This window comes from Rutidosis leptorrhynchoides, chromosome 1 (genome assembly GCF_046630445.1).
Source record: "Rutidosis leptorrhynchoides isolate AG116_Rl617_1_P2 chromosome 1, CSIRO_AGI_Rlap_v1, whole genome shotgun sequence".
In the NCBI taxonomy this organism is placed as follows: Eukaryota; Viridiplantae; Streptophyta; class Magnoliopsida; order Asterales; family Asteraceae; genus Rutidosis; species Rutidosis leptorrhynchoides.
This window is the reverse complement of record NC_092333.1, coordinates 193,520,524-193,592,612: the sequence shown is the minus strand read 5'-3', so window position 1 is coordinate 193,592,612 and position 72,089 is coordinate 193,520,524. Positions and strand designations below refer to the sequence as shown.

The 72,089-nt window shown below is 33.8% G+C and overlaps 1 non-coding gene across 1 annotated transcript; it reads right to left on the bottom strand.

The window, feature by feature from the left end:
* Positions 1-49,342: 49,342 nt before the first annotated feature.
* LOC139887006 (small nucleolar RNA R71) lies at positions 49,343-49,449 on the bottom strand. The gene has a single exon (XR_011772861.1). It is a non-coding gene; the product is annotated as a small nucleolar RNA R71 (small nucleolar RNA).
* Between the last annotated feature and the right edge of the window lie 22,640 nt (positions 49,450-72,089).

Sequence of the window (72,089 nt, the reverse complement as noted above, 5' to 3'; positions counted from 1 at the left end):
ATTGAAGATTCACGAGCAGAATTATACGACGCATGATTTGGAATTAGGTGCGGTTGTTTTTGCATTGAAGACTTGGAGGCACTACTTATATGGGTCAAAATTATTATATATACCGACCACAAAAGTCTCCAACACATATTTAATCAGAAACAACTAAACATGAGGCAGCGTAGGTGGATTGAGTTATTGAATGATTACGATTTCGAGATTCGTTACCATCCGAGGAAGGCGAATGTGGTAGCCGACGCTTTGAGTAGAAAGGACAAAGAACCTATGCGGGTAAAACCTATGAATATAATTATTCGTACTAACCTTACTACTCAAATAAAGGAGGCGCAACAGGGAGTTGTAAGAGAAGGGAATTTGAAGAATGAAATACCCAAAGGATCGGAGAAACACCTTAATATTCGGGAAGACGGAACCCGATATAGAGCTGATAGAATTTGGGTGCCAAAGTTTGGAGATGTGAGAGAAATGGTACTTAAGGAAGCACATAAAACCAGATATTCAATACATCCCGGAGCGGGGAAGATGTACAAAGATCTCAAGAAACACTTTTGGTGGCCGGGTATGAAAGCCGATATTGCTAAATACGTACAAGAATGTTTGACGTGTTCTAAGGTCAAAGCTGAACATCAGAAACCATCAGGTCTACTTCAGCAACCTGAAATCCCAGAATGGAAATGGGAAAACATTACCATGGATTTCATTACTAAATTGCCAAGGACTGCAAGTGGTTATGATACTATTTGGGTAATAGTCGATCGTCTCACCAAATCAGCACATCTTCTGCCAATGAGAGAAGATGACAAAATGGAGAAGTTGGAGCGATCATACTTGAAAGAAGTTGTCTCCAGACATAGAATACCAATCTCTATTATCTCTGATAGGGATGGCAGATTTGTTTCAAGGTTTTGGCAGACATTACAGCAAGCATTAGGAACTCGTCTAGACATGAGTACTGCCTATCTTCCATAGACTGATGGGCAGAGCAAAAGGACGATACAAATGCTTGAAGACATGCTACGAGCATGTGTTATTGATTTTGGAAACAGTTGGGATCGACACCTACCGTTAGCTGAGTTTTCCTACAACAACAGTTACCACTCGAGTATTGAGATGGCACCGTTTGAGGCACTTTATGGTAGAAAGTGCAGGTCTCCAATTTTTGGAGTGAAGTTGGGGATAGACAAATTACGGGTCCAGATATAATTCAAGAAACTACCGAGAAGATCATTCAAATTCAACAACGGTTAAAAATAGCCCAAAGTCGACAAAAGAGCTACGCGGACATTAAAAGAAAAGATATAGAATTTGAAATTGGAGATATGGTCATGCTTAAGGTTTCACCTTAGAAAGGTGTTGTTCGATTTGGTAAACAGGGGAAACTAAATCCAAGATACATTGGGCCATTCAAGATTATAGATCGTGTCGGACCAGTAGCTTACCGACTTGAGTTACCTCAACAACTCGCGGCTGTACATAACATTTTCCATGTCTCGAATTTGAAGAAATGTTTTACTAAAGAAGATCTCACTATTCTGCTACATGAAATTCAAATCAATGAAAAACTTCAATTCATCGAAGAACCCGTCGAAATAATGGATCGTGAGGTTAAAAGGCTTAAGCAAAACAAGATACCAATTGTTAAGGTTCGATGGATTGCTCGTAGAGGACCCGAGTTCACCTGGGAACGTGAAGACCAGATAAAGGAGAAATACCGACACTTATTTCCAGAAGATGCGTCAACACCTTCAACCGCTTAAAATTTCGGGACGAAATTTATTTAACGGGTAGGTACTGTAGTGACCCAAACTTTTCCATGATTATATATTAAATGAAAACTATATTTGCATGATTAAATGTTTCCAACATGTTAAGCAATCAAACTTGTTAAGACTTGATTAATTGAAATGAGTTTCATGTAGACAATTGACCACCCAAGTTTACCAGCGATTCACGAACGTTAAAAACTTGTAAAAACTACATGATGATATATATATATATATATATATATATATATATATATATATATATATATATATATATATATATATATATATGGATATATATGGTTAACATGAGATTATGATAAGTAAGTATCTTAATAAGTGTATTAACAATGAGTGATATACATAAAAATGAGATTATTGAATTAAGAAACTCGAAACGATATATATAACGATTATCGTTATAACAACGTCTTACTAAATACATATGAATCATATTAAGATATAGATACACTATGTTTAACATGATAAAATGATAATTAAGTATATCATTAAGTGTGTTAACAATGAACTACATATGTAAAAACAAGACTACTAACTTAAGGATTTCGAAAGGAGACATATATGTAACGATTATCGTTGTAACGACATTTTAATGTATATATATCATATTAAGATATATTCATACATCATAATATCATTATAATGTAATAATTTAACATCTCATTAGATATAATAAACAATGGGTTAACAACATTAAATGAGATCGTTAACTTAAAGGTTTCAACACAACACTTACATGTAACGACTAACGATGACTTAACGACTCAGTTAAAATGTATATGCATGTAGTGTATTAAGATGTATTTGTACACATTTTAAAGACTTCAAGACACATATCAAAGTACTTCTACTTAACAAAAATGCTTACAATTACATCCAAATTCATTTTCATCAACAATTCTACTCGTATGCACCCGTATTCATACTCGTACAATACACAGCTTCTAGATGTATATACTATTGGTATATACAATTCAATGATCAGCTCCTTAGCAGCCCATGTGAGTCATTAAACACGGTGGAACCATCATTTGGCAACTAGCATGAAATATCTCACAAAATTACAAAAAATATTATAAATCATTCATGAATTATTTACATGAAAACAAACTTACACATCCTTTATATCTAATCCATATACCAACGACCAAAAACACCTACAAACACTTTAATTCTTCAATTTTATTCATCTAATTAATCTCTCTCAAGTTCTATCTTCAAGTTCTAAGTGTTCTTCATAAATTCTATAAGTTCTAGTGTCATAAAATTAAGAATACTCTCAAGTTTACAAGTCTACTTCCAAGCTTTCTAATCCATTTCAAGTGATCATCCAAACTCAAGAAATCTTTCTTATTTACAATAATATATCTTTCTAATTCAAGGTAATACTCATATTCAAACTTTGCTTCAATTTCTATAACTATAAAAATCTTATTTCGAGTGATAATCTTACTTGAACTTGTTTTCGTGTCATGATTCTACTTCAAGAACTTTCAAGCCATCCAAGAATCCTTTGAAGCTAGATCAATTTTTGTCAATTCCAGTAGGTTTACCTACTAAACTTGAGGTAGTAATGATGTTCATAACATCATTCGATTCATATATATAAAACTATCTTATTCGAAGATTTGAATATGTAATCACTAGAACATAGTTTAGTTAATTCTAAACTTGTTCGCAAATAAAGTTAATCCTTCTAACTTGACTTTTAAAATCAACTAAACACATGTTCTATATCTATATGTTATGCTAACTTAATGATTTAAAACCTGGAAACACGAAAAACACCGTAAAACCGGACATACGCCGTTGTAGTAACACCGCGGGCTGTTTTGGGTTTGATAATTAAAGACTATGATAAACTTTGATTTAAAAGTTGTTCTTCTGGGAAAATGATTTTTCTTATGAACATGTAACTATATCCAAAATCCATGGTTAAACTCAAAGTGGAAGTATGTTTTTCAAAATGGTCATCAAGATGTCGTTCTTTCGACGGAAATGACTACCTCTTTAAAATATGACTTGTAACCTGTATTTCTGACTATAAACTTATACTTTTTCTGTTTAGTTTCATAAATTTCAGTTCATTATGAAACCATAGCAACTTGAATCACTCAAAACGGATTTGAAACGAAGAAATGACGGGTAAAACAAAATTGGATAAATTTGCTAGTTTTAGCTACGAAAATTTTGTAATAAATCTAACCTAAACATATCCTAACTAATTTATATTGTATTATACATATTATGTAATCTTAGGATAACATAGACATGTATACAATGTTTTAACATATCATATCGACCCATCTATATATATATTTTGGAACAACCATAGACACTCTATATGCAGTAATGTTTGAGTTAGCTATACAGGGTTGAGGTTGATTCTAAAATAATATATATACTTTGAGTTGTGATCTAGCCTGAGACTTGTATACACTGGGTCGTGGATTGATTCGAGATAATATATATTATTTATTTCAGTACATCTAACTGTGGACAACTAGTTGTACGTTACTAACGAGGACTACTAACTTAACAAACTTAAATCATAAAAACGTAATAAAAAATGTTGTGAATATATTTAAATCATACTTTGATATATATGTACATATTTGTTATAGGTTAGTGAATCGACCAGTGGCCAAGTCTTATTTCCAACGAAGGAAAAATCTGTGAAAGTGAGTTATAGTCCCACTTTTAAAATCTAATATTTTTGGTCTGTGAATAAATGAAATCTTGTGGTCTATTATATTAATTTGATAATATATAGGTTAAACCTATAACTCATCAACATTTTTTGTTGACGTTTTAAGCATGTTTATTCTCAGGTGATTATTAAGAGCTTCCGCTGTTGCATACTAAAATAAGGATAAGATTTGGAGTCCATGATTGTATGATATTGTGTAAAAACTGCATTCAAGAAACTTATTTCGATGTAATATTTTTTTTTATTGTAACCATTATGTAATGGTCGTGTGTAAATGGTATATTTTAGATTATCATTATTTGATAATCTACGTAATGTTTTTTTTAAAACCTTTATCGATAAAATAAAGCTTATGGTTGTTTTAAAAATGAATGCAGTCTTTGAAAAACGTATCATATAGAGGTCAAAACCTCGCAACGAAATCAATTAATATGAAACGTTTATAATCAATATGAACGGGACATTTCAATTCTAATTCAAGGTAATACTCATATTCAAACTTTGATTCAATTTCTATAACTATAACTATCTTAATTCGAGTAGAAAATCTTACTTGAACTTGTTTTTGTGTCATGATTTTACTTCAAGAACTTCCAAGCCATCCAAGATCCTTTGAAGCTAGATCATTTCTTGTCACTTCAAGTAGGTTTACCTACTAAATTTGAGGTAGTAATGATGTTCATAATATCATTCAATTCATATATATATAACTATCTTATTCGAAGATCTAAACTTGTAATCACTAAAACATAGTTTAGTTAATTCTAAACTTGTTCATAAATAAAGTTAATCCTTCTAACTTTACTTTGAAAATCAACTAAACACATTTTCTATATCTATATGATATACTAACTTAATGATTTAAAACTTGGAAACACGAAGAACACCGTAAAACCGGATATACGCCGTCGTAGTGAAACCGGGGGCTGTTTTGGGTTAGATAATTAAAAACTATGATAAACTTTGATTTAAAAGTTGTTCTTCCGGGAAAATGATTTTTCTTATGAACATGAAAATATATCCAAAAATCATGGTTAAACTCAAAGTGGAAGTATGTTTTTCAAAATGGTCATCAAGACGTCGTTCTTTCGACTGAAATGACTACCTCTTACAAAATTGACTTTGTAACCTGTATTTTTGACTATAAACTTATAATTTTTCTGTTTAGTTACATAAATTTCAGTTCATTATGAAACCATAGCAACTTGAATCACTCAAAACGGATTTAAAACGAAGTAGTTTTGGGTAAAACAAAATTGGATAATTTTTCTTGTTGTAGCTACGTGAAATTTGTAACAAATCTATACTAACCATAACTTAACTAACTTATATTGTATTATACATGTACTCTAACATATTATGTAACCTTGATAGACCATAGACATGTATGCAATGTTTTGACATATCATATTGACGTCATCTATATATATTATTTGGAACAACCATAGACACTCTATATGCGGTAATGATCGAGTTAGCTATACAGGGTTGAGGTTGATTTCAAAATAATATATATACTTTGAGTTGTTATCGAGTCTGAGACTTGTATGCACTGGGTCATGGATTGATTCGAGATAATATATATTGATTTATTTCTGTACTACTAACTGTGGACAATTATTTGTGGACTACAAACGTTGGACTATCAACTTAACAAACTTAAATCGTTAAAACATAATAAAATATGGTATAATTATATTCCGATCATACTTTGATATATATATATATATATATATATATATATATATATATATATATATATATATATATATATATATATATATATATATATATATATATATATATATATATATATATATATATATATATATATATATACATATTTGTTATAGGTTCGTGAATCGACCAGTGGCCAAGTGTTATTTTTCAACGAAGTGATAATCCGTGAAAGTGAGTTATAGTCCCATTTTTACTATCTAATATTTTGGGATGAGAATACATGCAGTTTTGTAAATGTTTTACAAAATAGACACAAGTACTTGAAATTACATTCTATATTGGATTATGAATACTGAATATCACCCTTTTAGCTTGGTAACCTAAGAATTAGGGAACAGACACCCTAATTGACGCGAATCCTAAAGGTAGATCTACGGGCACTAACTCCCCCCATACTGGAAAATAGTATGCTTTAGTACTTCGAGTTATTAATACAGATGGATTTCTGTTTTGGGTATATTCTATATGCATTCTATTAATGTCGGTTACCAGGTGTTCAACATATGAATGATTTTTATGCAGTTCACATGTTATTGAAAAATAGAAATGGAAATCTTGTGGTCTATTATTACGATTTGATAAATATATAGGTTAAACCTATAACTCACCAACATTTTTGTTGACTTTTAAGCATGTTTATTCTCAGGTGATTATTAAGATCTTCCGTTGTTGCATGCTAATTTAAGGACAAGAATTGGAGTCAGCATGCTTGTAATATATTGTTTAAAAAATGCATTCGGAGATTTAAATCGATGTGTAATATTGTTGTAAACCAATATGTAATATTCGTGTGTAAAACGTTATTTTTTAGATTATCATTACTTGATAATCTACGTTATGGTTTTTGAACCTTTATTGATAAAATAAAGATTATGGTTTGTTTTTAGATAAAACGAATGCAGTCTTTGAAAAACGTCTCATTTAGAGATCAAACCTCGCAACGAAATCAATTAATATGAAACGTTTATAATCGATATGAACGGGACATTTCAGTTGGTATCCAAGCGTTGGTCTTAGAGAACCAGAAATTTGCATTAGTGTGTCTAACCGAGTTTGTTAGGATGCATTAGTGAGTCTGGACTTCGACCGTGTTTACTTGAAAAACGATTGTTTAACACTTTTGTTGGAAACTACATATTTTTACATGTAAATATTATGTGATATATTAATCTCTTAACGTGTTTGATATTGTGTGATAGATGTCTACCTCTAGTACAAATCCCATCGACTCACCTAATAATAATGAAGAGCCGAATTTACTTTGGGAAGATTCACAAATTCCCGAAGAGGAACCGGAAGAAGAGGAACCGGAAGAAGAGGAACCTGAAGAGGAGGAACCTGAAGAGGAGGAACCGGAAGAAGAAGAGGTTCCGGAGGAAGAAATATTAATAACTACAGAAAAACGGTTAAATAAAAGAAAATCCTCAACCAATGGACCAAAGTTAAAAATGGTCAATGGTGTTTCCGCCGAGGAAGAAAAATATTGGGAAAATTACCAATTTTCCGATGAATCGGATCCTGATGAGGATTCCGTTGATGTTATAGAAATTACCCCGGCTCAATTTAATAAGGCAAAAGAAAATAATAAAGGAAAAGCTATCAAAATAGAAAAACTCGAGTCCAAAACAGATGAACTCTATGTTAACATGAAATATCCCGATGGGATATATCGTAAACACCCGTATTTCTTAAACTTTCACTATAACCCAGGAACATCTAAGCCACCAGGTTTTTCTAGACCATTTGTGAAAAGGACGGCTCGTATTAGAGGAGCACCATCTATCCCTAGAAAATTAGCAAAACGAAATCAGCCTAAAGAAGAAGAAACAAGTGAGTCGGAATGAAGTGTAGTAACCATGATGTGTAATATATGTATTGAAGTGTGCTTGTACTTTTATGTTATATGTAAAAATTGCTTGTATTGTGTGTTAATTATCTTTTATGAATCTAATCCTCTTCTATTTTTCAGTATAAAAACACACAATAGACGTTAAGGATAGACAACCAAATATTTTAGAAGACTTACCAGAGGATATGATTGATGAAATCTTGTCTAAAGTCGGTCAGAATTCATCGGCACAATTATTTATGGCGAAATTAGTTTGTAGGACATTTAAAAGACGTTCCAGGCATGCCTTGGTTTATAAAAGGCTTTCCTTTAATAGATGGTGTATATCACATTGGGGAGAACCTAAGTTACGCCATGTTTTCTTTAAGGCATTAAGTGCGAGAAACCCTACTGCAACTTTCCGCTACGGGTTAAGAGCCTATTTTGACTCCACATATCCCAACATAGGACTTCGTTCTTTAGAAAGAGCTTCAAACATGCAACATAAAGAAGCATGTTATGTTTACGGGTTAGTGATGTTCGTTTCTCACCAAATTGAGAAAAAGAATATCGGGTTGCAACTTCTAAATAAAACATTCCCACAAGTAACGGATTTAGTAGTTGAAGTGAGAAATAAGGTTTTTAGATTGTTACGGGGCTGTTGGGCATTACGTAACCCTCGTCCTTTTGATGACGTTACAACATGCTGCCTAGCCAACGGCCATAACGGTTATTTTCCACAAGACCAAGGATGGGAAATAGTATTAGTAAAACCCGAATGCATGACTTGCTTCTGGACCTATGAATTACGTATCTTTATTACCTTCGTGGAACGACTTGCGTTAAACTAGAATTGTCTTCGCAATTGCCTTGTATCAAAGTTATTGTGTGCTACTGTGACGACCCAGAAATTTCTGACTAAATTTAAACTTTATCTTTATATTATTCTGACACGATAAGTAATGTTTGTTAAGTTAAATCTCAAGGATTTTAAACTATGTTTATACATTCATTTAAACCTCGACCAAATTCCAATGATTCACGAACCATTAAATGAACATATATGAATATGTATGTATATGTGTATATGTTATAAATTGAAAATGTCAACAAAGTATTTAAACGTATAATGCTTTATATGAACGTATTTGTTTCAATATGATTATCGACGAAATTAAAAAAATATATATTATATGATTGAATTATCAGAAACATTGAATTATGATTACAAGTCTCTGTTGAGAGGTCCACTATGATTTGAGAAAATCTATTCCTCTTAACGATATTCGGAATAATTTGTAAAGCTATTTATAAATAAAAATAAAAAGTGTCATTTACGAAAGTTAGATAAAAGCTAGTGAAGAATTGGTTTCCATAATATTCTATTAATCTATTTTCAAACGTACAAAAACGTTTTCAGTTTAAAAAAGAACTTTATTATTAAAACGTATATAACTTTTATAAATATCTAGAATCACTTTTGACAACTCATTACTTAACCAGTATAATAAATATAACGATATTTATATTTTATTTCATTAAATATATATAACAATTTAAATTAATATTATATATATTTATACGCGTATGATACATACATAGTTTTTATACTTTTACTATACTTTAACTTTACCTTTACTTTACTTTAACTTTAATAATTCACTTTAATAATTCATACTTTAATAATTCACTTTAATAATTCATACTTTAATAATTCACTTTAATAATTCATACTTTAATAATTCACTTTAATAATTCATACTTTAATAATTCACTTTAATAATTCATATTTAATAATTCACTTTAATAATTTATACTTTAATAAATCAAAAATCTATTATAAATAGAATTCAATAGGTTTCATTATTTTATAGAAACTTGAAAATATATTTCTCTAAACTCTCTCAATCGATTTATATATATATATATATATATATATATATATATATATATATATATATATATATATATATATATATATATATATATATATATATATATATATATATATATTTGCTCTGTACTATTTCAAGATATTATTAGTATACATAAAATATTACGACGGAGTGATGTTCGAGTGATTTCAAAATAGTTTTTTAAATGAGTCGAAGCTAAGGAAATTATGGGTTATAGCTATGGAGGTGATGGGTATGGTTCATGGGTATGCTCGTGAGGTCAATCTAGTGTTTATCATCTCCGTTGCGTCTACATACTTTCCTGCAATATTGAATCTCAATATTGATACGTGAGCACTCATAACTTAACTTTTATATATCAATAGTGTATCCCTGACTAGTGCTCGAGTATATAGGATTATGCATGCTTGTACATTCAATATTGTCCTTAGATAGGTTTGTTGAATCCTGAATTAGATACATATGCTACTGAGATAGGGTATATGAAATGCATTTCATTGGAAAGCTAGCGAAAAATTAAGAACTTTTCATTTAGATATCGAATGGTTTCGATGAACGGATTAGAAGTTATAGTAAACTGAATTTTAGTATTATTGTTAAAATGATTATTATTACTATCGTCGTTATTATTTTAATAGAAATATCATTGTTATTATAAAATATCATTATTACTATTATGTTAGTATTATCATTTTATCATAATAACATTTTTAGTAAATATAAATATTGTTATTTTTTTATAGAATAACAATAATTATTATAACAAAATAATACAACTTTTACTTATTATTATTATGATCAATATTATTTTATCAAATAAATAGGGGATACAAAGATATTTTTCACTACGCGTAATATAATTACATTAATAATACTTACCACTATAGTTTTACGATATTAAGTGAACTTTATAAATTTTACTACTTAAGATATATAAAAGTATATTTTATCATATATAAACGTTAATATAAATTTTTATTAATAAATGACTTTTATTATTATAAAATCTAATAAATATATTTAAATATATAAAACGACTATAGTTAAGTTATATGATAAACACGTATAAATTTTAGAAGTCATTTTGGGTCAAGTTGAATTTTGTTGACTTTTGCATATTAGTCTCGAGCATTAGGATTGTGGTACACTATGACTTGACCAAAAATTGTTAGACAAATATTGACCAACATATAAATATATATAATTAATATAGGTTCGTGAATCTGAGACCAACCTTGCACTTGTTAAATGACGTTATATGTATTTCTACTACGAAATACAGTATGGTGAGTTTCATTTGCTCCCTTTTATATATATTTTTGGGACTGAGAATACATGCGCTGTTTTTATAAATGTTTTACGAAATAGGCACAAGTACTAAAACTAATTCTACGTGGGTTTAAACCAGAAATATACGCTTAGCTTGGTAACATTAAACTACTTGTCTATGTACGGTAGGCACGAATCCTAAAGATAGATCTATTGGGCCTGACAAACCCCATCCTGACTATGGGATGCTTTAGTACTTCGAGGTTATTTTAAACACACCTGATCTGGTGTACTTCAGAGGGTAAAACATGAACGTTAAGGCTTGTTACCGGGTGCCTACAACTTATAGAATACTTTTATACACTTGCGAGTGTACATATATTTATAAACGGAAATCTTGTGGTCTATTAATACATTGAAATGATTGTTATGATAAACCTATAAACTCACCAACCTTTTGGTTGACACTTTAAAGCATGTTTATTCTCAGGTATTAAAGAAATATTACGCTGTGAATTAGCTCATTTTAAGGATATTACTTGGAGTCATTCATGGCATATTTTGAAAGAAGTTGCATTCGAGTCATTGGATTCATCAAGATTATTATTATGTCAATTATAGTTGGATGTATTATGAAATGGTGTGCATGCCGTCAACTTTCGTTGTAAAGAAAGTTTGTCTTTTAAAAACGAATGCAATGTTTGTAAAATGTATCATATAGAGGTCAAATACCTCGCGATGTAATCAACTATTATGAATCGTTTATAATGTATATGAACGGGTCCTTTCAGTTGGTGTCAGAGCGGTGGTCTTAGCGAACCAGGTCTGCATTAGTGTGTCTAACTGATAGTCGTTAGGATGCATTAGTGAGCCTGGACTTCGACCGTGTCTGCATGTCAAAAGTTTTGCTTATCATTTTTGTTAAAAATTGCCTGCTTATCATTCTTAGTCTAGAGACGTCTTACTGCATTGATTGCATGAATAGTATATAGACAAAATTCATATCTTAGCGTATCTGCTAATCCATATCTTAGTGTATCTGTTACTGTAAACTTTGCCTGACTTATCCCATAAATTCCTCCGTAATCTACGAAATCTTTTGCGCTATATATATAGATATTCTATGTAATTAGAATACCACCCGATAGCCGAAAAATCATTTCATATCGAAAAATCCTTTATTCAATCGAACGAAATGGAATTCGTCATTAGTTCAAGTCGCTCGAATTCCGATATGGAATCCCACTCAAGCTCCGAAAGCAGTGTGACCGGAATGGATCAACCAATTAGCCATCATCTATTCTGAATGAATTGGGGATAGGTTCGTAGCCTCCTCAATAATTGGAGACAAGAAGAAGGTGACCCCTTCCATCCACCACATTGCCCTCTTGGCGATGAACCTGAAGCACTTACCGGCGAACCGGTCCGAAACACCATTTTCTCCCTCATTTCCAGAGTATCTCGTCACGATTATATACTACATCAAATTCTAGATTTTATTTATCGGCTCGTCCGAACCGACAATCACCCCGGTGTAATAGAAGAAGTCAACGAGCTTCGCGCTCGAGTAGTGGCTTTAGAGAATATGGTGCAAGGGTTACAAACACCAACAGCAGCACCAACAGCATAACCAGTACGACCATCAGCAACACCAACAGTACCATCACCACCACCAACAGTAACATCCGCATTCCACACTTCAACATCACAACCTATATCCCACGAGTACCAATGACATACACTCTATAGATACCAAGGAATACCAACAACAACAAACGATGAAGTATTGATTCATAACTTCATTGGAGAAACATTTTGCGACGATTATGTAGTCTCTAAAGTCTTAGAGATTATCTATTCTAGCCCTAACCATAAATTAGATGAGTGAACCCAAATGATAGAAGGAAGAGTAGAAACCCTGACAAGAATGATGTGTGGTTTACAAGCTAGACTTGATTTACCAACAGTACCATGAACATCACCAGTACAGTCAGTGCCATCAGCGTTGTCAGAATCAGCAGCACCTATAACATCACAAACTCCGTCAGTTCAAGAATCACCGTGGACATCATTATAAATCAACAACAAGTATGTCATATCAATGAGTTATGAAGTATTAACTCATTTCCACTGAAGGATTTATATGTATATGTTATATATATAAATTTGTAGACCATAATAAATATTTCCGTACTAAGCTATTATGTGTGAATCTTAACTACTCGGTTAATTCATGTTACTAATATGCAATAATGTACGTCCTTCGTCCACAACTTAACCATCATTAACTACAATCTCTGCCTCAATTCAATATAATCCCAATTCATAATAAATCAAATGAATTATTTAAATATAAGTTTGTTTTTTCACTTTCATCGTCGATGTGCTCGAAACTTTTCAAATAACATTATTCGTACCTTGCGAAATTCACAAGAATTCCACAAACACCAACAAATAACGAAGTATTAATTCATAATTTCAATTTTATTGAATAAATACTCCGTAAAAGTTATGTAATTTCTAAAGTTTTAGGGATTATTAAGTTCTAGTTTCAACCGTAAATAAAATGAGTTTAATTTAATATTAACTCATTAAATCTATGTTACATCTGAAGAAAATATGAACATATATATTTTCATAAAGATTGTAATAAAATTCTGTTGTACAAAATATTAATTGTGAAATTTTTTTTAACGGTTAGGTAATACCTGAGAGATATATAAATTCACAATTAATATGTTACATTTTTCAAATCTGATTAAGCAAATCATCAACTATACTCCCAAAATCTCACAACAATATACATTCTTGTATAGAAATCAAAACAACCATTCTCACCCAAATTTGATTAAGCATTCTGATTTTGACAAATCCAAGTCATGATTTAACAGAAGACATCACTCTTAGATTCCTACATCTTTCAAAGCTATACTTTGACTTCAAAACTGTGTTAGAACATCATATGTATATTAACGATTACAAACTGTGTTCAAACTCTACAAAGTTTTCGAAGACACTTCAAACAATGAACAATCGAGATGATGATCCAACCACATATTACCCACATTTATGTACCTAAAAAGCTCTCGAAGCCAAAGTCATAGTTCGACGCGTATCCGTGTCAGACCCTTTGGCATTTATTAGCTAAAATGACTTTTCAATTCCTTTTCAAAGTAGACAGTTTTGTCACAGCTTCAGCAAGTCAACTTCGACTTTTCAGTCGGACTAGTCTTATTATAACCTCGATAGATACGTTGCCCTTTCGTCATCGTTACTGGGGACCTTTCATATCTCGCCACCTTAGCAATAAACTTACCAACAACTTCAATTATCTTTGACTTTTCGAAAAATCATTATATTTATTGAAATCACATCATTTACTCATTTGCATCTTGTAACGAGAATTGTCATACGAATCATCAGAAAAAAGTAACCAGTATTTTGAAATCTCGCAGCATGTCTACGCCAACAGTTATATGTGTACGTAAAACGTCTATCTCCTGGACTTACATACTTTGAATGTGAAGTTCTGAAAAATATTTTGAACTGCAAACTAGTTCTTGAAATGCTGACGAAGCATCAAAAACTATAAACGATCTTAACAGTAAAAAGTTTGATGACAAGGAATAGTAAGGTGGTAAAGCTGAGAAAAAGAGAAGGTTTGGAACTGGAAACCGGATTGAACAGACTATGAAGGAGGCTGTGGACAAATCACAAAGACTAAATCTGTCTTCAAAGAATCCAAATGATTCAGTGCCTGCTAAAGTCATTAACGAATACCTTACTCTTTATTCTAAACCTTTACAGACAAATCTTCATCATCACCCATCAATATTAGAAATTCTAAGATATTATCATATCTTTCATTATAAATATCCGCGATATTTCTGAAGATATTTTCACAACTAATCTTATCTGAAGTCATTTATCTCTTTGCGCTATCAGTGTTACATCATATAAGAAACTATTAATTTCTATATTCTATAAACTTTCGAGTTTAAATTATGAATGTTTTGAAGTAGTGTTGGGAACTGAAGCATGAGTTAGTATAATATAATGACACTTGATCAACGTGATTATATTACAGTAAGTCATGCTGAGTTTCTAATGGGACATGACGATTCACAGACTATGCCGTCATCATGTTCCATGTTACACGACTCTTGTATTCTATTTAATCTCTAAAAATATCAAGAATATATTTTCTTGATGATTCGGTCTTTTCAGGGAATTCTGGTAAATTAACAAATCAAGATCGTGCCATTACCATTTCCTTCTTAGAACATTAACTATGTTCATTCTGAAATTCATATCTGCAAATACTGGACCATTACAAACGTTGCTTAATCGCAAGAAGAAGAAACGAAAGGATAAAACTCCAAAATAGAAATTGGAGTATAAATAGCAGCAAATAGAAGGGAGCATTAACTGTGGATGTTAATGATTATAGAAGACAAAAGCACGGTCTTTGAAATATAAGGGAAGATATAAAACCCAACAACCACCCAAAAATTATAAACCGTATATATCGATGCATATAGCAATATAAAGACACGGAAGAACTAAAAACACTAAAAACCGAGAGTATAACAGAAGTAAATAGATTCTTCCGGAGGCAGATTGTAGTGACCCGAACTTTTCCATGTTTATATATATATTAAATGAAATTGTTATTTACATGATTAAGTGTTTCCAACATGTTAAGCAATCAAACTTGTTAAGACTTGATTAATTGAAATAGGTTTCATATAGACAATTGACCACCCAAGTTGACCGGTGATTCGCGAACGTTAAAACTTGTAAAAACTATACGATGACATATATATGGTTATATATATAGTTAACATGATTTTATTATAAGTATGTATCTCATTAGGTATTTTAACAATGAGTTATATACATAAAAATGAGACTATTAATTTAAGAAACTCGAAAACGATATATATAACGATTATCGTTATAACAACGTCTTACTAGGTACATATGAATCATATTAAGATATTGATACACTTGGTTAATTATGTTAAATGTTAAGTAAATATATTATTAAGTGTATTAACAATGAAATACATATGTAAAAATAAGACTACTAACTTAATGATTTCGAAACGAGACATATATGTAACGATTATCGTTGTAACGACATTTAACTGTATATATATCATACTAAGATATATTATATATCATAATATCATGATAATATAACAATTTAACATCTCATTTGTTATAATAAACAATGGGTTAACAACATTCAACAAGATCGTTAACCTAATGGTTTCAAAACAACATTTACATGTAACGACTAACAATGACTTAACGACTCAGTTAAAATGTATATACATGTAGTGTTTTAATATGTATTCATACACTTTTTAAAGACTTCAAGACACTTATCAAAATACTTCTACTTAACAAAAATGCTTACAATTACATTCTCGTTCAGTTTCATCAATAATTCTACTCGTATGCACCCGTATTCGTACTCGTACAATACACAGCTTTTAGATGTATGTACTATTGGTATATACACTCTAATGATCAGCTCTTAGCAGCCCATGTGAGTCACCTGCAACATGTGGGAACCATCATTTGGCAACTAGCATGAAATATCTCATAAAATTACAAAAATATGAGTAATCATTCATGACTTATTTACATGAAAACAAAATTACATATCCTTTATATCTAATCCATACACCAACGACCAAAAACACCTACAAACACTTTCATTCTTCAATTTTCTTTATCTAATTGATCTCTCTCAAGTTCTATCTTCAAGTTCTAAGTGTTCTTCATAAATTCCAAAAGTTCTAGTTTCATAAAATCAAGAATACTTTCAAGTTTGCTAGCTCACTTCCAATCTTGTAAGGTGATCATCCAACCTCAAGAAATCTTTGTTTCTTACAGTAGGTTATCAGTCTAATACAAGGTAATAATCATATTCAAACTTTGGTTCAATTTCTATAACTATAACAATCTTATTTCAAGTGATGATCTTACTTGAACTTGTTTTCGTGTCATGATTCTGCTTCAAGAACTTCGAACCATCCAAGGATCCCTTGAAGCTAGATCCATTTTTCTCTTTTCCAGTAGGTTTATCCAAGGAACTTAAGGTAGTAATGATTTTCATAACATCAATCGATTCATACATAAAAAGCTATCATATTCGAAGTGGTAAACTTGTAATCACTAGAACATAGTTTAGTTAATTCTAAACTTGTTCGCAAATAAAAGTTAATCCTTCTAACTTGACTTTTAAAATCAACTAAACACATGTTCTATATCTATATGATATGCTAACTTAATGATTTAAAACCTGGAAACATGAAAAACACTGTAAAACCGGATTTACGCCGTCGTAGTAACACCGCGGGCTGTTTTGGGTTAGTTAATTAAAAACTATGATAAACTTTGATTTAAAAGTTGTTATTCTTTGAAAATGATTTTTATTATGAACATGAAACTATATCCAAAAATTATGGTTAAACTCAAAGTGGAAGTATGTTTTCTAAAATGGTCATCTAGACGTCGTTCTTTCGACTGAAATGACTACCTTTACAAAAACGACTTGTAACTTATTTGTCCGACTATAAACCTATACTTTTTCTGTTTAGATTCATAAAATAGAGTTCAATATGAAACCATAGCAATTTGATTCACTCAAAACGGATTTAAAATGAAGAAGTTATGGGTAAAACAAGATTGGATAATTTTTCTCATTTTAGCTACGTGAAAATTGGTAACAAATCTATTCCAACCATGACTTAATCAACTTGTATTGTATATTATGTAATCTTGAGATACCATAGACACGTATACAATGTTTCGACCTATCATGTCGACACATCTATATATATTTCGGAACAACCATAGACACTCTATATGTGAATGTTGGAGTTAGCTATACAGGGTTGAGGTTGATTCCAAAATATATATAGTTTGAGTTGTGATCAATACTGAGATACGTATACACTGGGTCGTGGATTGATTCAAGATAATATTTATCGATTTATTTCTGTACATCTAACTGTGGACAACTAGTTGTAGGTTACTAACGAGGACAGCTGACTTAATAAACTTAAAACATCAAAATATATTAAAAGTGTTGTATATATATTTTGAACATACTTTGATATATATGTATATATTGTTATAGGTTCGTGAATCAACCAGTGGTCAAGTCTTACTTCCCGACGAAGTAAAAATCTGTGAAAGTGAGTTATAGTCCCACTTTTAAAATCTAATATTTTTGGGATGAGAATACATGCAGGTTTTATAAATGATTTACAAAATAGACACAAGTACGTGAAACTACATTCTATGGTTGAATTTTCGAAATCGAATATGCCCCTTTTATAAAGTCTGGTAATCTAAGAATTAGGGAACAGACACCCTAATTGACGCGAATCCTAAAGATAGATCTATTGGGCCTAACAAACCCCATCCAAAGTACCGGATGCTTTAGTACTTCGAAATTTATATCATATCCGAAGGGTGTCCCGGAATGATGGGGATATTCTTATATATATGCATCTTGTTAATACCGGTTACCAGGTGTTCACCATATGAATGATTTTTATCTCTATGTATGGGATGTGTATTGAAATATGAAATCTTGTGGTCTATTGTTACGATTTGATATATATAGGTTAAACCTATAACTCACCAACATTTTTGTTGACGTTTAAAGCATGTTTATTATAAGGTGAATAATAAGAGCTTCCGCTGTTGCATACTAAAATAAGGACAAGATTTGGAGTCCATGTTTGTATGATATTGTGTAAAAACTGCATTCAAGAAACTGATTTCGATGTAACATATTTGTATTATAAACCATTATGTAATGGTCGTGTGTAAACAGGATATTTTAGATTATCATTATTTGATAAACTACGTAAAGTTTTTTTAAACCTTTATTTATGAAATAAAGGTTATGGTTTGTTTTAAAAATGAATGCAGTCTTTGAAAAACGTCTCATATAGAGGTCAAAACCTCGCAACGAAATCAATTAATATGGAACGTTTTTAATCAATAAGAACGGGACATTTCAGTTGGTATCCGAGCGTTGGTCTTAGAGAACCAGAATTTTGCATTAGTGTGTCTTATCGAGTTTGTTAGGATGCATTAGTGAGTCTGGACTTCGACCGTGTTTACTTGAAAAATGATTGCTTAACAAATTTTGTTGGAAACTATATATTTTTAACATGTGAATATTATGTGATATATTAATCTCTTAACGCGTTTGATATTATGTGATAGATGTCTACCTCTAGAACAAGTCCCATTGACTCACCTAATAATAATGAAGAGTCAAATGTAAATTGGAATGATTCGTGGACTGATTCACAAGTTCCCGAAGAGGAACCGGAAGAAGAGTCGGAACCGGAAGAAGAATCAGAACCGGAAGAGGAGGAACCGGAGGAGGAAATAGAACTGGTGAGGGAAATAATAAAACGGTTAAGTAAAAGAAAATCCTCAACCAACCGACCAAGGTTAATTATGGTCAATGGTGTTTCCGCCAAGGAAGCAAAATATTGGGAGGATTACCAATTCTCCGATGAATTGGATTCCGACGAGAATTCCGATGATGTTATAGAAATTACCCCAACTGAATTTAAAAAGGCAAAAGAAAATAATAAGGGAAAGGGCACAAAAATAGAGAAATCTAATTCCAAACCCGATGAACTTTATATGTATCGTCAACCCCCGAAGCCCTTAAGTTGTAACAATGACCCGGGAACCTCTAAACCACCAGGTTTTTCTAAACCAATGTGGAAAACGACGGCTCGTATTAGGGGAACATCATATATCCCTAGAAACTTGGCAAAACGAACTAAAACCGAAGAAGAAGAAACGAGCGAGTCGGAATAAGATAGTTGTATTCGTGTGGTGTAATATATGTAATATAGTGTGTTTATGCTTTATGATATACGTAAAAATTGCTTGTATTAATAAGTAATTTTTTTTATGAATCTAACTCTTGTCTATTTTACAGTTTAAAAACACAAAATGGATAGACAACACAATATTTTAAGAGACCTACCCGGAGACATGATTGATGAAATCTTGTCTAGAGTCGGTCAGAATTCCTCGGCACAACTATTTAAGGCGAAATCAGTTTGTAAGACATTCGAAGAACGTTCCAAGAATGCCTTGGTTTATAAGAGACTTTCGTTTGAAAGATGGGGGATATCACATTGGGAAACCCATAAGTTACGATGTGTTTACTTTGACACATATATTGCGGGGAACCCAAATGCTATTTTACGCAACGGGTTAAGAAATTATTTTGACTCAATGTATCCGAATATAGGACTTCATGATTTAGAAAAAGCAGCTAACATGCAACATAAAGAAGCATGCTATGCTTACTGATTAGTAATGTTCGCTTCTCACCAAAGTGAGAAAAAGAACATCGGGCTACAACTATTAAACAAAACGTTCCCACAAGTGACGGAGTCGGTAATTGGGGTAAGAAATGAGGTTTTTAGATTGTTACAGGACTGTTGGACATTACGTAACCCTCGTCCCTTTGACGACGTTACAACACACTGTCTTATCAATGTCCATAACGGTTATGTTCCACAAGACCAAGGATGGGAAGTAGTCCTAGTAAAACCAGAATGCATGACTTGTTTCTGGACGTATGAATTACGTGTCTTTATTGCCTTTGCTGAACGACTTGTGTATTAGCTAGAATTATATTCATAACTATATCTTGTATCAAAGTTATTGTGTGCTATATTTCATGCTTTATGTAAAATAAGCGGTATTGTAAGTTTGTAAAATATTGTATAAAAGTTTGAACGCGAAATATTATTATAATCAGTTTTTCATATAGAATTGTAGTAGTTGAATTGTATATTAGCTATTAAGTATGAACTTAACGGGTAGGTACTACCCGAATTTAAACTTATAAAACGCTAATATGAAGAAAAAGCTTTTATAAATGAGTTCATATTATGCTACGAAATACTATTAACTACTCTTAATATTCTGTATGATTAACTTGTTCCATTTGACTATTTTGAAGGAAATGGCACCGACTACTCGACACACCGTGAATATGAATGAAGAGGAATTTCGTACTTTTCTAGCTTCAAACATAGCCGCAGTACAGGCTGTGCTACATACCAACAATAACCTTGGATCTAGCAGTACAGGAAATCGTGTAGGATGCACCTACAAAGAATTCACTGCCTGCAAACCGTTGGAATTTGATGGAACTAAAGGACCGATCGGATTGAAACGGTGGACTGAGAAGGTTGAATCGGTGTTTGCCATAAGTAAGTGTACTGAAGAGGACAAAGTGAAGTACGCTACGCATACCTTCACAGGTTCTGCGTTAACATGGTGGAATACCTATCTAGAGCAAGTGGGACAAGATGATGCTTATGCACTACCGTGGTCAGCATTCAAGCACTTGATGAACGAGAAGTACCGTCCCAGAACCGAGGTCAATAAGCTCAAGACAGAACTTAGAGGGTTACGAACCCAAGGATTTGATATTACCACGTACGAAAGACGATTCACAGAATTGTGCCTATTATGTCCGGGAGCGTTCGAAGATGAGGAAGAGAAGATCGACGCGTTTGTTAAAGGATTACCGGAAAGAATCCAAGAAGATATAAGTTCACACGAGCCCGCCTCCATACAACAGGCATGTAGAATGGCTCACAAACTAGTGAACCAGATTGAGGAAAGAATTAAAGAACAGACGGCTGAAGAGGCCAATGTGAAGCAAGTCAAAAGAAAGTGGGAGGAAAACAGTGATAAGAATCACCAATACACCAACAACAGCAATTACAATAATAATCGCAACAATTATCCCAACAATCGCAACATCAATCGCAACTACAATAAACGGCCCAACAACAACAACAACAACAACAACAACAACAACAAAAACAACAACAACAACAACAACAACAACAACAACAACAACAACAACAACAACAACAATAACAACCGCAACAACAACAACAATCAGAAGCAGCTATGCCAAAGGTGTGAAAAGTATCACTCGGGGTTCTGCACCAAATTTTGCAACAAGTGTAAAAGAAATGGTCATAGCGCGGCGAAGTGTGAGGTCTACGGACCAGGGGTTAACAGAACGAAAGGAACAAATGGTGTCGGAAGGAGTAATGGCGGAGCAAGTAGTGTCGGAGCAAGTTATGCCAATGTAGTTTGTTATAAATGTGGAAAACCGGGCCACATTATTAGGAATTGCCCGAACCAGGAGAACACGAATGGACAAGGCCGCGTAAGAGTTTTCAATATTAATGCGGCAGAGGCACAGGAAGACCCGGAGCTTGTTACGGGTACGTTTCTTATTGACAATAAATCTGCTTACGTTTTATTTGATTCGGGTGCGGATAGAAGCTATATGAGTAGAGATTTTTGTGCTAAATTAAGTTGTCCATTGATGCCTTTGGATAGTAAATTTTAACTAGAATTAGCAAATGGTAAATTAATTTCAGCAGATAATATATGTCGGAATCGAGAAATTAAACTGGTTAGCGAAACATTTAAGATTGACTTGATACCAGTAGAGTTAGGGAGTTTTGATGTGATAATCGGTATGGACTGGTTGAAAGAAGTGAAAGCAGAGATCGTTTGTTACAAAAATGCAATTCGCATTATACGAGAAAAAGGAAAACCCTTAATGGTGTACAGATAAAAGGGCAACACGAAGCTACATCTTATTAGTAATTTGAAGGCACAAAAAAACTAATAAGAAAAGGTTGCTATGCTGTTCTAGCACACGTCGAGAAAGTACAAACTGAAGAAAAGAGCATCAATGATGTTCCCGTCGCAAAAGAATTTCCTGATGTATTTCCGAAAGAATTACCGGGACTACCTCCACATCGATCTGTTGAATTTCAAATAGAGCTTATACCAGGAGCTGCACCAATAGCTCGTGCTCCTTATAGACTCGCACCCAGCGAGATGAAAGATCTGCAAAGCCAACTGCAAGAACTATTAGAACGTGGTTTCATTCGACCAAGCACATCACCATGGGGAGCTCCTGTTTTGTTTGTCAAGAAGAAGGATGGTACATTTAGGTTGTGTATTGACTACAGAGAGTTGAACAAACTTACCATCAAAAACCGTTATCCACTGCCGAGAATTGACGACTTATTTGATCAACTACAAGGCTCGTCAGTTTATTCGAAGATCGATTTATGTTCTGGATATCATCAAATGCGAGTAAAGGAGGATGATATTCCAAAAACTGCTTTTAGGACGCGTTATGGTCATTACGAGTTTATGGTTATGCCGTTTGGATTGACTAACGCACCAGCTGTGTTCATAGACCTTATGAACCGAGTGTGTGGGCCATATCTTGACAAGTTTGTCATTGTTTTCATCGATGACATACTTATTTACTCAAAGAATGATCAAGAGCACGAAGAACATTTGAGAAAAGTGCTAGAAGTATTGAGGAAATAAAAAACTGTACGCTAAGTTTTCAAAGTGTGCATTTTAGTTGGAAGAAGTTCAATTCCTCGGTCACATAGTGAACAAAGAAGGTATCCAGGTGGACCCGGCAAAGATCGGAACCGTTGAAAAGTGGGAAACCCCAAAAAACTCCGAAGCATATACGTCAATTTTTAGGATTGGCTGGTTACTACAGAAGATTCATCCAAGATTTCTCCAAAATAGCAAAACCCTTGACTGCATTAACGCATAAAGGGAAGAAATTTGAATGAAAGGATGAATAAGAGAAGGCGTTTCAATTATTGAAGAAAAAGCTAACTACGGCACCTATATTGTCATTGCCTGAAGGGAATGATGATTTTGTGATTTATTGTGACGCATCAAAGCAATGTCTCGGTTGTGTATTAATGCAACGGACGAAGGTGATTGCTTATGCGTCTAGACAATTGAAGATTCACGAGCAAAATTATACGACGCGTGATTTGGAATTAGGCGCGGTTGTTTTTGCATTAAAGACTTGGAGGCACTACTTATATGGGGTCAAAAGTATTATATATACCGATCACAAAAGTCTTCAACACATATTTAATCAGAAACAACTGAATATGAGGCAGCGTAGGTGGATTGAATTGTTGAATGATTACGACTTTGAGATTCGTTACCACCCGAGGAAGGCAAATGTGGTAGCCGACGCCTTGAGCAGAAAGGACAGAGAACCCATTCGAGTAAAATCTATGAATATAATGATTCACACTAACCTTACTACTCAAATAAAGGAGGCGCAACAAGGAGTTTTAAAAGAGGGAAATTTAAAGGATGAAATACCCAAGGAATCGGAGAAGCATCTTAATATTCGGGAAGACGGAACCCGGTATAGGGCTGAAAGAATTTGGGTACCAAAATTTGGAGATATGAGAGAAATGGTACTTAGAGAAGCTCATAAAACCAGATACTCAATACATCCTGGAACGGGGAAGATGTACAAGGATCTTAAGAAACATTTTTGGTGGCCAGGTATGAAAGCCGATATTGCTAAATATGTAGGAGAATGTTTGACGTGTTCTAAGGTCAAAGCTGAACATCAGAAACCATCAGGTCTACTACAACAACCTGAAATCCCAGAATGGAAATGGGAAAACATTACCATGGATTTCATTACTAAATTGCCAAGGACTGCAAGTGGTTATGATACTATTTGGGTAATAGTTGATCGTCTCACCAAGTCAGCACACTTCCTGCCAATAAGAGAAGATGACAAGATGGAGAAGTTAGCACGACTGTATTTGAAGGAAGTCGTCTCCAGACATGGAATACCAATCTCTATTATCTCTGATAGGGATGGCAGATTTATTTCAAGATTCTAGCATACATTACAGCAAGCATTAGGAACTCGTCTAGACATGAGTACTGCCTATCATCCACAAACTGATGGACAGAGCGAAAGGACGATACAAACGATTGAAGACATGCTACGAGCATGTGTTATTGATTTCGAAAACAGTTGGGATCGACATCTACCGTTAGCAGAATTTTCCAACAACAACAGCTACCATTCAAGCATTGAGATGGCGCCATTTGAAGCACTTTATGGTAAAAAGTGCAGGTCTCCGATTTTTTGGAGTGAAGTGGGGGATAGACAGATTACAGGTCCGGAGATAATACAAGAAACTACCGAGAAAATCATCCAAATTCAACAAAGATTGAAAACCGCCTAGAGTCGACAAAAGAGCTACGCGGACAGTAAAAGAAAAGATATAGAGTTTGAAATTAGAGAAATGGTCATGCTTAAGGTTTCACCTTGGAAAGGCGTTGTTCGATTTGGTAAATGGGGGAAACTAAATCCAAGGTACATTGGACCATTCAAGATTATAGATCGTGTCGGACCAGTAGCTTACCAACTGGAGCTACCTCAACAACTCGCGGCTGTACATAACACTTTCCACGTCTCAAATTTGAAGAAATGTTTTGCTAAAGAAGATCTCACTATTCCGTTGGACGAAATCCAAATCAATGAAAAACTTCAATTCATTGAAGAACCCGTCGAAATAATGGATCGTGAGGTTAAGAGACTTAAACAAAACAAGATACCGATTGTTAAGGTTCGATGGAATGCTCGTAGAGGACCCGAGTTCACCTGGGAGCGTGAAGATCAGATGAAGAAGAAATACCCGCATTTATTTCCAGAAGATACGTCAATACCTCCAACTGCTTAAAATTTCGGGTAGGTACTGTAGTGACCCGAACTTTTCCATGTTTATATATATATATATATATTAAATGAAATTTTTATTTACATGATTAAGTGTTTCCAATATGTTAAGCAATCAAACTTGTTAAGTCTTGATTAATTGAAATAGGTTTCATATAGACAATTGACCACCCAAGTTGACCGGTGATTCGCGAACGTTAAAACATGTAAAAACTATACGATGACATATATATGGTTATATATATAGTTAAAATGATTTTATTATAAGTATGTATCTCATTAGGTATTTTAACAATGAGTTATATACATAAAAATGAGACTATTAATTTAAGAAACTCGAAAACGATATATATAACGATTATCGTTATAACAACGTCTTACTAGGTACATATGAATCATATTAAGATATTGATACACTTGGTTAATTATGTTAAATTATAAGTAAATATATTATTAAGTGTATTAACAATGAAATACATATGTAAAAATAAGACTACTAACTTAATGATTTCGAAACGAGACATATATGTAACGATTATCATTGTAACGACATTTAAATGTATATATATCATACTAAGATATATTATATATCATTTAACATCTCATTTGTTATAATAAACAATGGGTTAATAACATTCAACAAGATCGTTAACCTAAAGGTTTCAAAACAACATTTACATGTAACGACTAACAATGACTTAATGACTCAGTTAAAATGTATATACATGTAGTGTTTTAATATGTATTCATACACTTTTTAAAGACTTCAAGACACTTATCAAAATACTTCTACTTAACAAAAATGCTTACAATTACATTCTCGTTCAGTTTCATCAATAATTCTACTCGTATGCACCCGTATTCGTACTCGTACAATACACAGCTTTTAGATGTATTACTATTGGTATATACACTCCAATGATCAGCTCTTAGCATCCCATGTGAGTCACCTAACATATGTGGGAACCATCATTTGGCAACTAGCATGAAATATCTCATAAAATTACAAAAATATGAGTAATCATTCATGACTTATTTACATGAAAACAAAATTACATATCCTTTATATCTAATCCATACACCAACGACCAAAAACACCTACAAACACTTTCATTCTTCAATTTTCTTCATCTAATTGATCTCTCTCAAGTTCTATCTTCATGTTCTAAGTGTTCTTCATAAATTCCAAAAGTTCTAGTTTCATAAAATCAAGAATAATTTCAAGTTTGCTAGCTCATTTCCAATCTTGTAAGGTGATCATCCAACCTCAAGAAATATTTGTTTCTTACAGTAGGTTATCATTCTAATACAAGGTAATAATCATATTCAAACTTTAGTTCAATTTCTATAACTATAACAATCTTATTTCAAGTGATGATCTTACTTGAACTTGTTTTCGTGTCATGATTCTGCTTCAAGAACTTCGAGCCATCCAAGGATCCGTTGAAGCTAGATCCATTTTTCTCTTTTCCAGTAGGTTTATCCAAGGAACTTAAGGTAGTAATTATGTTCATAACATCATTCGATTCATACATAAAAAGCTATCATATTCGAAGTGGTAAACTTGTAATCACTAGAACATAGTTTAGTTAATTCTAAACTTGTTCGCAAACAAAAGTTAATCCTTCTAACTTGACTTTTAAAATAAACTAAACACATGTTCTATATCTATATGATATGCTAACTTAATGATTTAAAGCCTGGAAACACGAAAAACACCGTAAAACCGGATTTACGCCGTCGTAGTAACACCGCGGGCTGTTTTGGGTTAGTTAATTAAAAACTATGATAAACTTTGATTTAAAAGTTGTTATTCTGGGAAAATAATTTTTATTATGAACATGAAACTATATCCAAAAATTATGGTTAAACTCAAAGTGGAAGTATGTTTTCTAAAATGGTCATCTAGACGTCGTTCTTTCGACTGAAATGACTACCTTTACAAAAACGACCTGTAACCTATTTTTCCGACTATAAACCTATACTTTTTCTATTTAGATTCATAAAATAGAGTTCAATATGAAACCATAGAAATTTGATTCACTCAAAACGGATTTAAAATGAAGAAGTTATGGGTAAAACAAGATTGGATAATTTTCCTCATTTTAGCTACGTGAAAATTGGTAACAAATCTATTCCAACCATGACTTAATCAACTTGTATTGTATATTATGTAATCTTGAGATACCATAGACACGTATACAATGTTTCGACCTATCATGTCGACACATCTATATATATTTCGGAACAACCATAGACACTCTATATGTGAATGTTGGAGTTAGCTATACAGGGTTGAGGTTGATTCCAAAATATATATAGTTTGAGTTTTGATCAATACTTAGATACGTATACACTGGGTCGTGGATTGATTCAAGATAGTATTTATCGATTTATTTCTGTACATCTAACTGTGGACAACTAGTTGTAGGTTACTAACGAGGACAGCTGACTTAATAAACTTAAAACATCAAAATATATTAAAAGTGTTGTAAATATAAATTGAACATACTTTGATATATATGTATATATTGTTATAGGTTCGTAAATCAACCAGTGGCCAAGTCTTACTTCCCGACGAAATAAAAATCTGTGAAAGTGAGTTATAGTCCCACTTTTAAAATCTAATATTTTTGGGATGAGAATACATGCAGGTTTTATAAATTTTTTACAAAATAGACACAAGTACGTGAAACTACATTTTATGGTTGAATTATCGAAATCGAATATGCCCCTTTTATAAAATCTGGTAATCTAAGAATTAGGGAACAGACACCCTAATTGACGCGAATCCTAAAGATAGATCTATTGGGCCTAACAAACCCCATCCAAAGTACCAGATGCTTTAGTACTTCGAAATTTATATCATATCCGAAGGGAGTCCCGGAATGATGGGGATATTCTTATATATATGCATCTTGTTAATGTCGGTTACCAGGTGTTCACCATATGAATGATTTTTATCTCTATGTATGGGATGTGTATTGAAATATGAAATCTTGTGGTCTATTGTTACGATTTGATATATATAGGTTGAACCTATAACTCACCAACATTTTTGTTGACGTTTAAAGCATGTTTATTCTCAGGTGAATACTAAGAGCTTCCGCTGTTGCATACTAAAATAAGGACAAGATTTGGAATCTATGTTTGTATGATATTGTGTAAAAACAGCATTCAAGAAACTGATTTCAATGTAACATATTTGTATTGTAAACCATTATGTAATGGTCGTGTGTAAACAGGATATTTTAGATTATCATTATTTGATAGACTACGTAAAGTTTTTTAAACCTTTATTTATGAAATAAAGGTTATGGTTTATTTTAAAAATGAATGCAGTCTTTGAAAAACGTCTCATATAGAGGTCAAAACCTCGCAACGAAATCAATTAATATGGAACGTTTTTAATCAATAAGAACGGGATATTTCACAGATGAAAAAGAAGAATAACAGATATGAAAGTGAGGAGTATATCGAGAATCAGTACTGGATGAAGCATATTGACAAATACTTTAAAATATAAGTTGAGGGAGAAATAATAGAACGTGTAAGTTGTAAGGAAACAAATGAGGTGGATTTATAGTGAAATACCCTACAGAGAAATCAAGATGGATTATCGTATTAATTCGAAGAGAATCATAATCTCCTTAATCACCGAAGCATCAAATCCAACATAGATTGCAAAGATTTTCTTTAAATTCGGAGATCAATTGTGATGACGTCAAAAGATATGACGAATCACTATAATCTTATTTCCTTCATTTACAATAACTTCCCTCATACGCTTCGAGTAATAGAATTATTTTATCCATACTTCTTAGACATGATAAAACTTCATAATCGTCATAATAACATTCTCATTGTTAGCCATAACGACTTCTATCAAATTTCGGGGAAAAAATTTCTTTAACGGGTAGGTACTGTGACGACCCGGAAATTTCTGACTAAATTTAAACTTTATCTTTATATTATTCTGACACGATAAGTAATGTTTGTTAAGTTAAATCTCAAGGATTTTAAACTTTGTTTATACATTCATTTAAACCTCGACCAAATTCCAATGATTCACGAACCATTAAATGAACATATATGAATATGTATGTATATGTGTATATGTTATAAATTGAAAATGTCAACAAAGTATTTAAACGTATAATGCTTTATATGAACGTATTTGTTTCAATATGATTATCGACGAAATTAAAAAAATATATTAAATGATTGAATTATCAGAAACATTGAATTATGTTTACAAGTCTCTGTTGAGAGGTCCACTATAATTTGAGAAAATCTATTCCTCTTAACGATATTCGGAATAATTTGTAAAGCTATTTATAAATAAAAATAAAAAGTTTCATTTACGAAAGTTAGATAAAAGCTAGTGGAGAATTGGTTTCCATAATATTCTATTAATCTATTTTCAAACGTACAAAAACGTTTTCAGTTTAAAAAAGAACTTTATTATTAAAACGTATATAACTTTTATAAATATCTAGAATCACTTTTGACAACTCATTACTTAACCAATATAATAAATATAACCATATTTATATTTTATTTCATTAAATATATATAACGATTTAAATTAATATTATATATATTTATACGCGTATTATACATATATAGTTTTTATACTTTTACTATACTTTAACTTTACCTTTACTTTAATTTTACTTTACTTTAACTTTAATAATTCACTTTAATAATTCATACTTTAATAATTCACTTTAATAATTAATAATTTAATAATTCACTTTAATAATTCATACTTTAATAATTCACTTTAATAATTCATATTTAATAATTCACTTTAATAATTCATACTTTAATAATTCAAAAATCTATTATAAATAGAATTCAATAGGTTTCATTATTTTATAGAAACTTGAAAATATATTTCTCTAAACTCTCTCAATCGATTTATATATATATATATATATATATATATATATATATATATATATATATATATATATATATATATATATATATATATATATATATATATATATATATATATTTGCTCTGTACTATTTCAAGATATTATTAGTATACATAAAATATTATGACGGAGTGATGTCCGAGTGATTTCAAAATAGTTTTTTAAATGAGTCGAAGCTAAGGAAATTATGGGTTATAGCTATGAAGGTGATGGGTATGGTTCATGGGTATGCTCGTGAGCTCAATCTAGTGTTTATCATCTCCGTTGCGTCTACGTACTTTCCTGCAATATTGAATCTCAATATTGATACGTGAGCACTCATAACTTAACTTTTATATATCAATAGTGTATCCCTGACTAGTGCTCGAGTATATAGGATTATGCATGCTTGTACATTCAATATTGTCCTTAGATAGGTTTGTTGAATCCTGAATTAGATACATATGCTACTGAGATAGGGTATATGAAATGCATTTCATTGGAAAGCTAGCAAAAAATTAAGAACTTTTCATTTAGATATCGAATGGTTTCGATGAACGGATTAGAAGTTATAGTCAACTGAATTTTAGTATTATTGTTAAAATGATTATTATTACTATCGTCGTTATTATTTTAATAGAAATATCATTGTTATTATAAAATATCATTATTACTATTATGTTAGTATTATCATTTTATCATAATAACATTTTTAGTAAATATAAATATTGTTATTTTTTATAGAATAACAATAATTATTATAACAAAATAATACAACTTTTACTTATTATTATTATGATCAATATTATTTTATCAAATAAATAGGGGATACAAAGATATTTTTCACTACGCGTAATATAATTACATTAATAATACTTACCACTATAGTTTTACGATATTAAGTGAACTTTATAAATTTTACTACTTAAGATATATAAAAGTATATTTTATCATATATAAACGTTAATATAAATTTTTATTAATAAATGACTTTTATTATTATAAAATCTAATAAATATATTAAATATAAAAAACGACTATAGTTAAGTTATATAATAAACACGTATAAATTTTAGATGTCATTTTGGGTCAAGTTGACTTTTGTTGACTTTTGCATATTAGTCTCGAGCATTAGGATTGTGGTACACTATGACTTGACCAAAAATTGTTAGACAAATATTGACCAACATATAAATATATATAATTAATATAGGTTCGTGAATCCGAGGCCAACCTTGCACTTGTTAAATGACGTTATAAGTATTTTTACTACGAAATACAGTATGGTGAGTTTCATTTGCTCCCTTTTATATATATATTTGGGACTGAGAATACATGCACTGTTTTTATAAATGTTTTACGAAATAGGCACAAGTACTAAAACTAATTCTACGTGGGTTTAAACCAGAAATATACCCTTAGCTTGGTAACATTAAACTACTTGTCTATGTACGGTAGGTGCGAATTCTAAAGATAGATCTATTGGGCCTGACAAACCCCATCCTGACTATGGGATGCTTTAGTACTTCGAGGTTATTTTATACACACCTGATCTGGTGTACTTCAGAGGGTAAAACATGAACGTTAAGGCTTGTTACCGGGTGCCTACAACTTATAGAATACTTTTATACACTTGCGAGTGTACATATATTTATAAACGGAAATCTTGTGGTCTATTAATATATTGAAATGATTGTTATGATAAACCTATAAACTCACCAACCTTTTGGTTGACACTTTAAAGCATGTTTATTCTCATGTATTAAAGAAATCTTCCGCTGTGCATTAGCTCATTTTAAGGATATTACTTGGAGTCATTCATGGCATATTTTGAATGACGTTGCATTCGAGTCATTGAGTTCATCAAGATTATTATTATGTCAATTATAGTTGGATGTATTATGAAATGGTGTGCATGCCGTCAACTTTCGTTGTAAAGAAAGTTTGTCTTTTAAAAACGAATGCAATGTTTGTAAAATGTATCATATAGAGGTCAAATACCTCGCGATGTAATCAACTATTGTGAATCGTTTATAATGTATATGAACGGGTCCTTTCAGCTATATTTCATGCTATATGTAAAAGAGCGGTATTGTACGTTTATAAATTATTGTATAAAAGTTCGAACGTGAAAATTATTGTAATCAGTTTTTCATATAGAATTGTAGTAGTTGAATTGTATGTTAGCTACTAAGTATGAACTTAACGGGTAGGTACTACCCAAATTAAAACTTATAAAACTCTAATATGAAGAAAAAGCTTTTATAAATAAGTTCATATTATGCTACGAAATACTGTTGACTACTCTTAATATTCTATATGATTAACTCAATTCTTTTGGCTATTTTTGAAGGAAATGGCACCGACGACTCGTCAGAACTTAAACATGAGCGAGGAAGACTTCCATGCTTTTCTTGCTACGAACATAGCCGAAGTGCAGGCTGAAATGTCCCGTTCTTATTGATTAAAAACGTTCCATATTAATTGATTTCGTTGCGAGGTTTTGACCTCTATATGAGACGTTTTTCAAAGACTGCATTCATTTTAAAACAAACCATAACCTTTATTTCATCAATAAAGGTTTAAAAAGCTTTACGTAGATTATCAAATAATGATAATCTAAAATATCCTGTTTACACACGACCATTACATAATGGTTTACAATACAAATATGTTACAACAAAATAAGTTTCTTGAATGCAGTTTTTACACAATATCATACAAGCATGGACTCCAAATCTCGTCCTTATTTAAGTATGCGACAGCGGAAGCTCTTAATAATCAGCTGAGAATAAACATGCTTAAAACGTCAACCAAAATGTTGGTGAGTTATAGGTTTAACCTATATATGAAATCATAATAATAGACCACAAGATTTCATATTTCAATACACATCCCATACATAGAGATAAAAATCATTCATATGGTGAACACCTGGTAACCGACATTAACAAGATGCATATATAAGAATATCCCCATCATTCCGGGACACCCTTCGAATATGATATAAATTTCGAAGTACAAAAGAATCCGGTACTTTGGATGGGGTTTGTTAGGCCCAATAGATCTATCTTTAGGATTGGCGTCAATTAGGGTGTCTGTTCCCTAATTCTTAGATTACCAGACTTTATAAAAGGGGCATATTCGATTTCGATAATTCAACCATAGAACGTAGTTTCACGTACTTGTGTCTATTTTGTAAATCATTTATAAAACCTGCATGTATTCTCATCCCAAAAATATTAGATTTTAAAAGTGGGACTATAACTCACTTTCACAGATTTTTACTTCGTCGGGAAGTAAGACTTGTCCACTGGTTGATTCACGAACCTATAACAATATATACATATATATCAAAGTATGTTCAAAATATATTTACAACACTTTTAATATATTTTGATGTTTTAAGTTTATTAAGTCAGCTGTCCTCGTTAGTAACCTACAACTAGTTGTCCACAGTTAGATGTACAGAAATAAATCGATAAATATTATCTTGAATCAATCCATGACCCAGTGTATACGTATCTCAGTATTGATCACAACTCAAACTATATATATTTTGGAATCAACCTCAACCCTGTATAGCTAACTCCAACATTCACATATAGAGTGTATATGGTTGTTCCGAAATATATATAGATGTGTCGACATGATGGGTCGAAACATTGTATACGTGTCTATGGTATCTCAAGATTACATAATATACAATGCAAGTTGATTAAGTTATGGTTGGAATAGATTTGTTACCAATTTTCACGTAGCTAAAATGAGAAAAATTATCCAATCTTGTTTTACCCATAACTTCTTCATTTTAAATCCGTTTTGAGTGAATCAAATTGCTATGGTTTCATATTGAACTCTATTTTATGAATCTAAACAGAAAAAGTATAGGTTTATAGTCGGAAAAATAAGTTACAAGTCGTTTTTGTAAAGGTAGTCATTTCAGTCGAAAGAACGACGTCTAGATGACCATTTTAGAAAACATACTTCCACTTTGAGTTTAACCATAATTTTTGGATATAGTTTCATGTTCATAATAAAAATCATTTTCTCAGAATAACAACTTTTAAATCAAAGTTTATCATAGTTTTTAATTAACTAACCCAAAACAGCCCGCGGTGTTACTACGACGGCGTAAATCCGGTTTTACGGTGTTTTTCGTGTTTCCAGGTTTTAAATCATTAAGTTAGCATATCATATAGATATAGAACATGTGTTTAGTTGATTTTAAAAGTCAAGTTAGAAGGATTAACTTTTGTTTGCGAACAAGTTTAGAATTAACTAAACTATGTTCTAGTGATTACAAGTTTAAACCTTCGAATAAGATAGCTTTATATGTATGAATTGAATGATGTTATGAACATAATTACTACCTTAAGTTCCTTGGATAAACCTACTGGAAAAGAGAAAAATGGATCTAGCTTCAACGGATCCTTGGATAGCTCGAAGTTCTTGAAGCAGAATCATGACACGAAAACAAGTTCAAGTAAGATCATCACTTGAAATAAGATTGTTATAGTTATAGAAATTGAACCAAAGTTTGAATATGATTATTACCTTGTATTAGAATGATAACCTACTGTAAGAAACAAAGATTTCTTGAGGTTGGATGATCACCTTACAAGATTGGAAGTGAGCTAGCAAACTTGAAAGTATTCTTGATTTTATGTAACTAGAACTTGTAGAATTTATGAAGAACACTTAGAACTTGAAGATAGAACTTGAGAGAGATCAATAGATGAAGAAAATTGAAGAATGAAAGTGTTTGTAGGTGTTTTTGGTCGTTAGTGTATGGATTAGATATAAATTATATGTAATTTTGTTTTCATGTAAATAAGTCATGAATGATTACTCATATTTTTATAATTTTATGAGATATTTCATGCTAGTTGCCAAATGATGGTTCCCACATGTGTTAGGTGACTCACATGGGCTGCTAAGAGCTGATCATTAGAGTGTATATACCAATAGTACATACATCTAAAAGCTGTGTATTGTACGAGTACGAATACGGGTGCATACGAGTAGAATTGTTGATGAAACTGAACGAGGATGTAATTGTAAGCATTTTTGTTAAGTAAAAGTATTTTGATAAGTGTATTGAAGTCTTTCAAAAGTGTATAAATACATATTAAAACACTACATGTATATACATTTTAACTGAGTCGTTAAGTCATCGTTAGTCGTTACATGTAAGTGTTGTTTTGAAACCTTTAGGTTAACGATCTTGTTAAATGTTGTTAACCCAATGTTTATAATATCAAATGAGATTTTAAATTATTATATTATCATGCATGAATATCTATTAATATGATATATATACATTAAATGTCTTTACAACGATAATCGTTACATATATGTCTCGTTTAAAAATCATTAAGTTAGTAGTCTTGTTTTTACATATGTAGTTCATTGTTAATATACTTAATGATATGTTTACTTATCATATTATCATGTTAACTATATATATATATATATATATATATATATCCATATATATGTCATCATATAGTTTTTACAAGTTTTAACGTTCGTGAATCACCGGTCAACTTGGGTGGTCAATTGTCTATATGAAACATATTTCAATTAATCAAGTCTTAACAAGTTTGATTGCTTAACATGTTGGAAACATTTAATCATGTAAATATCAACCTCAATTAATATATATAAACATGGAAAAGTTCGGGTCACTACAGTACCTACCCGTTAAATAAATTTCGTCCCGAAATTTTAAGCTGTTGAAGGTGTTGACGAATCTTCTGGAAATAGATGCGGGTATTTCTTCTTCATCTGATCTTCATGCTCCCAGGTGAACTCGGGTCCTCTACGAGCATTCCATCGAACCTTAACAATTGGTATCTTGTTTTGCTTAAGTCTTTTAACCTCACGATCCATTATTTCGACGGGTTCTTCGATGAATTGAAGTTTTTCGTTGATTTGGATTTCATCTAACGAAAAAGTGAGATCTTCTTTAGAAAAATATTTCTTCAAATTCGAGACGTGGAAAGTGTTATGTACAGCCGCGAGTTGTTGAGGTAACTCAAGTCGGTAAGCTACTGTCCGACACGATCAATAATCTTGAATGGTCCAATATACCTTGGATTTAATTTCCCTCGTTTACCAAATCGAACAACGCCTTTCCAAGGTGCAACTTTAAGCATGACCATCTCTCCAATTTCAAATTCTATATCTTTTCTTTTAATGTCAGCGTAGCTCTTTTATCGACTTTGGGCGGTTTTCAACCGTTGTTGAATTTGGATGATCTTCTCGGTAGTTTCTTGTATAATCTCCGGACCCGTAATCTGTCTATCCCCCACTTCACTCCAACAAATCTGAGACCTGCACTTTCTACCATAAAGTGCTTCAAACGGCGTCATCTGAATGCTTGAATGGTAGCTGTTGTTGTAGGAAAATTCTGCTAACGGTAGATGTCGATCCCAACTGTTTCCGAAATCAATAACACATGCTCGTAGCATGTCTTCAAGCGTTTGTATCGTCCTTTCACTCTGCCCATCAGTTTGTGGATGATAGGCAGTACTCATGTCTAGACGAGTTCCTAATGCTTGCTGTAATGTCTGCCAGAATCTTGAAATAAATCTGCCATCCCTATCAGAGATAATAGAGATTGGTATTCCATGTCTGGAGATGACTTCCTTCAAATACAGTCGTGCTAACTTCTCCATCTTGTCATCTTCTCTTATTGGCAGGAAGTGTGCTGATTTGGTAAGACGATCAACTATTACCCAAATAGTATCAAAACCACTTGCAGTCCTTGGCAATTTAGTGATGAAATCCATGGTAATGTTTTCCCATTTCCATTCCGGGATTTCGGGTTGTTGAAGTAGACCTGATGGTTTCTGATGCTCAGCTTTGACCTTAGAACACGTCAAACATTCTCCTACGTATTTAGCAACATCGGCTTTCATACCCGGCCACCAAAAATGTTTCTTGAGATCCTTGTACATCTTCCCCGTTCCAGGATGTATTGAATATCTGGTTTTATGAGCTTCTCTAAGTACCATTTCTCTCATATCTCCAAATTTTGGTATCCAAATCCTTTCAGCCCTATACCGGGTTCCATCTTCCCGAATATTAAGATGCTTCTCCGATCCTTTTTGTATTTCATCCTTTAAATTTCCCTCTTTTAAAACTCCTTGGTGCGCCTCCTTTATTTGAGTAGTAAGGTTATTATGAATCATTATATTCATAGATTTTACTCGAATGGGTTCTCTGTCCTTCCTGCTCAAGGCATCGGCTACCACATTTGCCTTCCCCGGGTGGTAACGAATCTCAAAGTCGTAATCATTCAACAATTCAATCCACCTACGCTGCCTCATATTCAGTTGTTTCTGATTAAATATGTGTTGAAGACTTTTGTGGTCGGTATATATAATACTTTTGACCCCATATAAGTAGTGCCTCCAAGTTTTTAATGTAAAAACAACCGCGCCTAATTCCAAATCATGCGTCGTATAATTTTGTTCGTGAATCTTCAATTGTCTAGACGCATAAGCAATCACCGTCGTTCGTTGCATTAATGCACAACTGAGACCTTGCTTTGATGCGTCACAATAAATCACAAAATCATCATTCCCTTCAGGAAATGACAATATAGGTGCCGTAGTTAGCTTTTTCTTCAATAACTGAAACGCTTTCTCTTGTTCATCATTCCATTCAAATTTCTTCCCTTTATGCGTTAATGCAGTCAAGGGTTTTGCTATTCTGGAAAAGTCTTGGATGAACCTTCTGTAGTAACCAGCTAGTCCTAAAAACTGGCGTATGTGTTTCGGAGTTTTCGGGGTTTCCCACTTTTCAACAGTTTCTATCTTTGCCGGATCCACCTTAATACCTTCTTTGTTCACTATGTGACCGAGGAATTGAACTTCTTCCAACCAAAATGCACACTTTGAAAACTTAGCGTACAATTCTTCTTTCCTCAATACTTCTAACAACTTTCTCAAATGTTCACCGTGTTCTTGGTCATTCTTTGAGTAAATAAGTATGTCATCAATGAAAACAATGACAAACTTGTCAAGGTATGGTCCACACACTCGGTTCATAAGGTCCATGAACACAGCTGGTGCATTAGTTAAACCAAACAGCATGACCATAAACTCGTAATGACCGTAACGTGTTCTGAAAGCAGTCTTTGGAATATCATCTTCTTTCACCCGCATTTGATGATACCCGGAACGTAAGTCAATCTTTGAATAAACAGACGAGCCTTGTAGTTGATCAAATAAGTCGTCGATTCTCGGTAGTGGGTAGCGGTTCTTGATGGTAAGTTTGTTCAACTCTCGGTAGTCGATACACAACCTGAATGTACCATTTTTCTTCTTGACAAACAAAACAGGAGCTCCCCACGGTGATGTGCTTGGTCGAATGAAACCACGCTCTAAAAGTTCTTGTAATTGGCTTTGCAGTTCTTTCATCTCGCTGGGTGCGAGTCTGTAAGGAGCACGAGCTATTGGTTCAGCTCCTGGTACAAGATCTATTTGAAATTCAACGGATCGATGTGGGGGTAATCCCGGTAATTCTTTCGGAAATAAATCGGGAAATTCTTTTGCAATGGGAACATCATTGATGCTCTTTTCTTCAGTTTGTACTTTCTCGACGTGTGCTAGAATAGCATAGCAACCTTTTCTTATTAGTTTTTGTGCCTTCAAATTACTAATAAGATGAAGCTTCGTGTTGCCCTTTTCTCCGTACACCATTAAGGGTTTTCCTTTTTCTCGTATAATGCGAATTGTATTTTTGTAACAAACGATCTCTGCTTTCACTTCTTTCAACCAGTCCATACCGATTATCACATCAAAACTCCCTAACTCTACTGGTATCAAATCAATCTTAAATGTTTCGCTAACCAGTTTAATTTCTCGATTCCGACATATATTATCTGCTGAAATTAATTTACCATTTGCTAATTCGAGTAAAAATTTACTATCCAAAGGCGTCAATGGACAACTTAATTTAGCACAAAAATCTCTACTCATATAGCTTCTATCCGCACCCGTATCAAATAAAACGTAAGCAGATTTATTGTCAATAATAAACGTACCCGTAACAAGCTCCGGGTCTTCCTGTGCCTCTGCCGCATTAATATTGAAAACTCTTCCGCGGCCTTGTCCATTCGTGTTCTCCTGGTTCGGGCAATTTCTAATAATGTGACCCGGTTTTCGACATTTATAACAAACTACATTGGCATAACTTGCTCCGACACTACTTGCTCCACCATTACTCGTTCCGACACCATTTGTTCCTTTCGTTCTATTAACCCCTGGTCCGTAGACCTCACACTTCGCCGCGCTATGACCATTTCTTTTACACTTGTTGCAAAATTTGGTGCAGAACCCCGAGTGATACTTTTCACACCTTTGGCATAGCTGCTTCTGATTGTTGTTGTTGTTGTTGCGGTTATTATTGTTGTTAGGATGATTGTTGTAGTTGTTGTTGTTGTTGTTGTTGTTATTGTTGGGCCGTTTGTTGTAGTTGCGATTGATGTTGCGATTGTTGGGATAATTGTTGCGATTATTGTTGTAATTGCTGTTGTTGTTGTATTGGTGATTCTTATCACCGTCTTCCTCCCACTTTCTTTTGACTTGCTTCACATTGGCCTCTTCAGCAGTCTGTTCTTTAATTCTTTCTTCAATCTGGTTCACTAGTTTGTGAGCCATTCTACATGCCTGTTGTATGGAGGCGGGCTCGTGTGAACTTATATCTTCTTGGATTCTTTCCAATAATCCTTTCACAAACGCGTCGATCTTCTCTTCCTCATCTTCGAATGCACCCGGACACAATAGGCACAATTCTGTGAATCGTCTTTCGTACGTGGTAATATCAAATCCTTGGTTTCGTAACCCTCTAAGTTCTGTCTTGAGATTATTGACCTCGGTTCTGGGACGGTACTTCTCATTCATCAAGTGCTTGAATGCTGACCATGGTAGTGCGTACGCATCGTCTTGTCCCACTTGCTCTAGATAGGTATTCCACCATGTTAATGCAGAACCTGTGAAGGTATGCGTAGCGTACTTCACTTTGTCCTCTTCAGTACACTTACTTATGGCAAACACCGATTCGACCTTCTCGGTCCACCGTTTCAATCCGATCGGTCCTTCGGTTCCATCAAATTCCAAAGGTTTGCAGGCAGTGAATTCTTTGTAGGTGCATCCTACACGATTTCCTGTACTGCTAGATCCAAGGTTATTGTTGGTATGTAGCGCAGCCTGTACTGCGGCTATGTTTGAAGCTAGAAAAGTACGGAATTCCTCTTCATTCATATTCATGGTGTGTCGAGTAGTCGGTGCCATTTCCTTCAAAATAGTCAAATGGAACAAGTTAATCATACAGAATATTAAGAGTAGTTAATAGTATTTCGTAGCATAATATGAACTCATTTATAAAAGCTTTTTCTTCATATTAGCGTTTTATAAGTTTAAATTCGGGTAGTACCTACCCGTTAAGTTCATACTTAGTAGCTAATATACAATTCAACTACTACAATTCTATATGAAAAACTGATTATAATAATATTTCGCGTTCAAACTTTTACACAATATTTTACAAACTTACAATACCGATTATTTTACATATAGCATGAAATATAGCACACAATAAATTTGATACAAGATGGTTGTGAAGATAATTCTAGCTAGTACACAAGTCGTTCAGCAAAGGCAATAAAGACACGTAATTCATACGTCCAGAAACAAGTCATGCATTCTGGTTTTACTAGGATTACTTCCCATCCTTGGTCTTGTGGAACATAACCGTTATGGCCGTTGATAAGATAGTGTATTGTAACGTCGTCAAAGGGACGAGGGTTACGTAATGTCCAACAGTCCCGTAACAATCTAAAAATCTCATTTCTTACCCCAATTACCGACTCCGTCACTTGTGGGAACGTTTTGTTTAATAGTTGTAGCCCGATGTTCTTGTTCTCACTTTGGTGAGAAGCGAACATTACTAATCCGTAAGCATAACATGCTTCTTTATGTTGCATGTTAGCCGCTTTTTCTAAATTACGAAGTCCAATATTCGGATATATTGAGTCAAAATAATTTCTTAACCCATTGCGTAAAATAGCATTTGGGTTCCCCGCAATATATGCGTCAAAGTAAATACATCGTAACTTATGGATTTCCCAATGTGATATCCCCCATCTTTTGAACGAAAGCCTTTTATAAACCAAGGCATTCTTGGAACGTTCTTCGAATGTCTTACAAACTGATCTCGCCTTAAATAGTTGTGTCGAAGAATTCTGACCGACTCTAGACAAGATTTCATCAATCATGTCTCCGGGTAGGTCTCTTAAAATATTGGGTTGTCTATCCATTTTGTGTTTTTATACTGCAAAATAGACAAGAGTTAGATTCATAAAAAAAAAATACTTATTAATACAAACAATTTTTACATATATCATAAAGCATAAGCACACTATATTACATATATTACACCACACGAATACAACTATCTTATTCCGACTCGCTTGTTTCTTCTTCTTCGGTTTTGGTTTGTTTTGCCAAGTTTCTAGGGATATATGATGTTCCCCTAATACGAGCCGTCGTTTTCCACATTGGTTTAGAAAAACCTGGTGGTTTAGAGGTTCCCGGGTCATTGTTACAACTTAAGGACTTCGGGGGTTGACGATACATATAAAGTTCATCGGGGTTGGAATTAGATTTCTCTATTTTTATGCCCTTTCCCTTATTATTTTCTTTTGCCTTTTTAAATTCAGTTGGGGTAATTTCTATAACATCATCGGAATTCTCGTCGGAATCCGATTCATCGGAGAATTGGTAATCCTCCCAATATTTTGCTTCCTTGGCGGAAACACCATTGATCATAATTAACCTTGGTCGGTTGGTTGAGGATTTTCTTTTACTTAACCGTTTTATTATTTCCCCCACCGGTTCTATTTCTTCATCCGGTTCCGATTCTTCTTCCGGTTCCGATTCTTCTTCCGGTTCCGACTCTTCTTCCGATTCCTCTTCGGGAACTTGTGAATCAGTCCACGAATCATTCCAATTTACATTTGACTCTTCATTATTATTAGGTGAGTCAATGGGACTTGTTCTAGAGGTAGACATCTATCACATAATATCAAACGCGTTAAGAGATTAATATATCACATAATATTCATATTTTAAAAATATATAGTTTCCAACAAAATTTGTTAAGCAATCATTTTTCAAGTAAACACGGTCGAAGTCCAGACTCACTAATGCATCCTAACAAACTCGATAAGACACACTAATGTAAAATTCTGGTTCTCTAAGACCAATGCTCGGATACCAACTGAAATGTCCCGTTCTTATTGATTAAAAACGTTCCATATTAATTGATTTGGTTGCGAGGTTTTGACCTCTATATGAGACGTTTTTCAAAGACTGCATTCATTTTAAAACAAACCATAACCTTTATTTCATCAATAAAGGTTTAAAAAGCTTTACGTAGATTATCAAATAATGATAATCTAAAATATCCTGTTTACACACGACCATTACATAATGGTTTACAATACAAATATGTTACAACAAAATAAGTTTCTTGAATGCAGTTTTTACACAATATCATACAAGCATGGACTCCAAATCTCGTCCTCATTTAAGTATGCGACAGCAGAAGCTCTTAATAATCACCTGAGAATAAACATGCTTAAAACGTCAACAAAAATGTTGGTGAGTTATAGGTTTAACCTATATATATCAAATCATAATAATAGACCACAAGATTTCGTATTTCAATACACATCCCATACATAGAGATAAAAATCATTCATATGGTGAACACCTGGTAATTGACATTAACAAGATGCATATATAAGAATATCCCCATCATTCCGGGACACCCTTCGGATATGATATAAATTTCGAAGTACTAAAGCATCCGGTACTTTGGATGGGGTTTGTTAGGCCCAATAGATCTATCTTTAGGATTCGCATCAATTAGGGTGTCTGTTCCCTAATTCTTAGATTACCAGACTTAATAAAAAGGGGCATATTCGATTTCGATAATTCAACCATAGAATGTAGTTTCACGTACTTGTGTCTATTTTGTAAATCATTTATAAAACCTGCATGTATTCTCATCCCAAAAATATTAGATTTTAAAAGTGGGACTATAACTCACTTTCACAGATTTTTACTTCGTCGGGAAGTAAGACTTGGCCACTGGTGGATTCACGAACCTATAACAATATATACATATATTCAAAGTATATTCAAAATATATTTACAACACTTTTAATATATTTTGATGTTTTAAGTTTATTAAGTCAGCTGTCCTCGTTAGTAACCTACAACTAGTTGTCCACAGTTATATGTACAGAAATAAATCAATAAATATTATCTTGAATCAATCCACGACCCAGTGTATACGTATCTCAGTATTGATCACAACTCAAACTATATATATTTTGGAATCAACCTCAACCCTGTATAGCTAACTCCAACATTCACATATAGAGTGTCTATGGTTGTTTCGAAATATATATAGATGTGTCAACATGATAGGTCGAAACATTGTATACGTGTCTATGGTATCTCAAGATTACATAATATATAATACAAGTTGATTAAGTTATGGTTGGAATAGATTTGTTACCAATTTTCACGTAGCTAAAATGAGAAAAATTATCCAATCTTGTTTTACCCATAACTTCTTCATTTTAAATCCGTTTTGAGTGAATCAAATTGCTATGGTTTCATATTGAACTCTATTTTATGAATCTAAATAGAAAAATTATAGGTTTATAGTCGGAAAAATAAGTTACAAGTCGTTTTTGTAAAGGTAGTCATTTCAGTCGAAAGAACGACGTCTAGATGACCATTTTAGAAAACATACTTCCACTTTGAGTTTAACCATAATTTTTGGATATAGTTTCATGTTCATAATAAAAATCATTTTCTCAGAATAACAACTTTTAAATCAAATTTTATCATAGTTTTTAATTAACTAGCCCAAAACAGCCCGCGGTGTTACTACGACGGCATAAATCCGGTTTTACGGTGTTTTTCGTGTTTCCAGGTTTTAAATCATTAAGTTAGAATATAATATAGATATATAACATGTGTTTATTTGATTTTAAAAGTCAAGTTAGAAGGATTAACTTTTGTTTGCGAACAAGTTTAGAATTAACTAAACTATGTTCTAGTGATTACAAGTTTAAACCTTCGAATAAGATAGCTTTATATGTATGAATCGAATGATGTTATGAACATCATTACTACCTTAAGTTCCTTGGATAAACCTACTGGAAAAGAGAAAAATGGATCTAGCTTCAACGGATCCTTGGATGGCTCGAAGTTCTTGAAGCAGAATCATGACACGAAAACAAGTTCAAGTAAGATCATCACTTGAAATAAGATTGTTATAGTTATAGAAATTGAACTAAAGTTTGAATATGATTATTACCTTGTATTAGAATGATAACCTACTGTAAGAAACAAAGATTTCTTGAGGTTGGATGATCACCTTACAAGATTGGAAGTGAGCTAGCAAACTTGAAAGTATTCTTGATTTTATGTAACTAGAACTTGTAGAATTTATGAAGAACACTTAGAACTTGAAGATAGAACTTGAGAGAGATCAATTAGATGAAGAAAATTGAAGAATGAAATTGTTTGTAGGTGTTTTTGGTCGTTGGTGTATGGATTAGATATAAAGGATATGTAATTTTGTTTTCATGTAAATAAGTCATGAATGATTACTCATATTTTTATAATTTTATGAGATATTTCATGCTAGTTGCCAAATGATGGTTCCCACATGTGTTAGGTGACTCACATGGGCTGCTAAGAGCTGATCATTGGAGTGTATATACCAATAGTACATACATCTAAAAGCTGTGTATTGTACGAGTACGAATACGGGTGCATACGAGTAGAATTGTTGATGAAACTGAACGAGGATGTAATTGTAAGAATTTTTGTTAAGTAAAAGTATTTTGATAAGTGTATTGAAGTCTTTCAAAAGTGTATAAATACATATTAAAACACTACATGTATATACATTTTAACTGAGTCGTTAAGTCATCGTTAGTCGTTACATGTAAGTGTTGTTTTGAAACCTTTAGGTTAACGATCTTGTTAAATGTTGTTAACCCAATGTTTATAATATCAAATGAGATTTTAAATTTTTATATTATCATGATATTATCATGTATGAATATCTCTTAATATGATATATATACATTAAATGTCTTTACAACGATAATCGTTACATATATGTCTTGTTTTTACATATGTAGTTCATTGTTAATATACTTAAAGATATGTTTACTTATCATATTATCATGTTTACTATATATATATCCATATATATGTCATCATATAGTTTTTACAAGTTTTAACGTTCGTGAATCACCGGTCAACTTGGGTGGTCAATTGTCTATATGAAACATATTTCAATTAATCAAGTCTTAACAAGTTTGATTGCTTAACATGTTGGAAACATTTAATTATGTAAATATCAATCTCAATTAATATATATAAACATGGAAAAGTTCGGGTCACTACACAGGCCACAATGCAAAATAACAACAATAACTCCAGATCTAGCAGTGGAATTAATTCGACAAAGAATCATGTAGGATTGATATCGGCTAAAAAGTCACGTTTTCACCCCGGTATTAAGGCCCAAAAACAAGAAATATTCGAACTTTGACGGCAAAATACCCACTTCGAAAGTTATAATTGAAGAACAAGTAATTACGAAGGCGGTACAAAAAGAATCAAGAGAATCGGAGCTAAAACGGAGATTCTAGAGCGAAAACGGTGAAAGACAAGAAATCAAGTTACGATCCAGTGAATCAAGGCTGACCAGCAAGCCATACGGCCTACCATATGGCCTGCCATACATCCTGCCAGTATGGAAACAGCCTGCCATATACGTGCCACCACACGAGCCACCATACGGCCTGCATTGCATACGGCCTGCCAAAAGCGGGCTACCATATGCCCTGCCATACGCCCTGCCAGGCGTATGCTGGCAAATTCCAAGTCTATTTAAAGGGTCTTTGTCATTCATTCCAACACACACTTCAATTCACTTCTTTCTCTCTCTTGTACAACATTAGTCATACTCTCAAGGCCTTCGACTCCGTGCGGGAAACCTAGTACCCGGAGAAGAACGCTGAAGATTGTATTAGGAACGGTCTGGAGTCTTGAAGTTGTCACTTTTGTATTCGGAATTCGTTTAATCTACTGGTACTTTTATCCTTTATCTTATATAATGTTTTATGATATTATTTCCATGATTAGCGAGTAGTTATCTTTAGTGTATGCTATGATGTAAGAAGTTATAATGCCGAAATAATATTATGGTCTGTGTATGTTTTCGAAATGCTTTCCGATTATGCTTTAAACTCAATCGCTTTTCCAACTAATAGAACGTAGTTATAGGCTCTGTTATTGGGAAGTCGCGAACCCCGATTCAGAGTACACTATATGTGTCACCCATTGGTAAGAGAAGTCTATCAAATACAACGTAAGATTGATCGAGGCACACTGGTTGTAGTAAGTCTATCGAGCTTTGGATTTTGACTGAGGACTCTTTCGTAGTGAAACATCTGACTAGGCCCCTAGTACATTGTTGGTCCCAGACCATGATGGTGTAGTCACCAAGCATATAAACTTCGTACGTGCACGCTGAAGCACAGCGGTTGTTGTAAGTTGTACCTCTGCTAAGTAAGGCCATGGAACACGGTTAGTGTTGGCCAGTACACTGCACCATAATGCGGTCTCAAGCATTGCACCCCGCTTGAGGGATTCTTAGTTAATTAAGGAGCTGTTTCTTTAGACACATAAAGGATTGGACCGTTAGGATAACCGAACGTGTTCATGGAAGTCAGACTTGACTTGGCCATGGTGTTCTTTATGGTTGAACTCTTTTAAGGGCCTTACTATCTTTTACCAATCATTAACGAAAGCATTGAAACACATCACGTCTCTCAGATATGGTAAACCATGTATTCTATTATGCTTAAGAAAGTTTAGATCATTTTGGAATGTTAATACGTCACCCAACCGAGTCGCTCAATTGGATGAGCCGTCTGAACGTGTATGCATGTAGTCAGACTGCATGGGCGTCGGGGGTAATGGACGTTGCTGTCTATTCAGAATCTTCAAGCCTAATGTAGTACCCAGTGGCATGTCATATGACACAGGCGTTTAGGAACAGTGTAATGAATACAGGGCCTCTGCCTATTCATGAGCCAGCATTCCATAATCTCGGCAGAATAACTGATGAAGTCATAGTATGCACTTACTTTAACCTTATCTGAATTACAAATTTTATCGCATTTACTTTATCTATCTTATAAATCAGAAAATCCCAAAATAAATATTCACTACTCCCTAACTATCTTTGGTTACAATATAGGTTCGATGTTACTGATATCTCAAAAATACGACTCTAGGTCATACTTCCCTTACTTATAAGGAGTAGTAAGATTTAGGCCCCGCTAAATATAAATTTAAAACAGTACCCTCTCCCACAAGTGGCGAATCCTGGCGAGCCACGGCCTAACGACACCGCCCAAATAAAAACCGTCCGTTTCGGCCATATCAAGAGAGAGACCTAGTTTTTGGCGCCGTTGCCGGGGAACTGGTATCAGGCAATACTGTTTTCAATCAAACTTATTCACAAGCATTTAGTGGTGTCTAAGAAAGACAATTATACACGGACTTGGTTATTGGATTTTCCGAACACTCGCCAATTATATTAGGACCAAAAGGATCCTGCCTCTCCGTAGTCAGCCTGGCCACTTGGTTTGTTGAATAGTTTGTGCGGAGCTTTGTTACCGAAATACCAGGGAATCAGTAGCCAGAACCAAAAACATATTCCACCATAGGATAGTTAGTTAATTAGATTAGATTACTTTAGATTACTCTAGTTTACCTTAGATTAGACCACCTTAGATTACCTTAGATTGACTTAGATTAAATTAGATTACCTTAGAATTAGATTAGTTTAGTTTAGCTTATTATAATTTAGCTTAATTGCGAAAATTAAAAACAAAAACGCATACCTACTGTATGACCCAAACCCGATCTAGAACAGGGCCATTGTTATTCGTACCTGATCCAGACGCAATAATCTCTAAAGCACGCAAGGAAGCATGAATCAGAAACCAAATGGCGTTACGCGTTACTTTAGCAGAAAACACGAAACCCTCGATTGAAGGTCGAGGAGGACCAATCAGATTATCAGAGATTCAAGGACACTCGTTCGAGTTAAAACATCACATCATCCAGCTCATTCAGAATAGCTGTCAATTTCATGGATTACCGAATAACGATCCTAATTCTCACCTTGATAAATTCATATCTCTTTCGAACTCCTACAAACAGCCAGGGATAGGACAAGATATAGTCTGGCTATACTTGTTCCCCTATTCTCTCACTCATCATGCTCAAACTTGGTTTGAAGGACTGGAAAAAGATTCCATCACGTCATAGACGGAGATGGTGACTAAATTCCTAACCAAATATTTCCCTCCTTCTAAACAAACCAAACTGAAGAATGACATCATTAACTTCAAACAAAGTTATGATGAATCTCTTTACATTGCATGTGAGCGTTTCAAAACCCTACTGAAGAAATGCCCTAATCACCAGTTAGAACGGTCAGCCCAAATCTGTACCTTCTACAATGGTCTTACGGTAAATCATAGGACGACGATCGATGCAGTAGCTCAAGGGAATCTGATGAACCAAACCGCAGATGAAGCATGAGAATTGCTCGAGAACATGACGATGCATCATCATGACTGGAACAGTGGTGAAACAACTTCATCATCTGCCCCACTCTCTGCACTTAACAATCAAACGGAGGCCATCAAATCCCTCACGGACAAGATGGAATCTCTTGCTAAACAACTAGGAGAATTTAAGACGCAGCCGCAGCAGGTTAACCAAGCTCAGGCTTGTGTTAATTTTACCAACCCGCAACCTACTGAAGACTATCAAGTTGAGTACGAAAACCCTGACGGTTCAGTCTGTTACGTTCAATACCCAGCTCGTCCACCAAATCCCGGATTCAATCAACCACCAAGGGTTAATCAATTTCAGCGAAGCAATCAACCTTTCCGCTATCGCTATCCACCTTATCCAGCCCAACAATCTCAATTGACCTACGATCAACCACTTCCACTTACTGGTCCCCCATTTGAGGAGAATTCCCCTACCACCCAGATTACAAAAGCAGCTAACCCCACTCTCAGAGCTGATGATCAGTTAACTCAGTTCATCCAAGGACAACAACAGTTAAATCAGAGAACTGCAACCAGACAAGATCAGACGGAGATACTAATGAGAAATCAATTGGCTCTGCTCAAAAGTTTGGAAACGCAGCTCGGAAAGTTATCACAACGCCTTGAAACCTGACCGTAGGGAAGATTGCCAAGTAATATTATCCAGAATCCCCACATAGAAGAAGCAAAGCAAAAGGATTCCGTAATCCCATAGGAAGAACCACAGAGAAGATTAACTAGGCTCAAGAACAAATCAACATATACTCAGAAGCTGACCCCTGAAACTCCAGTTCACGTACCTTATCCTGGAAGGCTACAAGAAGAACCATCCAAGCTTGATTCCTTCAAACTTGATGGCAGATTCCTAGACACTATGTCTAAAGTTCCCAACCAGAAGAGATACATCCGAAGGCTTCTTTCTACAAAGGAGAGGATACCAGACTCTAACAAAATTCCACTGAGTGAAGAATGCTCTGCATTACTCAGAAACTCTCTACCACCTAAGCTATCAGATACGGGTCGATTCGTTTTCCCGTGTTCAATCTACCAATCTGGAACCATTCATGCGCTAGCAGATTTAGGAGCAAGTATCAACCTAATCCCCTACTCTCTCTACAAGAGATTAGAGTTAGGAGACTTGTCACCAACCAAAATGACAATCCAACTTGCCGATCATACAATTTGATATCCTAAGGGCATAGTTGAGAACGTCTTGGTGAAAGTCGACAAATTCTTGTATCCTACGGATTTCGTAGTAATGGATATTAAGGAAGACCTACACACCCCAATAGTGTTAGGAAGACCTTTCATGAATATGGCTAGGACTGTCATTGACGTGTACAATCAAACTATGATCTTACGATCACATGGGGAGAGCGTTACCTTCAAAATTGACCGACCAACCGATCTTTCTGGACAGGCAGAGATGTTTGCTATTTCCACCAGACGGATCATTTCGGATGATGAGTCATTACCACCAGCCGACGATATCGAGATGGAGGTCGAATCACAGTCTGTAGACGACCCAGAAATGGAAGAAGAGGATCCCAGCGAAGAAATAGAGGAAAAGGAGGAATCTGAAGAGGAAGAGGAAATAGAAGACGTAAAAGAAACTGCGACAACACCCGTTCCAAGCACTGAGCGTCATGAAGAAATAATGAGGCTTGAAATGGCAGATCACAGTTTAATCATTCGCTTCAAAAAGAAGAACGACAAGGCTGAGGTTAAGGATATATAAATTGATCCTGTAAGTATCAAAGTGGAGAATCAGAATACTGAAGAAACCCGTACATCAGAAGCATCCTCAGAGGAACCGGATACCGATGATGACGAGGAAGAGCATCACGAAGACATTCTGACTAACTCACACTCTCCAACCGAAGTAGATCAAGGGGAGCCGGACTCTTCTTCAGATCAAATTCCGGTTATATCCACACATGCAGACATGATTACCTTCATCAATGATACCGATGAATTTGAAGACATTCTCGAAGCCATCCGAAAGTCAACCATTGATTTTTCGCTACGCTTAACAGAACGAATCATGGCTATCAGAGAAGATCACCACCTCTATCTCCGAAGAAAAGATAATGATGTTAAAATCCTCGAAGAACGCATTCAAGACTTTATCAACTCTCTTCACGATCATATCTATCACGAAGAAAGGCAATGAGAGCATAATTCAGTGGTTCGCACTATTCTCGAGACAAGATTTTGTTGAGATCAGAAGATCATTTACTCTAAGGTTTATAACACCTTAGCCGGATCTGCACTTCCGTTCTTACAAAATGAACGAGCACTACTGACTCTCATCCGGAAGCATATGGATCTTTCCACCGGTCACCCAACTTATCACTCTGATTTGCAAATGATCGAGGATATTCACAGTCTTTTCGCTCTTCTGGATAGAGATAACTTCGAAAGCACACTAGACAAACTAGTGATTTACGTAACAATTAATCACCACGCTCATCTGATTATCAAAGAGTTACAAGACGTTGTTATGGAGGAAGCAAGACAGAACAATCCGTTCTCTCATCTTGAACCAGATCGAGTCAACATTACCACATATGTTACGAAGCAGCTATCACGTATCTTCCACGAATCCACAGATCCTAGTTTCATATTTAAAGCTGGATGTCGGGAGATATACTCAAAGACGGTGAAATTAATACTCGGATCAGGATTGCTGTTCACTTCTTTCCAGCTTCGTCTCTTAACTAATCTCTGCAAAGCTACAGACTCTTACTGTGGAGATCACCGTTCCGAATACTTCGAAATTCTAAAAGATACAGTTTCTTACATTGTTTGAAGACCTCCGAAATGAGCATCCCGTCAGAGAAATCATAAACACCGGCACTACGACCATGATTGACATTCATGGGTAAACCAGCAGAGCTGTGGATCATATTCTCATCGGACTTCAAGATTTATCAAGAGCCGAAACTGCGCACTACTTATCGTTAAGAAGATCTTCAAGAGAAGTACCGGACTTGTTACCACTATTGGTCCGACACTTTCTCAGAACTTATCCACCAAGACTCACATTCCCTCAAGAAGACCAAGATCACAACCATCAACGAGGAATGTTTGCTTTTTGAAGAATCACTACGGTCGAGCCAACGACCTTAAACAAAAGCGCTTCTCGGGAGACAACCCGTGCAATAAAGTAGAGTAGAAGAATAAAGGATGACAAATGAGCCGATAAAGAAGCAAGGAAACCAGCCGCATCTGCTAGGGGTATTTCTTTCTTTTCGCTACTAGCTCAAGATTCAAACTATACCGCATCCTAGCTTATAACTAAGTGTGGGATAACACCCAATTAAAACACTAGACAAACACTCCCAAATCTTCAACTAAAACTCCTAAGTGTGGGATACACTAGGAACATTGAGGACAATGTTTATCTAAGTGTGGGATGTTGGTATCTTTTTATGCTGTATCATAATAAACCATTACGAAGATTCCAAGTCCTTAAGCCAAATTTCAAAATTTTTTGCAAAAGAAACCCTTTTCGAAAAAGTATTTTTAAAAACCTTTAACGTTTGTCAATAAAAATAAGGCTTAAGTAAGGTGGAATTCTTATTAGATTGAAATCTCTAATAGAGCATTGCATGACTAAGGCATTATCGACCTAAATTGATTATGGTGAGGCACCCCAAATAAGACCAGCATTCATCTTTAATGCTTCACTATTTTCCATTGAGAGTGCCGATGTCTGTGCTCAGAATCAGAACTTGCTTTAGACCTACATCTCCAAGCAACAAAGCGTGATTCGGTTGTAATCAAAATAGCTACCCATTTGTCAAACATAAGCCTTCCACACCTCCACTACTTCTACTCCACCATCACATCCATATCACCTTTACTATTTCTCAGAAAACCCAGAAAATGAGATTCCTTCCGAATACCCAATGTTATAAACCTCTCAAGTATCATGGCAAAGGTCTTGAAAAAGTTTACAGGCAAAAAGTTTCTCGAGATGAAGTCTCCAAAAAAAATAAAAAATAAAAATAAAAAAAAATGATGAAGGAGTAGAACTAAATAAGAGAAATGTCGAAGAGAACTCGACCGAAAATGATTATCAAATGAAGAAAATTTCAAAAGTGCTTCTCAAAATATTTCAGCACTCCTATCTATCCGAATAAAATCTGTATAAAGACTACATTACCATTTTATCTCACCCTTCAAAAACATCTTCACTACCACTCCAAAATTCCCTCTCCATCATTGACAAATAACCCATAAAGCTGATATTACTACCGTTCTCGCGTTAGCAGTAAGGATTTGAGTCTTTATCAAGCCTATGACGATGGGTGCAGCATGACTGGCTATGAATGTATTCATTTCATAGATCTATAGAGAACCCTAAACACTTGAGTGATTTGAGTGACCCGTGAAAGCTAGCCTATGTCATGTAACCTACTCGCATGCTTGCAGAGATAATTTCAATCCTAACATAGATGACTCACCTTATCTTTTTACTCTTATAATAAAAGCAAACCGCTTAGGCTATTAGAAAAGAAACACCAAAAAGGTTTTTTAAAATGAGAGTTTGCTTGAGGATAAGCAAAGTCTAAGTGTGGGATATTTGATATCGGCTAAAAAGTCACGTTTTCACCCCGGTATTAAGGCCCAAAAACAAGAAAGATTCGAACTTTGTCGGCAAAATACCTACTTCGTCGGTTAGAATTAAAGAGCAAGTAATTAAGAAGGCGGTGCAAAAAGAATCAAGAGAATCGGAGCTAAAACGAAGATTCTAGAACAAAAACGGTGAAAACAAGAAATCAAGTTACGATCCAGGGAATCAAGGCTGACCAGCAAGCCATACGGCCTACCATACGGCCTGCCATACATCCTGCCAGTATGGAAACGGCCTGCCATATACGTGCCACCACACGAGCCACCATACGGCCTGCCTTGCATACGGCCTGCCAAAAACGGGCTACCATACGCCCTGCCATACGCCCTGCCAGGCGTATGCTGGCAAATTCCAAGTCTATTTAAAGGGTCTTTGTCATTCATTCCAACACACACTTCAATTCACTTCTTTCTCTTTCTTGTACAATATTAGTCATACTCTCAAGGCCTTCGACTCCGTGCGGGAAACCTAGTACCCGGAGAAGAACGCTGAAGATTGTATTAGGAGCGGTCTGGAGTCTTGAAGTTGTCACTTTTGTATTCGAAACTCGTTTAATCTACTGGTACTTCTATCCTTTATCTTATATAATGTTTTATTATATTATTGCCATGATTAGCGAGTAGTTATCTTTAGTGTATGCTATGATGTAAGCAGTTATAATGCCGAAATAATATTATGGTCTGTGTATGTTGTCGAAATGCTTTCCGATTATGCTTTAAACTCAATCGCTTTTCCAACTAATAGAACGTAGTTATAGACTCTGTTATTGGGAAGTCGTGAACCCCTATTCAGAGTACACTATCTGTGTCACCCCTTGGTAAGAGAAGTCTATAGGATACAACGTAAGATCGACCGAGGCACACCGGTTGTAGTAAGTCTATCGAGCTTTGGATTTCGACTGAGGACTCTTTCGTAGTGAAACATCTAACTAGGCCCCTAGTACATTTTCGGTCCCAGACCATGCTGGTGTAGTCACCAAGCATATAAACTTCGTACGTGCACGCTGAAGCACAGTGGTTGTTGTAAGCTGTACCTCTGCTAAGTAAGGCCATGGAACACGGTTAGTGTTGACCAGTACACTGCACCATAACGCGGTCTCAAGCTTTGCAGCCCGCTTGAGGGATTCTTAGTTAATTAAGGAACTGTTTGTTTAGTCACATAAAGGATTGGACCGTTAGGATAACCGAACGTGTTCATGGAAGTCAGACTTGACTTGGCCATGGTGTTCTTTATGGTTGAACTCTTTTAATGGCCTAACTATCTTTTACCAATCATTAACGAAAGCATTGAAATACATCACGTCTCTCGGATATGGTAAACCATGTATTCTATTATGCTTAAGAAAGTTTAGACCATTTTGGAATGTTAATACGTCACCCAACCGAGTCATTCAATTGGATGAGCCGTCTGAATGTGTATGCCTGTAGTCAGACTGCACGGGCGTCGGGGGTAAGGGACGTTGCTGTCTATTCAGAATCTTCAAGCCTAACGCTGTACCCAGTGACATGTCTTATGACAGGGGCGTTTAGGACCAGTGTAACGAATACAGGGCCTCTGCCTATTCATGAGCCAGCATTCCATAATCTCGGCAGAATAACTGATGAAGTCATAGTATGCACTTACTTTAACCTTATCTGAATTACAAATTTTATCGCATTTACTTTATCTATCTTATAAATCAGAAAATCCCAAAATAAATATTCACTACTCCCTAACTATCTTAGGTTACGATATAGGTTCGATGTTACTGATATCTCAAAAATACGACTCTAGGTCATACTTCCCTTACTTATAAGGAGTAGTAAGATTTAGGCCCCGCTAAATATAAATTTAAAATAGTACCCTCTCCCACGAGTGGCTGATCCTGGCGAACCGTGGCCTAACGACATCGCGCAAATAAAAACCGTCCGTTTCGGCCATATCAAGGATGCTCCTACAAAGAATTCACTGCCTGTAAACCTCTAGAATTCGATGGAACTGAAGGACCAATCGGATTGAAGCGGTGGACCGAGAAGCTCAAATAGGTGTTTGCCATAAGTAAGTGCACCAAAGAAGACAAAGTAAAGTATGCTACGCATACCTTCACAGGTACTGCGTTAACATGGTGGAATACCTATCTCGAGCTGGTGGGAAAAGATGCTGCTTACGCACTACCGTGGTCAGCATTCAAGCACTTGATGAACGAGTAGTATCATCCCAGAAACGAGGTCAATAAGCTCAAGGTAGAGCTTAGAGGATTACGAACGCAAGGTTTCGATATCACCATGTATGAACGATGATTCACAGAGGTGTGCCTATTGTGTCCTACAGCGTTCGAAGATGAAGAAGAGAAGATCGACGCATTTGTAAAAGGGTTACCAGAAAGAATTCAAGAAGATGTGAGTTCACACGAACCCGCCTCCATACAAAAGGTAAGTCGAATGGCTCACAAACTCATAAATCATATTGAAGGAAGGATTAAAGAACAGGCAGCCGAAGAGACCAACACGAAACAAGTCAAGAGAAAGTGGGAAGAAACCAGTGACAAGGGTCACCAATACAACAATGACAACAATCAACAACTATCCCAACAACCGTAACATCAACCGCAACAACAAAAATTGTAACCCCAACAACAACTATAACAACCGATTCAACAACAACAACAACCACAACAACAAACATCCCAACAATAATAACAAAAGGCAGGAGCCATGCCAGAGGTGTGAAGGATACCATCCGGCTGGGTTCTGCCCGACAATGTGTACTAAGTGTAAAAGAAGTGGTAATGGCACGACGAAGTGTGATGTCGACGGACCGATGATTAACAAAAATAATGCAACAAATAATGTCGGGACAAATAATGCCGCCTTTATTTGTTATGGATGTGGGAAACCGGGCCACGTCAAGAGTAAATGCCCAAACCAAGGGAATACAAATGGGTAAATTCGTGGAAGAGTCTTCAACATCAATGTAGCAGAAGCGCAGGAAGACCCGGAGGTTGTTACGGGTACGTTTCTTATTGATGAAAAACCTGCTTATGTTTTATTTGATTCGGGTATGGATAGAAGCTATATGAGTAGAGATTTTTGTGCTAAATAAAGTTGTCCACTGATGCCTTTGGATAATAAATTTTTACTCGAATTAGCGATCGGTAAATTAACTACAGCAGATAATATATGTCGGAATCGAGAAATTAAACTGGTTAGCGAAACGTTTAAGATTGATTTGATAACAGTAGAGTTAGGGAGTTTTGATGTGATAATTGGCATGGACTAGTTGAAAGAGGTGAAAGCAGAGATAGTTTGTTACAAAAATGCGATTCGTATTGTACGCGAAAAAGGAAAACCTTTAATGGTGTACGGAGAAAAGAGCAACGCGAAGTTAAATCTTATTAGTAGTTTGAAGGCGCAAAAACTAATAAGAAAAGGTTGCTATGTCATTCTAGCACACATCGAGGAAGTCAAACCCGAAGAAAAGAAAATCAGTGATGTTCCTGTCGCAAAAGAATTTCCCGATATATTTCCGAAAGAATTACCGGGACTACCTCCACTCCGATCCGTTGAATTTCAAATAGATCTTGTATCGGGAGCTGCACCAATAGCTCGTGCTCCATACAGACCCACACCCAGCGAAATGAAGGAACTCCGGAGTCAATTACAAGAACTTTTAGAGTGTGGTTTCATTCGACCAAGCACATCACCGTGGGGAGCACCTGTTTTGTTTGTCAAGAAGAAAGATGGTACATTCAGGTTGTGTATAGACTACCGAGAGTTGAACAAACTTACCATTAAGAACCGTTATCCACTACCAAGAATCGACGACTTATTTAATCAACTACAAGGCTCGTCAGTTTATTCGAAGATTGATTTACATACTGGGTATCATCAAATGCGGGTAAAGGAGGATGATATTTCGAAGACTGCTTTCAGAACGCGTTACGGTCATTATGAGTTTATGTTTATGCCGTTTGGGTTGACTAACGCACCAGCTGTGTTCATGGACCTCATGAACCGAGTGTGTGGACCATATCTTAACAAGTTTGTTATTTTTTTCATCGATGGCATCCTTATCTACTCAAAGAATGAGCAAGAGCACGAAGAACATTTAAGAAAAGTGCTAGAATTGTTGAGGAATGAGAAAATGTACGCTAAATTTTCAAAGTGTGCATTTTGGTTGAAAGAAGTTCAATTCCTCGGTCACATAGTGAGCAAAGAAGGTATTCAAGTTGATTCGGCAAAGATTGAAACCATTGAGAAATGGGAAACCCCAAAAACTCCTACGCAGATATGCCAAATTTTAGGATTGGCTGGTTACTACAGAAGATTCATCCAAGATTTTTCTAAAATAGCAAAACCCTTGACTGCATTAACTCATAATGGGAAGAAATTTGAATAGAAGGATGAACAAGAGAAAGCGTTTCAGTTGTTGAAGAAAAAGTTAACTACGGCACCTATATTGTCAATGCCTGAAGGGAAGACGGAACCCGGAATAGGGCTGAAAGAATTTGGGTACCAAAGTTTGGAGATGTCAGAGAAATGGTACTTAGGGAAGCACATAAAACCAGATATTCAATACATCCCGGAGCGGGAAAGATGTACAAAGATCTCAAGAACCATTTTTGGTGGCCGGGTATGAAAGCTGATATTGCTAAATACGTAGGAGAATGTTTGACGTGTTCTAAGGTAAAAGCTGAACATCAGAAACCATCAGGTCTACTTCAACAACCTAAAATCCTGGAGTGGAAATGGGAAAACATTACCATGGATTTCATTATTAAATTGCCAAGGACTGCAAGTGGTTATGATACTATTTGGGTAATAGTCGATTGTCTTACCAAATCAGCACACTTTCTGCCAATGAGAGAAGATGATAAAATGGAGAAGTTGTAACATCCTCCCAATAGGGTCTGGAAGAAACGTTACTAATATCAAATAAACCAATATATTATAATACGAGAACAATACTAAATGAGAAAATTTAACTTTATTGAGTACGCAGCGGAAAATGAAATGTCGTTACAATAATGGAAATAACGATAAAGTAATTGTTCATATGCAGAAGTAATAAATGCGATATCTCTTGATCCTAAGTCCAAGTAGCATCACATAAGTAGTAGATAAGAAAGCTTGAATCAAACAGCACCTGAGACAAAACATGCTAAAGTGTCAACCAAAAAGGTTGAGTGAAGTTCATAGGTTTAACAAAAGTAGTTATCGTTGTTTTTAGACCACAAGATTTAGTTGTAAAGTTGATCTCCCGCAGGATCAAAAAGTAGATCTCGCAGATCCAAAAGTTATGCCAGTGCGTGATATTTAGACTAAACGTTCAAGTTTGCCCCATGACAAGTTGTGTCTGTCCTTGTCGGTTTAAATTTCATTATCAAGTAATACAAAGACTGAGTCAAATGTATCGGGGACGTTACTCCCGATAGGCCTATCCCCAATAATTAAGAATGCCGCAGCAATTAAAAATATCACTGTAGGGACTTAGTCAGACATAGCTGGGTATAGTATAGTTTTAACAGTTGGTACTGATATTTAGACTAGACTTTCAAGTTTACCCCGTGTCAAGTTATCGTTTATACTTGTCGGTTGGGGGCTTGCTGGTCATAGCCCAACATATCACAGTTTAATAGTTGATACGTGTAAGTAATGATATTTAGACTAGACTTTCAAGTTTACCCCGTAAAAAGTTATCGTTTATACTTATCGGTTGGGGGCTTGCTGGTCGTAGCCAAACATATCACAGTTTAATAGTTAATACGTGTAAATCAGTTATAAAAGTTGTGCATGTATTCTCACCCCAAAAGTTATAAAATAGTTATGAAACAGTAAAAAGTGGGGCTATGAATTCACGTATATAAATATTGTAAAACAGTTATTAAAATATTGCATGTTAAAAATTTAAAAGCAAGCATGTGTCTCACCCCATAGTTTCAAAACAGTAATGAAATAGTAAAAAGTGGGGCTATGAAATTCACCTTAGTAAGTAGAGAGAGTTATTCCTCGGAATAGAGAGTTGAACGAGTGAGCAGGAAAGTCAACCTATTGACATTTAAGAGTAGTTAAGTGTTTTGCCCATGTTTAAATTTAAGTATGCGTTTAAGTATAGTTTGTTTTACTAAGTTTCTATTCCTAGTAAGTTACTATTTTTATAAAGTTTCTATTTTTAGAAAGTTTCTTATTTTACTAAGTTTCTATGACTAGAGAGTTTCTACTTTTATGAGTGTTTCCATTTTAGGATACTTGCCGTATTAGATAAGCTTCCAATCACCCCTTTCCCTTCGAATGGCTAATTTAGATCTAGGGGCTTGAGCCATAGGACCCTTTAAATCGGAAATCCAAACCCTCTGCCTAGAATCTCGTAGAAACCATTCGTCAAGAAAGTTCGAAGATCTATACATCTCTAATACATATCCCAAAATGTTTTTGTGCTACAATATAATTAGTAGGTTATAGGTGCTAGTAATAGTAATAGTGTATACATGTTAAGTACTAGTATAAGTAGTATTAGGGTTTCATTAATTAGGGTTAGTTAATTAAAGTAGTAATTAATAACTAGAGTTTAGTAATTAATGTCCTAGGGTTTCATAAATGTTTAGAGTTTAATTAATTAGGGTTTAAGAATTATAGTTTAGGTGTAATTTGGGTTTAAGGTTTTAATATGTATATGTATATATAATTCGTATATATATGTATATATATATATATAAATATTTTTTTTTACATGTATATATGTATATATAAATCTAGGTGTGTTTATGTATATACTTATGAATAACAAGTTTATAATATGAATATGAATTATCAAAGATCAAAGTTTATGTAAATAATTTAGGGTTTATGTTATACCTTTGAAGATTCAAGATAATTAACAAAGAAAAGATGAACACGATGAAGATGGAAGATCAAAGCCTTGAAAATATTGAAGAACTCCTTGAAGATTCTTGAAGAACACGAAGAACAAGCTTGAAGATCCGAATACCACAAGAGAGGGAGAGGGAGAGATTGTTTTTGAGAGAGGATTTTGGTGTGATTTGTGAATGAGAAACTAGGTGTTTATATAGTGCAAGTATTAGAGTGTTAGTCAACATAAGGATGTTCTAATTAATAATTTTATTTTGTTTTATAATTTTTAGTCAACAATAGGTGGTACTAGTTTATAATTAGTCAACATAAGGATGTACTAGTTTACACTTTATTTTTAGTCAACATAAGGATGTAAGATTTTTTTAGTCTCATTATTATTACTATTATTATTATTATTATTTTTACATTTACTACATGATAAGTATTATTTTCTTTTTACTAATTCATGACTTGTATATATTTAGTTCCCAATTGTTTTATTATTTATATAAATGTCACTTTTTATTTATTACTTATAGGTTATTAGTTATAATATTACATAAATGCATAAATTTTAATTAGCAGTGAGTGTCGACTAACAGTTTATTATTTTCATCTTTTATTAACTTGTCAATTTTTGTACAAAGTTAATTAATATGTTTTCTAACTCTTAACACTTAACAATTGTTGATTAAAGTTTAATCATTAAGTTTTAATTATATTGTTTGGGCTTTTAATATTGGAAAAATATAGAATGGAAAAAATGAGGGTCGTTATAGTACCTCCCCGTTATTGAAAACTTCGTCCCGAAGTTTTTAGGTAGTTTCCTCGTTTGCATCAGTAGTTGAGAAGAGATGGGGATATTTCCGTTTCATATGGTCTTTGCGTTCCCAGGTATATTCGGGGCCTCTACGCGAATTCCAACGGACTTTAACGATAGGTATATTGCTTTTACGCGTTTGTTTGACCTCTCCTTCCATGATTTCTATAGGTTATTCAACGAAGTGCATTTTATCATTAATGCGAATATCATTCAAAATGATGATGTTATACAAGTCATTTCAGTAAATTGGATACATGAAATGTGTTATGAATAGTACTGAGCTCATTTAAAACCTTGAGCATTTTATGCCACAATATTAGGGCAGACAAACAAAGAGGAGTTCGTGAAAATCACAGTCATGAAATTTGATAGAGATCTTCATTGTTTACAACAAGAATATTTTAATGATGAATATAAGTTGAAAAATAAAGTTTTATCACTATTGAATAATATGGATAAAACGATTCGTTTATAGGAAGAGTATAAATGAAGCTATCATAAAAGAGTGAAATGAGAAAATTAAATGTTCGCCTTAACTTTTGACGTAGTCACGATTGATTTCCGGAATTCAAGGAATTAAAGGAAATCTTCGTAATCTATAAGATTTGATTCTCCGGTATTTACGAAATTTTGAGATTTGTTTGATTAAATGCGGTGATTTGCCTCGATTGATGTGTTTGGAATTTTGCTATAAATTAGCTTCTTTCGTTTCATTATCTTCACCACTTCTATACTTTCTTTCTCAATTCAAACTTTCAAAAGATTAAGAAAATGCTTAATCCAGTTCTGATCCTGGTTATTATATTGACCATCTATGCAGTCATTCTTCTTTTTCTTTTACCGCCAGAGGAATCTGTTTACTTCTACTATGCTCTTGGGGTTATAGTGTTTTTAATTATCCCGTGTCTTTATATTGCTATACGCATTGATATACACGGTTTGTAATTTCGGAGTCGTTATCGGGCTTTATATTTTCCCTTATATGTCGGAGCTTTATGCTTTTGTTTCTTCTTCCCGACTTCAAGTCAAGCGAGTAATGGTCCAGAATTCATAGGTATGAAGTTTCGAATGATCATAATATATAAAGTAGAAAGGAAATGTAATAGCACGATTTGATTTGTCATATTACCAGAATATCCGGAAAAGACCGAATCATCAAGAAAAATATGTTCTTGATATATTTAGAGGTTAAATAGAATGTAAGAGTCGTGTAACATGGAAAATGATGATTATAAAATCTATGAATCATCATCTTCCATTAAAAACTTAGCATGACTTACTGTAATATAATCACGTTGGCCTGACGTCATTATATTATACTAACTCATGCTTCAATTCCCAACACTTCTTCAAAGCATTTATAATTTAAACTCGAATTTTACAGAATATAGAAACTAAAACAGTTTCCTTTATAAAGATATCGCAAAGAGATACTTAATTGCGGACATGAATCGTTATGAAGATATCTTTCGAAATATAGAGGATATTTATGATGATATTTTGGAATTTCTAAGTTCGAAAGTTGATGAAGAAAAATTTTCCGCAAGCTTTTAACATGACTTTGGAGCAAGATATTCTCTAAAGATTTCACCGGATTCAGAATTTCCTGGATTCTTTGAATATAGGGTTTGGCCCTTGTGTTTGTCCTTGGTCTCCTCCATGGTTAGCTCAATCCGTTTTTCAGTTCCAAATTTTCTTTTGGGCTTTTCCAACGTACCATTCTTTACTATCAAACTGTTAGCCCTTAAGAACATCTATAGCATTTGCTGCTTCGTCAGCATTCTCAAGGTTAACGAATCTGAATCATTGATTGACAACCCGAGATGGTTTCAAGAAATTTTATTTTTAGATGATTAAACGCTGATTGTAATCGTCAATGGATCTAATGGTTGACGAATAGGCGTTGTTGATTTCAAAAGTAATGAATGATAATTTTGGTGGTTTGATGTGATAATTCATCATAGAATATGAATGAATATAATTCATGAATGTAGTGATCTTTAGGAAGATAACATCTGCTATAGCTTTACTTGAATTCTGATATGTCAAATTCAGAATATGTAATTTGATTTGAATGAAAATGGTTGTTCTTTGGTGCGCGGATACATATGTGGATGTAAGTAGTATAGTTACTGATTATTGAATCAGAATTTGAAGAATGTACAATGTAACATATTAATGTGAGATATAAATATTTCTCGGGTATTACCTACCCATTAAAATATTTTCACAATTAACAGTTTGTACAAAAGAGAAGATATACGTTCATATATGTATTCTTCAGATATAATATAGATTTAATGAGTTAATATAATATTAAACTCATTTGATTTGCGGTTGAAACGAGAATAAATAATCTCCAAAACCTTAGAGATTTCATAATTGTCGCGAAATATTTCGCTAATGAAGTTATGAATCAATACTTCATCGTTCATTGTTATTGATATACCTCAGTATATGATGCTGGTGCTCGTGGAATTCTTGTGAAATTCATAAGGCACGAATGATGTTTTCTAGAAAGTTTCGAGTACATTGAAAATGAAAGTATACAATCAATCATGTATTTGAGTAATACACTTGGTTTATTATGAAATGGAGTTTATTGTGTTGAAGCAGTGATTAACGATTGTTAAGTCATTAACGAAGGATGTACATCATAGCATATTAATGATATGAATTAATCAAGTAGTACATACTAGTTAAGATTCACACGTAATAGCTTAGTATGAAAAGATTTATTATTGTTCCAATCCATATATATAAAGTATACATATGTAATTCTTCAGGAAGAATGAGTCAATACATCTTAACTCATTATTACTAATATTCCTTGGTATCTATGGGGCGTATGATGTTGATGTTTGAGGTACTGAGTGTGATGTTGAGGCGTGGAATGCGGATGTTTTCGTTGGTGAAGCTGGTGATGTTGGTGGTGATGCCGATGGTACTGGTGGTACTGGTTATGCTGCTGGTGCTGCTGTTGGTGTTCGTAGGTTTCGCACCATATTCTCCAGAGCCACTACTCGAGCGCGAAGCTCGTTGACTTCTTCTATTATTCCGGGATGATTGGTGGTTCGGACAAGTGGGTGAATAAGATCTAAAATTTTAGATATTATATATTCGTGACTGGATATCCTGGAAATGAGGGTGAAAATAGTGTTCCGAACGGGTTCGTCAGTAAGTGCTTCAGGTTCTTCACCAAGAGGTGAATTCGGTTGGTGGAAGGGATCACCTTCTTCTTGTCTCCATTGATTAAGTTTACTACGAACCCATCCCCAATTCATCCAAAATAGATGATGGCTGATTGGTTGGTTCATTCCGGTTACGCTGCCATTGGAACTCGAAGAGTTCGAGGAATCCATATTATGTGTTTGGAATTAGGGTTTTTGATATGAGATTAGTGTTGAATACTGGATGATATATTCGTCTCCTCGAATACGTGTATATAGCAAAAAGATTTCCGTAATTTACGGAGGGAATTTAGGAAAAGTGTTAGACAAAATCTATTGGGATAGATACGATAAGATATAATAAGATATGATGTGTCTATACTTTAATAATGGCAGTATGACGTGTCGAGATCATAAAGTGATAAGTATGTAATCTAATAATCTTTTGATTAAAGACTTTCAATTCGTATACTGTGATAACCCAATGACATTTTTCGATTCATAAACCGATGCATAAAGGCATAAGGCATATAGGTACGTGATATAACAGGGAGTTATATACGTTTGTGTGTGAGTAGTAACAATTATAAGAGTTTCAAAATCATGGATAATATTTCATGTAATACATATGTAATACACATAACCATGATAGATGACTTATGAATGTCAAGAATTTCTAAAATCATTGTGTCGCATTTAGATGCGGTGGTGTAATTGAATAGTACTCAGGAAAGTGAGCAGAGTTCTTAGATTAGCTCGTCATTCTAAGATAAGTAAAGTTTATAAAGTATAGTGTAGCATTTAACAGTTAAAGGCAACAATTAAAGGCACTATGGTCAAGAAAAGTTGTAGTCCTACATTAGGAAAGAGACTTTGATTAGAATCTTTAAGTCAAGTTTGGTAAAGCATGATTGTTAAGATTATAAGGCAATCCTAAGTGCTTTAAGTGTAAGGCAGGAAAGGTTATAGTTTCCTAGATTGCTAAGGCACCCTAGCTAGCAAGTAAGGCACACATAAAAATGCAATCCTGGTTCTCTATAACAGCCTGGTTATGCTCTGATACCAATCTGTAACATCCTCCCAATAGGGTCTGGAAGAAACGTTACTAATATCAAATAAACCAATATATTATAATACGAGAACAATACTAAATGAGAAAATTTAACTTTATTGAGTACGCAGCGGAAAATGAAATGTCGTTACAATAATGGAAATAACGATAAAGTAATTGTTCATATGCAGAAGTAATAAATGCGATATCTCTTGATCCTAAGTCCAAGTAGCATCACATAAGTAGTAGATAAGAAAGCTTGAATCAAACAGCACCTGAGACAAAACATGCTAAAGTGTCAACCAAAAAGGTTGAGTGAAGTTCATAGGTTTAACAAAAGTAGTTATCGTTGTTTTTAGACCACAAGATTTAGTTGTAAAGTTGATCTCCCGCAGGATCAAAAAGTAGATCTCGCAGATCCAAAAGTTATGCCAGTGCGTGATATTTAGACTAAACGTTCAAGTTTGCCCCATGACAAGTTGTGTCTGTCCTTGTCGGTTTAAATTTCATTATCAAGTAATACAAAGACTGAGTCAAATGTATCGGGGACGTTACTCCCGATAGGCCTATCCCCAATAATTAAGAATGCCGCAGCAATTAAAAATATCACTGTAGGGACTTAGTCAGACATAGCTGGGTATAGTATAGTTTTAACAGTTGGTACTGATATTTAGACTAGACTTTCAAGTTTACCCCGTGTCAAGTTATCGTTTATACTTGTCGGTTGGGGGCTTGCTGGTCATAGCCCAACATATCACAGTTTAATAGTTGATACGTGTAAGTAATGATATTTAGACTAGACTTTCAAGTTTACCCCGTAAAAAGTTATCGTTTATACTTATCGGTTGGGGGCTTGCTGGTCGTAGCCAAACATATCACAGTTTAATAGTTAATACGTGTAAATCAGTTATAAAAGTTGTGCATGTATTCTCACCCCAAAAGTTATAAAATAGTTATGAAACAGTAAAAAGTGGGGCTATGAATTCACGTATATAAATATTGTAAAACAGTTATTAAAATATTGCATGTTAAAAATTTAAAAGCAAGCATGTGTCTCACCCCATAGTTTCAAAACAGTAATGAAATAGTAAAAAGTGGGGCTATGAAATTCACCTTAGTAAGTAGAGAGAGTTATTCCTCGGAATAGAGAGTTGAACGAGTGAGCAGGAAAGTCAACCTATTGACATTTAAGAGTAGTTAAGTGTTTTGCCCATGTTTAAATTTAAGTATGCGTTTAAGTATAGTTTGTTTTACTAAGTTTCTATTCCTAGTAAGTTACTATTTTTATAAAGTTTCTATTTTTAGAAAGTTTCTTATTTTACTAAGTTTCTATGACTAGAGAGTTTCTACTTTTATGAGTGTTTCCATTTTAGGATACTTGCCGTATTAGATAAGCTTCCAATCACCCCTTTCCCTTCGAATGGCTAATTTAGATCTAGGGGCTTGAGCCATAGGACCCTTTAAATCGGAAATCCAAACCCTCTGCCTAGAATCTCGTAGAAACCATTCGTCAAGAAAGTTCGAAGATCTATACATCTCTAATACATATCCCAAAATGTTTTTGTGCTACAATATAATTAGTAGGTTATAGGTGCTAGTAATAGTAATAGTGTATACATGTTAAGTACTAGTATAAGTAGTATTAGGGTTTCATTAATTAGGGTTAGTTAATTAAAGTAGTAATTAATAACTAGAGTTTAGTAATTAATGTCCTAGGGTTTCATAAATGTTTAGAGTTTAATTAATTAGGGTTTAAGAATTATAGTTTAGGTGTAATTTGGGTTTAAGGTTTTAATATGTATATGTATATATAATTCGTATATATATGTATATATATATATATATAAATATTTTTTTTTACATGTATATATGTATATATAAATCTAGGTGTGTTTATGTATATACTTATGAATAACAAGTTTATAATATGAATATGAATTATCAAAGATCAAAGTTTATGTAAATAATTTAGGGTTTATGTTATACCTTTGAAGATTCAAGATAATTAACAAAGAAAAGATGAACACGATGAAGATGGAAGATCAAAGCCTTGAAAATATTGAAGAACTCCTTGAAGATTCTTGAAGAACACGAAGAACAAGCTTGAAGATCCGAATACCACAAGAGAGGGAGAGGGAGAGATTGTTTTTGAGAGAGGATTTTGGTGTGATTTGTGAATGAGAAACTAGGTGTTTATATAGTGCAAGTATTAGAGTGTTAGTCAACATAAGGATGTTCTAATTAATAATTTTATTTTGTTTTATAATTTTTAGTCAACAATAGGTGGTACTAGTTTATAATTAGTCAACATAAGGATGTACTAGTTTACACTTTATTTTTAGTCAACATAAGGATGTAAGATTTTTTTAGTCTCATTATTATTACTATTATTATTATTATTATTTTTACATTTACTACATGATAAGTATTATTTTCTTTTTACTAATTCATGACTTGTATATATTTAGTTCCCAATTGTTTTATTATTTATATAAATGTCACTTTTTATTTATTACTTATAGGTTATTAGTTATAATATTACATAAATGCATAAATTTTAATTAGCAGTGAGTGTCGACTAACAGTTTATTATTTTCATCTTTTATTAACTTGTCAATTTTTGTACAAAGTTAATTAATATGTTTTCTAACTCTTAACACTTAACAATTGTTGATTAAAGTTTAATCATTAAGTTTTAATTATATTGTTTGGGCTTTTAATATTGGAAAAATATAGAATGGAAAAAATGAGGGTCGTTATAGAAGTTATCACAACTATACTTGAAGGAAGTTCTCTCCAGACATGGGATACCAGTCTCTATTATCTCTGATAGGGATGGCAGATTCATTTCAAGATTCTGGCGGACGTTGCAACAAGCATTGGGGACTCGTCTAGACATGAGTATTGCCTATCATCCACAAACTGATGGGCAGAGTGAAAGGATGATACAGACCCTTGAAGACATGCAAAGAGCATGTGTTATTGATTTTAGAAACAGTTGGGATCGAAATCTACCGTTAGCAGAATTTTCCTACAACAACAGTTACCATTCGAGTATGGAGATGGAGCCGTTTGAGGCACTTTATGGTAGAAAGTGCAGGTCTCCAATTTGTTGGAGTGAAGTGGGGATAGACAAATTACGGGTCCAGAAATTATCCAAGAAACTACCGAGAAAATCATTCAAATTCAACAACGGTTGAAAACCTCCCAAAGTCGACAAAAGAGCTACGCGGACATTAAAAGAAAAGCTATAGAATTTGAAATTGGAGAGATGGTCATGCTTAAGGTTTCACCTTGGAAAGGTGTTGTTTGATTTGGTAAATGGGGGAAACTAAATCCAAGGTACATTGGACCATTCAAGATAATAGATAGTGTTAGACCAGTAGCCTACCGACTTGAATTACCTCAACAACTCGCCGGCGTACATGATACTTTTCACGTATCGAATCTGAAGAAATGCTTAGCCAAAGAAGATCTCAATATTCCTTTAGACGAAATCCAAATCAATGAAAAACTTCAATTCATTGAAGAACCCGTCGAAACAATGGATCGTGAGGTTAAAAAAACTTAAGCAAAATAAAATACAAATCGTTAGGGTTCGATGGAATGCTCGTAGAGGATCCGAGTTCACCTGGGAGCATGAAGATCAGATGAAGTTGAAATACCCACACTTATTTCCAGAAGTTGCGTCAACACCTTCAACTGCTTAAAATTTCGGGACGAAATTTATTTAACGGGTAGGTACTGTAGTGACCTGAACTTTTCCATGTTTATATATATTAAATGAAATTGATATTTACATTATTAAATGTTTCCAACATGTTAAGCAATCAAACTTGTTAAGACTTGATTAATTGAAACGGATTTTGTGTTAACATTTGACCACCCAGTTTGTCCGATGATTCACGAACGTTATAACTTGTATATGACATGATATTATATATATGAACATATATATATGTTTAACATGATGAAATGATAAGTAAGTATCTTATTATGTATATTAACAATGAACCTTATACATAAAACAAGACTACTAACCTAAGAAATTCAAAACGATATCTATACGTAACGATTATCGTTGTAATGACGTCTTAATATTTATATATCATATTAGGATATATTATGAAATGTCCTGTTCATATCGATTATAAATGTTCCATATTAATTTATTTCATTGCGAGGTTTTGACCTCTATATGAGACGTTTTTCAAAGTCTGCATTCGATTTTTAAAACAAACCATAACCTTTAAAATATTACTATGATTATCAAATAATGATAATCTAAAATATAGCGTTTTCACACGACCATTACATAATGGTTTACAATAATATTACACAACAATATATATGTCTTCGAATGCAGTTTTTAAACAATATTATACAAGCATGCTGACTCCAACTATTGTCCATAAATTAGCATGCAACAGCGGAAGCTCTTAATAATCACCTGAGAATAAACATGCTTTAAACGTCAACAAAAATGTTGGTGAGTTATAGGTTTAACCTATATATCAAATTGTAATAATAGACCACAAGATTTCATCTTTCAATAACATGCAATCTGCATAAAAATCATTCATATGGTTGAACACCTGGTAATCGACATTAACAAATGCATCTAGAATATCACCATATATAAATATCGAAGTACTAAAGCAGTTCAAATTCGCTGACTGGGGCGTGTCAAAGCCCATAGATCTATCTTTAGGATTCGCGTCAATTGGTGGCAATTATAATAAACACCAATTCTTAGGCTACCAAGTTCAACAAGGGCGATATCCGGTATAACGATTCAACATAGAATGTAGTTTCAATACATGTGTCTATTTTGTAAATCATTTTCGAAACTGCATGTATTCTCATCCCAAAAATATTAGATAGTAAAAATGGGACTATAACACACTTTCACAGATTTTCACTTCGTCGAAAAATAAGACTTGGCCACGGGTCGATTCACGAACCTATAACAAATATGTACATATATATCAAAGTATGATCAAAATACATTCACAACATTTTTATTACGTTTTAACGATTTAAGTTTATTAAGTCAGCAGTCCTCGTTAGTAACCTATAACTAGTTGTCCACAGTTAGATGTACATAAATAAATCAATATATATATTATCTCGAATCAATCCATGACCCAGTGTCTACAAGTCTCAGACTCGATCACAACTCAAAGTATATATATTATTTTGGAATCAACCTCAACCCTGTATAGCTAACTCAAACATTACTGCATATCGAATGTCTATGGTTGTTCCAAATAATATATATATATATATATATATATATATATATATATATATATATATATATATATATATATATATATATATATATATATATATATATATATATATATATATATATATATATATATATATATATATATATATATATATATATATATATATATATGGGTCGATATGATATGTCAAAACATTGTATACGTGTCTATGGTATCTCAAGATTACATAATATATGTTAGAATACATGTATAATACAATATAAGTTGGTTAAGTTATGATTTGTATAGATTTGTTACAAATTTCATGTAGCTACAACAAGCAAAATTATCCAATCTTGTTTTACCCATAACTTCTTCGTTTTAAATCCGTTTTGAGTGATTCAAGTTGCTATGGTTTTATGTTGAACTTAATTTTATGAATGAAAACAGAAAAAGTATAAGTTTATAGTCGAAAATACAGGTTAAAAGTCATTTTTGTAAAGGTAGTCATTTTAGTCGAAAGAACGACGTCTAGATGACCATTTTGCAAAACATACTTCCACTTTGAGTTTAACCATGATTTTTGGATATAGTTTCATGTTCATAATAAAAATAATTTTCCCATAAGAATAGATTTTAAAACAAAGTTTATCATAGTTTTTAATTATCCAAACCAAAACAGCCCCCGATTTTACTACGACGGCGTATATCCGGTTTTACGGTGTTCTTCGTGTTTCCAGGTTTTAAATTATTAAGTT